This window comes from Malus domestica, chromosome 06 (genome assembly GCF_042453785.1).
Source record: "Malus domestica chromosome 06, GDT2T_hap1".
Taxonomy (NCBI): Eukaryota; Viridiplantae; Streptophyta; class Magnoliopsida; order Rosales; family Rosaceae; genus Malus; species Malus domestica.
This window is the reverse complement of record NC_091666.1, coordinates 15233619-15305707: the sequence shown is the minus strand read 5'-3', so window position 1 is coordinate 15305707 and position 72089 is coordinate 15233619. Positions and strand designations below refer to the sequence as shown.

General features: G+C 40.0%; 4 protein-coding genes and 3 long non-coding RNA genes across 11 annotated transcripts in view; 3 read left to right on the top strand and 4 right to left on the bottom strand.

Moving 5' to 3' along the window:
- LOC103428228 (protein TPX2-like) overlaps window positions 1-2903 on the top strand; it is a 5088-nt gene extending 2185 nt beyond the window's left edge. Inside the window, exons 6-18 of one of the 5 annotated variants that reach the window (XR_003774475.2) lie at window positions 213-263; window positions 592-689; window positions 770-845; window positions 937-999; window positions 1179-1265; window positions 1391-1449; window positions 1577-1655; window positions 1740-1805; window positions 1908-1970; window positions 2103-2180; window positions 2293-2337; window positions 2446-2543; window positions 2632-2903. Coding sequence is in view for 2 of the 5 variants with exons in the window: in XM_029104605.2 (XP_028960438.2) it covers window positions 213-263; window positions 592-689; window positions 770-845; window positions 937-999; window positions 1179-1265; window positions 1391-1449; window positions 1577-1655; window positions 1740-1805; window positions 1908-1970; window positions 2103-2180; window positions 2293-2337; window positions 2461-2543; window positions 2632-2650 (867 nt within the window). In the remaining 3 variants the exon portion in view is untranslated. Of the gene's footprint in view, window positions 1-212; window positions 264-591; window positions 690-769; window positions 846-936; window positions 1000-1178; window positions 1266-1390; window positions 1450-1576; window positions 1656-1739; window positions 1806-1862; window positions 1971-2102; window positions 2181-2292; window positions 2343-2445; window positions 2544-2631 lie in introns of all 5 variants that reach the window. The other 4 variants (XR_011581986.1, XR_011581985.1, XM_029104605.2 and 1 more) reach the window with 4 other exon arrangements.
- Window positions 2904-12959: 10056 nt separating this feature from the next.
- On the bottom strand, window positions 12960-14854 carry LOC114823942 (uncharacterized). Its single transcript, XR_003772063.2, has 4 exons — window positions 14721-14854; window positions 14465-14585; window positions 13974-14040; window positions 12960-13171 (listed from the first exon to the last, which is right to left on the bottom strand). It is a non-coding gene; the product is annotated as an uncharacterized lncRNA (long non-coding RNA).
- A 253-nt stretch (window positions 14855-15107) lies between these two features.
- On the bottom strand, window positions 15108-19940 carry LOC139196824 (uncharacterized). The gene is made up of 7 exons (XM_070823169.1): window positions 19498-19940; window positions 19418-19420; window positions 18500-19302; window positions 17439-18385; window positions 17030-17174; window positions 15914-16714; window positions 15108-15295 (listed from the first exon to the last, which is right to left on the bottom strand). The coding sequence occupies exons 1-7, from the start codon at window positions 19938-19940 to the stop codon at window positions 15108-15110; spliced, it is 3330 nt and encodes a 1109-aa protein (XP_070679270.1).
- Window positions 19941-20112: 172 nt separating this feature from the next.
- On the bottom strand, window positions 20113-21980 carry LOC114821973 (uncharacterized). Its single transcript, XR_011581768.1, has 4 exons — window positions 21874-21980; window positions 21618-21738; window positions 21127-21193; window positions 20113-20324 (listed from the first exon to the last, which is right to left on the bottom strand). It is a non-coding gene; the product is annotated as an uncharacterized lncRNA (long non-coding RNA).
- Window positions 21981-42996: 21016 nt separating this feature from the next.
- Window positions 42997-43627, top strand: LOC139196823 (blue copper protein 1b-like). The gene is made up of 2 exons (XM_070823168.1): window positions 42997-43159; window positions 43341-43627. Exons 1-2 carry the CDS (start codon window positions 42997-42999, stop codon window positions 43625-43627), a joined length of 450 nt encoding a protein of 149 aa, XP_070679269.1.
- A 7314-nt stretch (window positions 43628-50941) lies between these two features.
- Window positions 50942-52346, top strand: LOC114825627 (uncharacterized). Its single transcript, XR_003774474.2, has 2 exons — window positions 50942-51416; window positions 51812-52346. It is a non-coding gene; the product is annotated as an uncharacterized lncRNA (long non-coding RNA).
- A 2008-nt stretch (window positions 52347-54354) lies between these two features.
- LOC103412067 (probable sugar phosphate/phosphate translocator At1g12500) lies at window positions 54355-56261 on the bottom strand. The gene is made up of 2 exons (XM_008350668.4): window positions 54724-56261; window positions 54355-54643 (listed from the first exon to the last, which is right to left on the bottom strand). The coding sequence occupies exon 1, from the start codon at window positions 55884-55886 to the stop codon at window positions 54804-54806; it is 1083 nt and encodes a 360-aa protein (XP_008348890.3). The 5' UTR covers window positions 55887-56261; the 3' UTR covers window positions 54355-54643; window positions 54724-54803.
- Between the last annotated feature and the right edge of the window lie 15828 nt (window positions 56262-72089).

Here is a 72089-nt window from a genome sequence, read left to right as displayed (position 1 = left end):
GGACCAAATTTTTGTGTGGCACACATGCTTCACACATGGACCAACAGTTTTTGGGCACATATGATTTGACCAATATTTACTTTTATTGGCATGCTGATTATGCTCTTTAAGTATGCATCTCATTTAGATTCTAATAGTTATTTAAGGAGGTATACTTTGGTTTTTGAACTAGTGCCTATGAATTAAGCATTCTTCACTTTTCTTCGTGACAGGTTACTGATGTGAAGGAGCAAACTAATTTCATCCACAAGGTGCCTAAAAAGGTATTCTAGCTTTTACTATAAAAGTTGTCCTCCAAAAATTTCAACTTTAGACAAATAATAGCTTTGTCTGGATGGGTTTATTAAAAAAATTACAACTGCTAACTGTTTTACAGCGCATTTTATATTGTTAAGGAGGTAATCCTGGGTGTAATAGAGCTTCCCAGATTTCTTTACTTGTGATTTTGTTTCTAGATGTCTGGAGTGATGCATAAAAGAAAACTGAGATGACCTGTAATATATGCACTATTGCTGATAATGTCTTAAATAAGAGATGCTCAATTCATCAGATATGTTTATTAAACTTTCTTATTTATGGGTGGTATTGCAGGATGAAACTTTTGACAAAACCACTGCACATGCTAAGTTGAGACTTACTATTTCAAGAGAGCCTGACTTTGAAACGGCACATAGGGCACACAGGATTAGGTGGGTTTTGGCTTTAGGGGCAGAAATCACATAGTTTAGTTTACCAGTCTACAGGTAGTTATGATATGTTTATATTTCAGGCCTAACAATGGATCAATGTTAGAACAAGTGACATCAACTCATCGAAAATTCAAAGCTCGTCCATTGAACCGAAAAGTTGGTACTTAAAGTTATTAGATGGGGATTTTGAATAATGTTTTATCTTTGATTCCTCCTTCACTGTTTTTTTTTTGCATTTATACTGCAGATTTTTGAGGCTCCTTCATTGCCACTCCCAACAAGGAGCACTCCAAAGTTGCCAGATTTTCAAGTGAGTGCTTGATATTTATATTTTTTTGCTGCTTAACCTATTATTACTCTTTTCTTCAGTGGCTTGGAGGATAAAGACAGTTGTACCCTCAAACTGATTTGAAAAATAAAAAAGGCTGTAAAATAAGTGCCTTTTGAAGTTTTGTGGCTCAGAGTCCCTTTGTTAATTTTGCTTTTTAGGAGTTTCACCTGAAGACAATGGAAAGGGCTATGCAAAATGCATCGGCTGTTTCATCATCCTCACATCATCTCAACGATCCTGACAAGGTTAGCTGTGAATTTCATTAAATAGTTTTCACTGTTATCTTAAGTCAAAGTGGTCCCTTGAGTCATGTGAAACGTTGTGCTCAAAAGTATTTCATGTAAATGTGCCTATAATCTGCATTTTGTAGGATTTGGAAAAACCAAGTATTTCTACCGTCGTGGAAAACAGAAAAGGAGAATCCAGAAGGTAATAGCATAAAGAATCTTATATAACTACATCAACATGAGAAGTAGAAATGCTCAGTTCGCTTTTTCCGATGTTTTCTCATACTAGGAAAATAGTTCTTACTATGGGTTTGATCTTCTTTGATTAGACCAAGTACAGTGGAATGTCCTAAGCAAGATAGAAATACAGGAATGCAAACATTTAAAGCTCGTCCTCTTAACAAAAGGGTAATATTTTACTGCTCTACATCATTCAGCTGAAATTTTTTCTAGCTGATGCCAACTATGGGATTATTTCCTATATAAATGCAGATATTTTCTAGCAAAGGGGATATTGGTGTTTTCTGGAATAGTAAGCGGGAAACCACTGTACCAATGGTAGTTCATAGACGTTATTCTCTTGCTTAGTGACCATAAATCGTATTTGTTTCCCAGTTTGCAGAATCAGCTAAGCTAACACCATGTTTACTTCATATAAAGGAATTTAATTTTCAGACAGACAGGGGAGTACAGCAATTTCCGCCAACTGAATTTTTTAGTAAGGTATCAAAAAGTTTATATGATGTAAAGTTGTTTTACAAATTTGTGCTTCTCTCATGTTGTTCCTTCGTAACGATTACAGTTTGCATAAACACATATACCTGTAATCTCATTTATGCTCCTGTTGAATCCTAGCTCTCTTTGACAACTGAGCTCCAGCAGAATAATGGATCACCAGTGAAACTTTCCCAGCCTACATCTTTGTCTACGAAGGTTATCCTCGTCCCCTTTACTTTCTTATCATTCATGTCACATATATTATTGATTCGATTTCACTTTCCCTAGTATTCTATTGAGTTATTTGTTGGTATTTCTTTGACTTAAGGACTCAAAAGAAAATAGATCGACTTTTTTGCAACAAGAACGTGAGGTAAGGTACCTTATAGGACTGATTATGGATAGTCTTAATTGTTCATTTATCTTTAATTTTTTATGAGTGCTTGACCGTTCTCTTTCCATATCTTCTCTCATATGATAGCACATCCTCTTGTAGATAAAAGAAAAACCTTCTCTGTTTGGTGGAAAGCAGGCTCAAGACGGGTGCATGACGGATGCTGATAAGAAACTGAGGATGAGGTGCGCTAGCTGAATGAAGGATAATAGATACTATTTTAGTTTCTATATTTTTTCTTATTCACTCATCTTGTCCCTGAAATTGTTACAGGAGGTTGGGCGTCTGTTGACGTTAAAGAGTGGCATCTACATGGGAATCAGATTTTGGTATCTTCTATCAAAATAAAAGGTCGGAAATATGTTTACCATTGATGGTTATACAACTCCGCAAAAAGATTATCAAGCACTTTTGTTGTAAATGGAGTCCACAATGGCTGGTCTTCTTTCAAATATATGTAAAACCAGCTCTTTTTTCTTTTCATTTCCCCAATTTGTAGGTTTCAGTTGAAATCTAATAAAACGTAGAAAGGCCGGTGTTGTATAGCTGTTAAGGCCACCTCAGACCTAGACCTGTAAACGGGTCGGGTTTATTGGATTTGGGTCGGGTTTCATCCGACCCGTTAATTTAACGGGTCACCCGAACCCAACCCGTTAAGTTAACGGATCACCCGAACCCAACCCATTAAGTTAACGGGTGACCCGTTTCAACCCGTAAACCCGTAAACCCTTTTTTCTTTTTTTCTTTTTTACATTCCAATACAAGGAGCTGCGACTTGGATTTCTTCTGGAACTATTCCCGGAGGCTCTCGAGCTCCTCTCTGCAATTTGAAGCGTCGCGAATCTCTAATTGCGTGGAAGCTGTTCGCTAGAGACTCGGTCTGGAGGAGGAGCCACATCCGGCTGCCGTTGGAGGAGTCTTCGAGAAGGGTCTGGATCCTCTGGAGCATGATGCAGAGCTCCTGGAAGCAGAGGATGGCGGAGTGGGAGAAGACGGCGGTGGAGCTGCAGATGATGTCTTCGAAGAGGATGGAGATGAGGGTTGACCTGTGCGGCGCAGGAGGAACTGGTCCATGATGTGGATGATATGCAGGAAGAGATGATTCATGAAATCTATGAGAAAGCTACTCAAGTATGTGCAATTTTGTTCAATCTAGTTTATTTGAAGTTTTCTTCGTGTTTGGATTAAAGCTCCATTTGTTAATTACTAGAGCTTGATGTCCTTTGCTTTGCTAATTGTAGGAACCGTATGAGACGTTCCATGGTGAGATGGTTGCTGCTAATGCTTGTATATCTGCAGCAGATAGTTTCCAGAAAGAAATAACCAATCAAGTCGAAAACAAAGAAGCTAGGGAATCCACTGAAAATTAGATGACAGATGAACAGAAAATGCGAATGGAAGCTAATAGATTGAAGGCACTTGAGAAAGCTGCAGCTAGGCGCTGCCAATTGCAGGCGGCTTGAGGTTCCGTTTCATGGTGTTTTGTCACAGATGAGGTTGACCTGTGGAGGGAGCGGAGAATCCAGAGTGACCCAAAGCGGCTCGTGGGAGCATTTCCAATATAATTTATAACGGGTGCTAACGGGTTGTAACGGGTCTAACGGGTTGACCCAAAGTAACCCGTTATTTAACGGGTTGTTAACGGGTTCACCCGTTAACGACCCGACCCGTTAAGCATCCACCCAAATACTAATATTAACGGGTCGGGTCGGATCGGGTTAACGGGTCGGGTTCAAAATGCCAGGTCTACTAACTGGGATCCAATATGTTTCTACCCTGAGGAAGAAAGAGGTATCATCTACCCTCACGACCCACTGATTGTGGAGGCTCACATAGCCAACTTTGAAGTAAGACGAATCCTGGTAGACACGGGGGCTTTGGTCAATATCATGTCTGCTGAAGCTTTCTGGGCACTTAATGTGGCTGAACACTTACTCGATTGCTCGATTTCTCTTCTGATAAGCTTATCCGATGATATCGTGCAACCTAAAGGGAGCATACATTTACTTTTCACCATTGGTACAGGCCCTTGCACATCTACCATTACCACTAACTTCTTGGTAGTTGATTGCCCAACTTTGGACGCACAACCATCAATGACCTCAAGGCCATGGTATCCACACATAGTTTGTTGATGAAATGTCCAACCTCCTATGGCAATGGTTACATTAAAGGAGATCAACTTAGTGCACAGTCATGTTACAACACTTCCGTCAAGCAACAACACCTGCCTGTGCCCAAGGAAACCTTTTCTATACATGACCAAGTCATAAAGACTAGCCCGGACGAAGCCAACTTGGATCTTCACGGTGGCAACAGTCAACCCGACGATGCTCGAGATGACTCTTTCACCCAGCAAGCACAACCCGCTGAAGAGCTGGAGAAGGTTTCTATCTCAAAAGATTATCAAAATCGCATGGTGAAGATTGACACCACCTTGTCACCACCTATTCGGTTGGCATTGATCCCTTTTTTGCGAGAGAACACTGAGGTCTGCCACTGTAATGTAGTCTGCCACCTTGTCACCATTTAATTGCTTATCCATTTCATATAATTTCTTCACTAACATCCTTATGTGGTGTGCGATCCATTAGGTTCCAATTAGCGAGGCAGTGGGCGATGTTACTCTTAACGATCGATTGTGAATTGAAACCACATTTCAATTCTCCCTTAAGATTAGTGTTTGCTAATCTTCAGGGCTTCCACAAACCATGAGTGACACCTAGCAGCATATCATGGTTACCCAAGCTAAGTAGAATTGGTTGGAGAACCTATCCAGTTACAACTACAATGCAATACGGTCATTCTCTAATACAATACTCTTAATCACATTGTTTAAGTGATAGTTTGTTTCATGTCTACTATCCAATGTGATACTTTCCTATATGATTCCCTTGACTATGATTTGGAAAAAACTTCCTAAGTCATATTCATTTGCTTTGGCCAAAGACTTTAGAATCATATCTTAGAGTATTCTCCTTCCACCATGGAAGGTTAGAGATCCCTTGTTGTGCATTCATATGCCTACATGACTAGATAGCTTGACCCCAACAATGCCGTGGACAATCCGAAGGAATGCCGTTGACATGATCAAAGATCAAGGACCTAACCATTAGACATCTATGATGCCTCAGGTCAAAGGACTACTTTGCATATTGCAACTTTAGAGTTCATACATGACATGTATGTTCGAACTCTCTTTTGATCGACGTTCAGTGTACTCGATTACCTTTTCGAGCACCTATGTGTTTGTCTCAGTGTCCAACACCAAATGACTTGAGACTAGTTCATACTCACGTTTGAGTCAACATAACACATACTAACCTTAGCGGATTGTCAATGCCCAATTGGCAATCCTATGGCTAGGAACGTTTTAGGAATGAACATAAGAGAAAGGTCTCGATAATCTAACTCACTTAGATCACTTGTCTCTTAGATCAAATACATTCCTTGGATTCCCTTATTGCTTAAACACATGATACAATAAATAGTGATTAACAATAAGCTTTGCCCTTCATTAAACATATAAGAGTTTAATACAATAAGTATTCCAAAAGCTATTACATCAAATGAGTGGCTTTGTGGGCATACTTCCAACAATCTCCCACTTGCACTCAAAGCCATCTTCCCATGTATCTAATACCCATCTTATCCATATGACGATCAAGCTGGATTTGAGACATTGGCTTTGTCAGTGGATCTGCTACGTTATCGGCTGAGGCAACTTTGAGGATGTTGACTTTCCCCTCGGCAGCATTTCTTCTAATGATATTAAAGCGTCTGTCAAAATGCTTGTTCTTTTGATGTGCCCTGGGTTCCTTGGCTTGAGCTATCGCCCCATTATTATCACAGTACAAAGTTACTGGTGATGTAATGGTTGGAACCACTCCAAGTTCAGTAATGAACTTCTTCATCCAGAACGCTTCTTTGCCGGCTTCAGCTGTAGCGACATATTCAGCCTCTATCGTGGAATCAGCAATTACACTTTGCTTCTTGCTTTTCCAACTGACAGCCCCACCATTCAGAGTGAATACATATCCGGAGTTGGAACTTCTATCATCGACGTCAGATTGGAAATCTGCGTCTGTATAGCCTTCCACTCGCAACTCTGATGCTTCTCCATATACGAGGAACATGTCCTTAGTTCTTCTTAAGTACTTAAGGACCGTCTTGACAGCTGCCCAGTGTTCTAATCCTGGGTTAGATTGATATCGACTAGTAATGCTCACAGCATATGCGATATCAGGCCTTGTGCATATCATGGCGTACATGAGACTTCCTATGGCTGAAGCATAAGGAATCCTACTCATATGCCCTATCTCTTCAGGAGTCTTAGGTTCCATGAACTTAGAAAGGTGATTTCCATGTCTTACAGGAAGAAAGCCTTTCTTAGATTGTTCCATCTCGAACCTACTTAGCACCTTATCAATGTACATAGATTGGGATAATCCAATTAATTTTCTGGATCTATCACGATAGAGCTTTATCCCAAGTACATAAGATGCATCTCCTAAATCTTTCATGTGGAAGGTTTTGGACAACCACACTTTTACAGAAGAAAGTATTGCAGTGTCATTCCCGAATAGTAATATGTCATCTACATATAACACTAGGAATACAACTGCATTCCCAACGACTTTTTGATAAACACAATTGTCGTCTTCGTTTTGAGTAAAACCAAACGTTTTGATTTCAGTGTCGAAACGAATGTTCCAGCTCCTGGAGGCTTGCTTGAGTCCATAAATGGACCTTTGAAGCTTGCATACCTTAGTCTTTTCAGACTTGGACACGAAACCTTCGGGTTGAGTCATATAGAGCTCTTCCTCTAGGTAGCCGTTCAGAAAGGCCGTCTTCACGTCCATTTGCCAGATCTCATAATCATGGTACGCAGCTATCGCAAGCAAAATCCGAATGGACTTAATCATGGCTACAGGAGAGAAGGTTTCTTCATAGTCAATCCCTTTTCTTTGCCTGTAACCCTTGGCTACTAGTCTAGCCTTATAAGTCTCCACGTTCCCATCAACGCCTATCTTCCTCTTGAAGACCCATTTGTTTCCAACAGGTACAATACCTTCTGGTGGGTCTACAAGAGTCCAGACTTGATTTTGATACATGGAATCCATCTCGGATTTCATGGCCTCTTGCCATCTCTTTGAATCAATGTCGGACATTGCTTCATTGTAGTCTCTAGGGTCCTCCTTTGTTTCATTGTCACCTAGAAGGTACAATTCATCAAAGTCATTGTCTAAGCCATACCTCTTAGGTGGCTTACTAACCCGTTCAGATCTACGTGGAGCTAGGGGTTCAGGAACAGGGTTGTCAATATGTCTAGTGTTTGTTTGTGGTTCATTATTAATCTCATTAATTTCCATCTATTTGCTTATAGTCCCTTTGAGAACGAATTCGTCCTCTAGAAACTTAGCAGTTCTGGCGACAAAGACTTTCTGGTCGTCAGGATGGTAGAACTCATATCCCATAGTTTCTTTAGGATATCCCACAAAATAGCATCTTACTGATCTCGCTTCAAGCTTAGTAGCTTCAAGCTTCTTAACATATGCTTCACAACCCCAAATCTTAATGTGTTTAAGACTTGGCTTTCTTCCATGCCATATCTCATAGGGCGTTTGTGAAACTGATTTGGAAGGTACTCTATTGAGCAAGTAAGCTGCTGTATATAGAGCGTATCCCCAGAATGTTACTGGTAGATCAGCAGAACTCATCATAGAATGAACCATGTTCATCAAGGTTCAATTTCTCCTTTCAGAAACTCCATTGAGTTGTGGAGTTCCTGGAGGAGTCCACTGTGATATTATTCCACACTCTTTGAGATAATCTAGGAACTCATTACTCAGATATTCACCCCCTCGATCCGATCTTAGGATCTTTATCTGTTTCCCAGTTTGCTTCTCAACTTCATTCTTGAATTCTTTGAACCTTTCAAAGGATTCTGACTTGTACTTCATAAGATACACATAGCCAAACCGAGAGTGATCGTCGGTGAATGTGATATAGTAGGAGAAGCCTCCTCTTGACGTAGTAGACATAGGCCCACATACGTCAGTGTGGATTAACCCTAGAATTTCAGTGGCACGCTCTCCTTTTCCAGTAAATGGAGATTTGGTCATTTTCCCTTTCAAGCAACATTCACAAGTACCCATCTGGTCATTACCCAATGGGTGGATATATCCGTCTTTCGACATCTTGCGAATCTTATCAAGGTTCACATGTCCAAGTTTAAGATGCCACGTCTTTTCTTGGTTAACAACTTCTCTAGCCCTTTTGGGTTTTGAGGTATTCCCGCTTTCAATACAGTGCAACCCACTATTCGTCTCTAGGTGAAAAAGTCCCTCTATCATATTACCATGAGAGATAATACGACCGTTCAAGTATAAAGTGCAACTCATTTTGTCAAACAATACTGAGTGTCCATCTCGTAAAAGCTTAGAGATGGAAATCAAATTCTTTATACATGAAGGAAAATATAAACAATTTTTAAGTTCCAGGACTTCCCCAGAGGGTAGGTTAAGCATGTAGGTGCCTATTGCTTTTGCCGAGATTTTAGTGCCGTTCCCAACTCGCACAATCATCTCCCCATTGCTCAGTGACTTGCTCCCCACTAGTCCCTGCATCGTATTACAGATATGTTGACTAGCGCCTGAATCAAATATCCAGGAATTGGAGCTCACTGTAAAAGAACTCTCTATGACAGAAATAGTCTCTTCAAAAGTTCGTGTCATAAGGCTCGCAATGCGCACCCTGTATTTCTTCTTCCAACGTTCATCCTTTCCACAATGAAAGCATGTTCCTTTGGATTTCTTTGCCTTCTTCTTATGCAACCTTTTCCTTATGTTTGCATTCTCACTCCCACTGTCCATTTTGAAACCTTTTTCAAATCTACAGCACATGTCAATCATCTCTTTCAAAGAATGATCGAATCTATTCACTTTATAGTTTACAATAAACTTAGTGAAATCATCCGAGAGAGATGCAAGGAAAAAGTCTTGGACCATTTTCCCATCGATGGAAGTTCCTAAACTTTTAAGATCTCTAAATATCTTTTCCACCTTTTGTCCATGTTTATGAACCGATGCCCCCTTTGCCATCTTGGCATTCATTAGACTACAAACATATGAGAATCGTACATTACTAGTCTCAATGTCATGCATCTTATGCAAACTCTCAACCATGGCACAAGAAGTGTCCATGTGCTTATGTAGCTTCATAAGCTCCTCACTAAGTGAAGTAAGGATTAAGCATTTGGCTTGTAAGTCATCCTCATAGTGTCTAACATAATTTTGACACTCCTCCTTTGAAGCTAGTTTCGTAGGAGGTACATGAGGAGGGGTTTGCTTAAGCACATACAATATGTCTTTCACCTTTGAGACATTCTCAATATGGCGATACCAAGCAAGGAAACGTTGGCCCTTAAGGCCATTTTTGTCAAGTATAATGGTGGGTATAATTTTAGGCATGTCGTTCACTACATAACATAACAGAAATCGTATTAGATTGTTTGTTTAAAACTATTTGATTGAGTCTTTGAATCAAATAGTACCACCCACTATTTTTGGCAAATTCCACATCCCTCAATAGAATTCGAGAGTTATATTGAACTCTTAGCGGGTTATGGGAGACTCACCATTACCAAGCCCACCTCACGATGATACGATGTTTGGCTAGCAAAAATAATGATGAGAGAATAACGCATTATTCATTTACAACTTTTGTAATTACCCATCCGTTTGGCCTCTAGAGAATGTTGCCTCACGATGATACGATGTTGGCACCATTGCACTTAGTTTAAGTTATTCCCACTATGCTTAGTGTGTGAAGGGGTTCAAGAATAGCCTCACGATGATACGATGTCGGCTACCCTCGTTGCCTACACTCACCTCATCATATGTTTATGGACTCCTCCTGGATGTAAGCACATACTTTGTACTCCCCCATGATAGGGTGAAGCCGGTGTATGAGTCACAAACGCTTGGAGCCCACCACGGTGGAAGGCCTACGAAGAGATATTCTAAACATCTCTCGCTTATCAACTTAAATCTTCATTTTGAGGGAGTTGTTTTGGGCTACATCAAAACATTTTAATCACATTAAAAGAACTTGGGCCTATCACAACTATTGGTCCAAGTTAATATGATTTAGTAGCATATAATACTCCCACTGTTTCGTTGAAACAAGCGAGACTATATGGAACTACTAACGAATGCATAGCATCCTCATATGGACTATATAGTCATATTAGGTTTTAGGATGATTATGAACCGATTGATTTGATCCAACACGCGCCTTGTGTTGGACCTTGGGTTTAAGGTAGATAGTTGTTGATTTTAGTTACGCGTTTAATCCAATTAAACCGTTATTTCCTATTGGGCGTTGGACCCAACTATTGCATTTTGTATACATATAAACAAAAAGGAATACATGAAATAATAATAAGGGCTTATGCCCTTTTACAACACAAATCAAATGATGGACTTATGTCCATTTACAACAAATTGAATTAATCAAATTACATTCAAATCTACTCTACTAAAACCCAAACATTCATAATGTATATCGGCCAATCACATAGCTCAATTATCGTGGCCTTTGGTTCATAATCACCCTTTTCTTAATCAATCATATTAACTAAGAAAACAACTTTAAACAATTGGTTTTTGGATCCATAGAATTGATTTAAATGGAACTAAATAGAATGAAAATCCAATTCTCATTAAAGAGACAAAACAATTTTTGTTCTCATTTTATTTGGGCCAAAAGGAAACTATGACCACAACATTTGGGCCATAATGCAAATACAAAAACTTTTGGGGTCACTTTGAAAAAAAACATGAAAGTCCACAACTTCATGTAATTTCAACTAGAACCCAAAATTTCATTAATGTAAAAACATCATTAAAGGATCAAAACAATTTGTCCTTTAGCGTTTTAGGGCCTTAACGTAAAAACGTAAACTTTTGGGCCAAAGTGCAAATACATAAAAGTATCAAAACTTTATGTAATTGTATAAAAGACCCCAAAAGTACCCCCACTAGGGGGTGGCCGGTTTTAGAGGTGTGTGAACAAGTGTGAAAGGGTTTTAGTGCATGCATGTGCAATATGCAAGTTGATTTTGGTGGGTGATGTGAAATTGATGGTTTGTAAGAAAATGTTTTGTAAAACATTTATGAGTTTTGACAAACATTAAATCCAATTCATCACATCTCACCAATAACATCACCCATCAAATAATAAATCAATTATATACCAAAACTTTATGAAAAACATAAAAAATTAGAATCAAAACTTCAAACCTTTTTGTTCTTGGCAAGAACTTCAAGAACATTTGAAGAACACCATGAAAACTCATAATAGCTCCATGGATGTTTTCATTCACCAAAACTCAATTTTTCACCTCTCAAAAGAGGGCTAATATCCTAGGGTACTTAGGGGTTCCAAAAGTCACCTTAAAACCATTTTAACAAGACAAACATGAACCCAAAAAGTCACCCTAAGGATTTGGCCGAATTTCCCAAAACTCATGGCACCAAATTTTAGTTCCAATATTCATGCTTGAATGAAATACATCTACAACATTTGAGATGCTAAATTTTCTAGCAAAATTTACATATTCAAAAGCAAGAACAAAGCTTGTAACATTTACAACATTTAAATCACAAATCATGAACATCACAAAACCCAAAAGGATTCACCATACACTAGGCCTAGGCTCTGATACCAATTGAAGGAAAAAATTTGTCCTAGCTAAGAACAAGTATGAACATTTGAATACACATGCAAGCTATTAACACTTTAAAGTAGGCATGCATCCAAAAACAATTCATAAAACCCATGACTTTCAAAGCTTAGTATATGGTGAACCAAAATAAAACTCTTTAACAACATTAAAGAGAAGTAAAGATTAAGTGATTCTTTACCCTTGAAGCTCATCCTTGATTACACAAGGGATTCACCCAAGTGGAGGGCCTTCAAGTCACCTCCAAGCTCTTTGAATCCTCCTTGTGTTTTCCTCCCTTTAGTGCTCCTTTGATGATTTGAGGAAAAATGATTTGTTCTCCAAAACATCAAAAGCTTGATGTCTCTAAGTTTCTTCACCAAGGTTGTATCTTGTGAAGATGAATTGGATGACTTAGAGAGATTTTAGATGCTAGTAAAAATCCTCTAAGTGGCCGGCCTCTATGTAGAAAATGAGAGAAAATGTTTCACCCAATTTCTATTAGAAAACCCTAATGAGAAACAAAGCTATAAAGATGACTTTATACTTCATCTCTTAGGTTAGTGGCAAACTTACAATTAAGCATAAATTCCCACTACCCTTGACATGGCCGGCCTCCTTTTGTTATTGGGCTAAATACCCATATTTGTTTTAGTTGTCATACAACTTAAACATAATGGGCCTAGTGGACCAAAACAATTTTGGACCCCGAAGCCCAAACTAACTTAAAAGCCCAATACGAACCTTTCGTATAATTAATTAACTAATTAATTAACTTTGTGACACACCCTGATCCGGAGGATCCAGGTGTGCTGGCCGTCACGTGGGCGTGACGTAACCATAAGCACGACACGGAAGCGTAACAACAACAACATAAATCAACAGAAATTCAAACCAAACTCAACATAACCACATACGGACATAACCGGACGAGTTACAAGTAAACACATAAGTTCAGAGCATAGGTTAACTGCAGTCAAGTAGGACTAAAATAAGAATACATCACCCTCAGGTGAGTCCTACATGTCCCAAATCTGTCAGAAAGCCGGAAAGGACCTCGTGAGCCAACCACCGCTAAACTAGAACCTGGAGGGGCGCAAAACAAAATGAGTGGGTCAGTAAAACAAATTAGTTTTGCAAAACATTTCATTAAAACAGTTATATCCCCTCGCCGTAAAAACCTGTATACTTTCCCAGAAATATATAACCATATAAAATCTCAACATTTAAATCTCAAATCTTTAACATTTTCAAGAAAACATGCCATGCCATAAATCAAAATATAAATCAGGTGAAATAAGGAATCAATCGGAGACCCTGCAGTTGGTCCTATACGATTAATTCAATAGCTCAAAATCCCACTAAGCCGGAGTCACCACAGTGACCTGTACGACCCTACTCTGCACATCACTCGGAACTACGTAAGGTAGTCTATACGATGATAGGTGTAAAAATACGCTCTAGTGCTTCTCTCATCATATCATCAGCGCGCATATCTAAGGTCACCCACCAGTCGGAACCCCTCTAATGGTCTGTACGACTGGCATGTCGGAACCCTCACATGGTCTGTACGACATCCACCTACTTGGATCCAAGGCGAGCGTGCGGTGTGGTGAATAAAATAAGCACTAACACCTAGGGTGCAGGTTATGAGCTCAAAACATCTCAACAACAATTCAATGAATAAATGAACTCACCTGACTTACCTGTGCCTCCACAGCACCATGCAACATGTATGCATCATATATCAATCATATAACTCATATGAAATTCACATTTTCCAAATAATTCTATGCATGGCATTTTCAAAACATAATTTCTCATAAAAGCATTTTTCTGGGAAAAACAATAGTATATAGGTAATACGAAAACAAAACTGCCCACTCACTGATAAGTCGACGGGTCGTAACCCCCGTGGCGTCCCTGGATGCGGTCGTCCTCGTGATACGTCTCACCTATATGCGAAACAACTATAAAAACGTTAATTTTAAACACATCACCAATAATTCGAAATAACTTCTCATACGATGCTCAATTTTGGTATATGAATATACCACATCGACCTACTCGACGTCACGAGCGTCGGGATATTTTTAGAAAAATTTTTGGAAGCCCCACGCGCCCCCACGCGCCACACGTGGCACGGGTCTACGCGCTGGCCACGCGCAGCACGTGCAGTGCACGTGTCATCTTCCTCGCAGGGCCTCGCCGGACTGGTTCTCCGGTGGCCGGACTCCGGCCGAACTCCGGCCGATTTTCAAACTCACTGTTCTCCTTCGTTTTTCACCCATTTTCTTCGTATTTTATACCAAATTGAAGCCCTAAGAGTGCACTATCACGTTGGACTAGTTTTAGGGCCTAAAAACTACGAAATCTCACCTTGCAAAAACCAAGGGTTCGGCCAAACTTGAAACCTACGATCCCGGCGTCCAAAATTCTCCAACGAACGTCCCCGAGCTTCCTTAGGACCTCCTAAAGCTCACCACAAGCTTGAAATCTCCTGAAACACAACATTTTACGTTCGCATGAACAGTACCTCAAAAATGGAGGTTCGGGATCTACGTGAAATCGAAGGTTTCACTTCCTAAAACTAGTACCAATGAACTCAGGACGTCAAAACGATGAAGATACATACCTTATTTGCCCCGATCCGTCAAGTTTTGAAGGGTTTTGGTGGTGGTCCGTACGATATGGGTGTGTGAGGGTGTGAGTTCGTGAGGGAGAGACAGAGACAGGGAAAGCACGGGGAAAGGAGAGGGAGAGAGGAAGGTCATGTGTGGTCCAAATTAATCCACACCCTTCATTTCATCCTAACCAATTATACCAAAAATCAATTTCCAATAAAATCCCATCCAACCAATGCTATTTTCAAAATAACGTTACGTACCTACGTACCTTAATGTCCAATAAGGGCAATTCTGTCATTTCACATTCCCGTCAAAAGTACCTCCGGGACGGGCTGTGACAATCTCCCCTCCTTATAGAATTTCGTCCCCGAAATTCCCATAACCAAATAAATCAATTAATACTCGTAAAATAACCTTGGGTACACCTCTCTCATCCGGTCTTCCGTCTCCCAAGTAGCTTCCTCAGCAGAATGGTTCCTCCACAACACCTTGACTAAACTCACCGTCTTGTTCCTTAGAACTTTATCCTTCCAATCCAATATAGTGACCGGTTCCTCATCATAAGTCAAATCCGGATTAATCTCTAACGGTTGAGGAGGAATCACATGAGAAGGATCAGAAACATAATGCCGAAGCATAGAGACATGGAACACATTATGGACCTTAGATAACTCCGGAGGCAGTTCCAACCGGTAGGCAACTTCACCAACTCTTTCAATGATCACATAAGGTCCAATATATCTCGGACTTAGCTTTCCTCTTTTCCCAAATCGTACCACACCTCTCCAAGGCGACAATTTCAAGAATACCCAATCACCCACATCATACACTCGATCAGTAGTATGCCGATCCGCTAAACTCTTCTGTCGATCCTGGGCTGCTTTCAGGTTTGACTTAATTACCTGAACATTTTGAGTCGTCTCATCTACGATCTCAGGGCCTTCTAATATCCGTTCGCCAACCTCAGACCAACATAATGGCGTTCGACACGCCCTACCATAAAGTGCCTCGAATGGGGACATACCAATGCTCGAGTGAAAACTATTATTATAAGCAAACTCCATTAAGTCCAGACGATCATGCCAAGAATCACCAAATTGCAGTACTGAAGATCTCAACATATCCTCCAACGTCTGAATGGTCCTCTCTGATTGCCCATCAGTTTGAGGATGATAAGCTGTGCTATACAATAATTGAGTACCCAGAGCTTCCTGAAAAGCCACCCAAAATTTAGAAGTAAACCTCGGGTCTCGATCAGAGATAATATTTACTGGGACTCCATGATACTTTACAATCTTCGAGATAAACAACTTAGCCAATTTATTTAGAGGGTATTTCTCCCTCACCAGAATAAAATGCGCCGACTTGGTGAGTCGATCCACAATCACCCAAATACCATCAAATCCATTTCGCGTACGAGGAAGTTTATACACGAAATCCATTGTTATATTTTCCCATTTCCACTGGGGAACGGGAAGTGGTTGCATTCGCCCAAAGGGCTTCTTCCTTTCTGCTTTCACTTGTTGGCAAATAATACACCTACTCACATATTCTGCAATTTCTCTTTTCATACCCGGCCAATAATAAAATGGTCGAATGGTATGGTACATTTTTGTTCCTCCCGGATGCATCGCATAAGCTGAACAATGTGCTTCGTCCAGAATTTCCTTTTTCAATTCCTCATTATTCGGAACATACATTCTGTCTTCTTGCATGAGCATACCATCTGATTCCCGAATTCTGAGGTCTTTCTTTTTCCCTTCACTTCTTAACTGAACCAACTCCTGAATTTCTTCATCCACCATTTGAGATGCAAGTATACGCTCCACCAAAATTGGCCTGACTTGAAAACTAGCAAGAAATGCTCCACCTTGATTCTCCCACTCCAATCTTACTCCAGTTGCCCTCAGTTCAGCAAGAAGAGGAACACGACTAGCATATAGGGCATTAAGTCTACCTTGTGGTTTCCTACTCAGTGCATCCGCTACTACATTAGCACGACCTGGATGGTATTCAATAGAACAATCATAATCACTTAGCAATTCCATTCACCTTCGCTGACGAAGATTAAGATCATGCTGGGTGAATAAGTACTGAAGACTCTTATGATCAGTGAAGATCTTACACTTCTCACCATACAAATAATGTCTCCAAATTTTCAAAGCAAAAACAATTGCTGCCAATTCAAGATCGTGAGTAGGATAATTCATTTCATGATTTTTCAACTGCCTAGAAGCATAGGCAATCACCTTATTATGCTGCATCAAAACACATCCCAAACCATTTAGTGAAGCATCACTATAGATCTCGAAATTACCGCTATCATCAGGAAGTACCAACACCGGTGCATGAGTGAGGCAATACTTTAATTGCTGAAAACTCCGCTCACAATTCTCATCCCACTCAAATTTAACATCCTTCCTGGTCAACTTTGTCAACGGTAAAGCAATCATAGAGAAATCCTGAACGAACCGTCGATAATAACCTGCTAAGCCAAGAAAACTTCGTACCTCCGTGACGGTTCGAGGTTGCTCCCAATTCTCCACTGCTGCAATCTTTTGAGGATCAACTTGAATGCCTTGAGCTGATACAACATGCCCCAAAAATGCCACTTCAGTCAACCAAAACTGACATTTACTGAACTTGGCATACAACTGATGCTCCCTTAATTTCCTTAACACCAAATTAAGGTGTCGGATATGATCTGCTTGGGACTTAGAGTATACCAGAATATCGTCAATAAAAACAATAACGAATTTATCAAGATATTTCTGGAATACCTCATTCATTAATCTCATAAAAGCTGCAGGTGCATTAGTCAACCCAAATGGCATAACCAAAAATTCATAATGCCCGTACCGAGTCCGGAAAGCCGTCTTGGGTACATCATCTTCCTTAATCTTCAATTGATAATACCCAGATCTCAAATCAATCTTAGAAAATACACACGCACCTTTCAGCTGATCAAACAAATCATCAATGCGAGGCAATGGATAACGGTTTTTAATCGTTACCCGGTTCAATTGTCTATAATCAATACACAATCGAAGAGTTCCATCCTTCTTCTTCACAAATAATACTGGGGCACCCCAAGGTGAAGAACTAGGTTGAATAAAACCTTTATCAAGTAATTCTTGCAACTGGATTTTTAATTCTCTCAACTCAGCAGGAGCCATTCTATAAGGAGTCAGAGATATAGGGTCCGTACCTGGAAGCAAATCAATAGAGAATTCCACCTCTCTGTCTGGCGGCAATCCCGGCAAATCATCAGGGAAAACATCCGGATAATGTCTGACCACACCAACTTCTTCTATACTAGTAGGAGCAACATCATTTAATACCACATGTGCCAAATATCCCTGACAACCCTTCGATAATAATTTCCTCGCCCTCATGGCAGAAATAACTCCATGTCTCACCCCACTTCTCTCGCCCACAAAAGTAACCTCGGGTAATCCAGGACGATAAAAAGTAACTGATTTACCATAACAATCAATATGGGCACGATTATGGTGTAACCAATCGGCCCCTAAAATTACATCAAAATCCACAATATCTAACGGAATAAGATCAGCGGACATAATCACGCCCTCAACCATCACTGGACACCCCAGATACACACTATCCACATAACATTTATCTCCTCTAGGCATGGCAAACTCTAAATCAAATCCTAGAGGTGAAGGGTGAGGTTGGGTTATTTGAGCAAACGTATGAGAAATCACAGAGTGCGTAGCACCACAATCAATCAAAACCTTAGCAAAATGACCAAGAACATTTAACGTACCCATTATCAAGTCTGGATGGTTCTGAGCCTCATGCAGAGAAATATGATTAACTCGCCCCTGAGCTTGCTGACGTCCACCTCGGCCTCTATTGCCCTGATTACCTCGTCCCTGAGGATTACGTCCCTGGCCTGGCTGACTAGGCTGCCTGGATGATCCTGCACCACCAGTAGCAATTTCCCCCTGACGGGGCTGACCTCCCTGATGCCACTGCGATCCACCAGTTGGCATAGAGGAATAAGATGAATAACCTCCAAAATCCTGAGAATACCCAGCCTGAGAGTGAGGCTCCTGGGAATACTGATAAGGTCCGAGAGCATACGGAGCAGCATCCCCCTGATAGTGGTAAGCACCACCACGACTCGGCTGGCCATAACCACCCGATCCAAAATTCTGCTGAACTGGTGCTGGAGGTGGCATATTAGTCTGCTGCGGTCTCTGCTGACCCTGGGGGCACTGAGAAGCCCGATGTCCCATCTGCCCACACGTAAAACAAGCACCAGAACCTCTCCTACACTCACCATGGTGACGGGAGTTACAACGGCGGCACCATGGAGCGCCAGATCCACCAGCATCCCTCTGACCCTGAAATCTGGGCCCACCAGAAAATCTTCCACCACCTCTCCTCGGGCCAGTAAAACTATATCCCCCACTAGAAGAACTCGAACTCGCTCCACTCTTCTTAAAACTCTGTGTCTGTCGAGGTCCCGGAATAGAAATACCCTTACCTTTGTCATTCTTCTTCTGACCCTCATTCTTGTCCTCGTCATCCTCACTGTCAGGAAGATTATCAGAGTCCTCCATCCTAACCAGAATCTCGAAATACTCATGATAATCAGCGCAGGGAAGTGCATTGGCAAAGGTACGCCACTTCTTCTTAGATCCCAACTTGAAACGTCGAAGCATCTCTCCCTGATTACCAGCTGTATCAGTGTCATAACGAGACAAATCAGTAAACTTTCTATAATATTCATGTGCCGACATATTTCTCTGTTTCAACCTGGTGAATTCCTGCTTCTTACGGTCAATATACTCAGGAGGAACGAATCTCTTCATAAAATGCTCTTTGAATACTTTCCAGTCGGCTGCCGTCTCAGGTGACATGTACCTAGCCTGATTTATCCACCATGCTGCTGGTTCACGACCCAAAAACCAAGTGGTGGTCTCCACCCACCTATTAGCAGGGAGATTCCCCTGACTCTGCATCACCTGGAAGGTTTTCTCAATATGATCTAGCCATTTCTCTGCCCCCTCATGACTTTCATTACCCATAAACCGATCTAACTTCAAGTTGTACATGGTCTCCAGAGGTGTCCTCGGAGGAGGGGGATGACGAATCACATTCTGTAAAGCCTGGGCCATCGCTTCCCCTAACTGAGTAATATCCGGGAAATTAGGTTCAGAAGTACGGCGGGACTCCCTACGCTCTCTACGAGGCGGCATGATTCTGACAGAAAACATCAAAAGATCGTTAAGACATTAACAATTTACAGGACTGCAACCCAAGCTCTGATACCAAACTGACACACCCTGATCCGGAGGATCCAGGTGTGCTGGCCGTCACGTGGGCGTGACGTAACCATAAGCACGACACGGAAGCGTAACAACAACAACATAAATCAACAGAAATTCAAACCAAACTCAACATAACCACATACGGACATAACCGGACGAGTTACAAGTAAACACATAAGTTCAGAGCATAGGTTAACTGCAGTCAAGTAGGACTAAAATAAGAATACATCACCCTCAGGTGAGTCCTACATGTCGCAAATCTGTCAGAAAGCCGGAAAGGACCTCGTGAGCCAACCACCGCTAAACTAGAACCTGGAGGGGCGCAAAACAAAATGAGTGGGTCAGTAAAACAAATTAGTTTTGCAAAACATTTCATTAAAACAGTTATATCCCCTCGCCGTAAAAACCTGTATACTTTCCCAGAAATATATAACCATATAAAATCTCAACATTTAAATCTCAAATCTTTAACATTTTCAAGAAAACATGCCATGCCATAAATCAAAATATAAATCAGGTGAAATAAGGAATCAATCGGAGACCCTGCAGTTGGTCCTATACGATTAATTCAATAGCTCAAAATCCCACTAAGCCGGAGTCACCACAGTGACCTGTACGGCCCTACTCTGCACATCACTCGGAACTACGTAAGGTAGTCTATACGATGATAGGTGTAAAAATACGCTCTAGTGCTTCTCTCATCATATCATCAGCGCGCATATCTAAGGTCACCCACCAGTCGGAACCCCTCTAATGGTCTGTACGACTGGCATGTCGGAACCCTCACATGGTCTGTACGACATCCACCTACTTAGATCCAAGGCGAGCGTGCGGTGTGGTGAATAAAATAAGCACTAACACCTAGGGTGCAGGTTATGAGCTCAAAACATCTCAACAACAATTCAATGAATAAATGAACTCACCTGACTTACCTGTGCCTCCACAGCACCATGCAACATGTATGCATCATATATCAATCATATAACTCATATGAAATTCACATTTTCCAAATAATTCTATGCATGGCATTTTCAAAACATAATTTCTCATAAAAGCATTTTTCTGGGAAAAACAATAGTATATAGGTAATACGAAAACAAAACTGCCCACTCACTGATAAGTCGACGGGTCGTAACCCCCGTGGCGTCCCTGGATGCGGTCGTCCTCGTGATACGTCTCACCTATATGTGAAACAACTATAAAAACGTTAATTTTAAACACATCACCAATAATTCGAAATAACTTCTCATACGATGCTCAATTTTGGTATATGAATATACCACATCGACCTACTCGACGTCACGAGCGTCGGGATATTTTTAGAAAAATTTTTGGAAGCCCCACGCGCCCCCACGCGCCACACGTGGCACGGGTCTACGCGCTGGCCACGCGCAGCACGTGCAGTGCACGTGTCATCTTCCTCGCAGGGCCTCGCCGGACTGGTTCTCCGGTGGCCGGACTCCGGCCGAACTCCGGCCGATTTTCAAACTCACTGTTCTCCTTCGTTTTTCACCCATTTTCTTCGTATTTTATACCAAATTGAAGCCCTAAGAGTGCACTATCACGTTGGACTAGTTTTAGGGCCTAAAAACTACGAAATCTCACCTTGCAAAAACCAAGGGTTCGGCCAAACTTGAAACCTACGATCCCGGCGTCCAAAATTCTCCAACGAACGTCCCCGAGCTTCCTTAGGACCTCCTAAAGCTCACCACAAGCTTGAAATCTCCTGAAACACAACATTTTACGTTCGCATGAACAGTACCTCAAAAATGGAGGTTCGGGATCTACGTGAAATCGAAGGTTTCACTTCCTAAAACTAGTACCAATGAACTCAGGACGTCAAAACGATGAAGATACATACCTTATTTGCCCCGATCCGTCAAGTTTTGAAGGGTTTTGGTGGTGGTCCGTACGATATGGGTGTGTGAGGGTGTGAGTTCGTGAGGGAGAGACAGAGACAGGGAAAGCACGGGGAAAGGAGAGGGAGAGAGGAAGGTCATGTGTGGTCCAAATTAATCCACACCCTCCATTTCATCCTAACCAATTATACCAAAAATCAATTTCCAATAAAATCCCATCCAACCAATGCTATTTTCAAAATAACGTTACGTACCTACGTACCTTAATGTCCAATAAGGGCAATTCTGTCATTTCACATTCTCGTCAAAAGTACCTCCGGGACGGGCTGTGACACTTTGACCATTCTTCAATTAAACCATTTAATTGCTTATCCATTTCATATAATTTCTTCACTAACATCCTTATGTGGTGTGCGATCCATTAGGTTCCAATTAGCGAGGCAGTGGGCGATGTTACTCTTAACGATCGATTGTGAATTGAAACCACATTTCAATTCTCCCTTAAGATTAGTGTTTGCTAATCTTCAGGGCTTCCACAAACCATGAGTGACACCTAGCAGCATATCATGGTTACCCAAGCTAAGTAGAATTGGTTGGAGAACCTATCCAGTTACAACTACAATGCAATACGGTCATTCTCTAATACAATACTCTTAATCACATTGTTTAAGTGATAGTTTGTTTCATGTCTACTATCCAATGTGATACTTTCCTATATGATTCCCTTGAATATGATTTGGAAAAAACTTCCTAAGTCATATTCATTTGCTTTGGCCAAAGACTTTAGAATCATATCTTAGAGTATTCTCCTTCCACCATGGAAGGTTAGAGATCCCTTGTTGTGCATTCATATGCCTACATGACTAGATAGCTTGACCCCAACAATGCCGTGGACAATCCGAAGGAATGCCGTTGACATGATCAAAGATCAAGGACCTAACCATTAGACATCTATGATGCCTCAGGTCAAAGGACTACTTTGCATATTGCAACTTTAGAGTTCATACATGACATGTATGTTCGAACTCTCTTTTGATCGACGTTCAGTGTACTCGATTACCTTTTCGAGCACCTATGTGTTTGTCTCAGTGTCCAACACCAAATGACTTGAGACTAGTTCATACTCACGTTTGAGTCAACATAACACATACTAACCTTAGCGGATTGTCAATGCCCAATTGGCAATCCTATGGCTAGGAACGTTTTAGGAATGAACATAAGAGAAAGGTCTCGATAATCTAACTCACTTAGATCACTTGTCTCTTAGATCAAATACATTCCTTGGATTCCCTTATTGCTTAAACACATGATACAATAAATAGTGATTAACAATAAGCTTTGCCCTTCATTAAACATATAAGAGTTTAATACAATAAGTATTCCAAAAGCTATTACATCAAATGAGTGGCTTTGTGGGCATACTTCCAACACACTATTGTGGTGAGTAACTAATGGATGATGGAAACAATTAATTGGATTAATTATGTGTTGTGATTAATTTAGAAAAGTCTAAAGAAATCATAAAAGCGATAAAGATCATTTTGGGCTTAAAGAAACGTTCGGGTTTAATTGGGCCCATTGGGCCTAAACCCATTGGGCTTTTATTCAAGCATTGGATGACTTGAAATAAATGAAAGCCCAAAGCCCAAACAACACAAAGAGGGCCGGCCATATTATGTGGGGAAGGAGAGATATTTAGTCAAGTGTTGACTAGGTTTTCTTTTGTCTATATAAGGAACTTTATAGTGATAAAGTTCATTAGGGTTTTTTGAAGTGTTTAAACAACAAAGAGGCAAAAGAAAAATGCTCTCTAACACATCATAGGGCCGGCCACCATTGGGGTGTTTTAGCTAACAATCTTTCACCCTTTTGGTTATTCCTTCATCCTTCTCACTACACTAGTGGGTGAGGATCTTTAGAGGTTTCCTACTTTGGAAACTTGAAGAGAACCTAGGAGCACTCATTCTTTCAAAGTGGAGGAGGCAAGGAGGGAAGCTAGGCTCAAGGATTTCAAGGAGCAAAGGGCTTGGAGGTGGTCCATCCTTGGTCTCAAGTCTAGATCAAGAGGTATAAGACTAACCTTCACTTTGTTCTTGATTCTATAATTTGTTTTGATGCATTATATATAAACCTATGAACCTTGAAGGGGATTTGCATGACTATAGCTTTGATAATATGTTATAAATGCTTCCGCTGCTTTCGTATATCATAATTGTTTTGGATATGCATGATAGTCATTTAGAAATCCCATACATGAATCTCATAGATTTCCCTTCAAGTGGTATCAGAGCCAAAGGTTTATGTATAATGTGTCCTTTTGGATTTTATGCATATCGGTATTAATGTTATGTATGACATATTATTGTTTCATTCAAAGTATGTTTATCTTTTGTTTTTCAATAGTTGAAAAATGTTAGTCAATAGTTGAGAAAGGTATGGATGCAAAAGATGTTTTGTATGCATGAATGAAAAATGAGTTTAGAACTAGTTTGACATATTATTTCTTCATTTAAAGTATGTTTATCTTTTGTTTTTCAATGGTTGAAAAATATAAATCAAGAGTTGAAAAAGATATGCATGTAAAAGGGTGTTTTAGATGCATGAATGAAGAATAAGTCATGAACAAAATTTGGGGTTTTGAACCAAAGGGATGGCACGGTTTTGGGGGTGGTTTTGGGTTGTGTTTGTGTTTTATTGTAAACCACTCTCACATCCTTTTAAAGCTAGAAAGAAGAAACCTTGTCACTTTTGTTTTTGGGTTTGAAAAATCACCAAGAATACACAAATCTTGAAAAAGTGTTCATGGTTTTGTTCTTGGTGTTCATAGTTTGGTTTTTGATGAAAATGGTTTTAATGCATTGTTTTGTGGTTTTGGGTGATGTTCATACCATCCATAACCATATCATATACTTATAAAACCCTAGACTTGACTAGGAGATTTCCATCAAACCTTTTCACCTAAGTTTTAAATGCCAAAACCAAGTGACATGCAAAATTTTGATTTTTCTACTTTGCATTGAATTAAAGCATGTGGGTGAGACTTCCCATTCCCCCATTAAGTGGCCGGCCTCCCTAGTGGATTTATCCACTTGTGGGGCTATTTTGTAATCTTTGAAAAGTTGATATTTACTTTGAAATATTTACGGTTTTACCCCTAACTTTTCATATTTACATTTAGGCCCCTACTAACTAGAAAGTTAAAATATTTGATTTTAATTTTGTTAGTTGTTTAAACTTATAATACTATTATGCCCATATGCACTAAATCTAAATGTTTATGTTGCATTCCTTTATGATTATTTAAATGTGTTTAAGTAGTTATGAAATGGATGACTTTGGACTTATGCCTGAAACGATAATTGAGCTATATGATAAGGCGCTAAAATCAAATTGTTTGAACCTTGGGAATGTGTTTTAATTACTGTTTAATTGGACCTTGTCACGTTTGACGTTAATCTTTCTCTCCCCTTTTAGTATATGTAATTTATAGGAATTTGTACAAATCGGTTTGTAATTCTTATTACTTCTTAATCTCTATTCGTTAGAGGATTCCCTCTAGTGCTAGACTAGAGTTTCTTTAACTATTGGTAAAGGAGACATAACTAAAAGAGGGTTTTGACATGAGATTAAAGATTAAAAGGGTCCAATGCCCAAATTAGCAATGAATGATTGTCTTTCATTTCTAATGGCTCAATGAAAATGGTTTTAATTGGATTGATAAGCACGTAATTAAATTGACACAACCTCCCCGAGTTTATATTCAACAATGATGGCTCGTTGTTGCAATAACCTAATAAGTCCATGGTCATCCAAGAGCCTAAGATAACTATAAAGTCCAATTTCAAAGGAATGCAAAAACCTTAGTAGTAGTAGTTACTTCCAATATTTGAAAAATTCGTTTTTGATATTGATTTGTTTTTCTCAAAACAAATAGTGGGAGTATCATACGCTACTAAACTATAATGAATACAATTAGTAGTTATATATATCTCCAATATTTTGAAAAATGTTTTGATATTGATTTGTTTTATGAAAACGAATAGTGGGGATATTATATGCTACTAATTTCATTAACTTTGGACTAGTAGTTGTAATAGGACATTATTTATTTGATTGTGATTAAATAAATAAAATTGATGAGACCTTAAAATCCCTCAACCAAACAAATATTAAGTTGAAAGCGTAAGAGTGCTTAGAACACTTTTTCGTGGCCTTCCACCGTTGTAGGCTCCAAGCATTTATGACTTGTACACCGCCTTCACCCTATCATGGGGAAGTGACAAAGTGCATGCTTATATTCAGGAGGAGTTTATTTAAAACATTTGATGAGGTTAAGGTAGGCAACGAGTATGGCCAACATCGTATCATCGTGAGGTCATGCTTGAACCCCTAGCTAAACAGGCATGGTGGGAAAGAACTTAACTAAGAAACATAATGCCAACATCGTATCATCGTGAGGTATTATTTTCTAGAGGCCAAAAAGATGGGTAATCACAAGAGGTTGTTGTGAATGGGTAATTGTACCCTCTCATTATTATTGTTGCTAGCCAAACATCGTATCATCGTGAGGTGGGCTTGGTAATAGTGAGCCTCCCATAACCCGCTAGGAGCTTTCTTTGAAATCTCCCGGATTCCATTATGGGGGATATGGAATTTGCCAAAAATGGTGGGTGGTGTCATTCGGTTTAAAGACCCGAATCGTTTGACTTAAACAACAATCAATCTAATTATTTTATTTGTTTATGTATATAGATATGGTTGGAAGCACACTCGCGAAAATACTCGACAAACATTGCCTAGAGGGGCACAATTTCCCATCATGGTATCGTAATGTCAAGATTCTCCTAACATTGGAGAAGATTGTTTACGTACTAGATAAGCCTCCACCTCACATACCTCTCAGCCCTGAGGCTACTGAGGATGAACGTGCTAAGTATGACAAGCACGTTGAGGATGATATACAAGCCAAGTGCTATTTGTTGGCTTCCATGAATGAGGAGCTACAGAGACAGCACGAGGGCATGGATAGTGCATTTTCCATAATACTCCATCTTACGGAGTTATATGGCGAAGGGACGCGCAACCGTCGCTTTAGCACTGTTTGTGAACTTGTAAAGACCAAGATGGTCAAAGGGGCTCCAGTACACCAACATGTACTGAAGATGATAGGATTCATTGAACAATTGGAGAACCTTGGTACTCCACTTGACGGGGAATTGGCCCAAGACTTCGTATTGGCTTCTCTTTCTGATTCATTTGCTCAGTTTGTAATGAACTACATTATGAATAAGATGGATAGTACTCTCTCTGAGTTACTAAACATGTTAGTAACTGCTGAGAAGACTATGAAGAAAGAGAGCGGTGTAGGGACTGTTGCAGTAGCCTACAACAAGCCATCCTCTTCCAAGGCCATGCCGCAAGGCAAAGGCAAAGGGAAGGAGAAGAAGTCACCCACTCCTAAGCCGAAAGGAGGAGTGAGGAAAAAGAAGGCAAAGGAGCCCAAAGGGACTTGCCACCACTATGGAAAGGAGGGGCATTGGAGAAGGAATTGCAAGTTATACCTTGCAAGTCTTAAGGACAGGCCATAAGGTATGGTTTATGTCCTTATCTTCAATTCTAAATGTTAGATCTTCTAAATATTTATATTTGATATAAAGAGCTAATCACTTGTATAATTGTATATAGGTGGAGAAGCCAAGTAGAAGAAGAACAAGCAAAGAAAATGTGGTGAAGGGTTCGGCCACTATGTTTTTTTGCTCACTACTTAGGAAGTTTGTTAGGCATTAAAGATTGTCTTTAAACTTTCTTATTTTGATAAGAACTTATTATGTGGCTTCATGTGATGGAAGACCACTATATAGTGCCTAAATGTATAAAGGTATTTATATTAGTCTCTAAATGTATAGAGCTAATACTTTTTGTATTAAACATTATGAATGTTTGAACTATCATATTAATGTAATGTGAAGTATGCCTTTTTAATATACTATTTCCTTAAAGAAGTGTTATGAATTGAAAATTGCCTTGTTGTATCCTAGATGAGATACAAGAGTTATATCACTTAATTGTAATGTGATAAACCAAACTTTAGATTTATCAATTATGGATAGATCTCACATGTAGGACATAAAAGGATACAATGAATCTTTAGATTTGGTTCCATTTGTCTACTTATGAGTTCTATATGAATTGACAAAAGTCTAGAGAATCCTTTCTTGAAGAAAAGGAAGATCACATTATAATGATATAAGTAATAAGAAAAACGTTTCTTATATGGTTATCACTTGAAACACAATGATCAAGATCACTCTTGATTCAATTAGTAGTTTTGAACAATTAATTGGGCATTCTTAAAATTGTTTTAAAATGTCAAATGTGTTAGTGATTAAACCAAGAAAGAAGTGTCTAAATCTATAAAAGGTTTAAAGACTTTAGTCACTTAAATAACAAGACATTAAACTTAGTGAAGATTGAAACAAATAAGCTTGAAATGTTTCAAAGCTACTACACAATGTCTTCTACCAATATAATCCACTTTTATACATTTTGAATGTATGAAATGATTTCTCATTAAAGTCATGAGAAATAGTGGGAGGTGTGAAAATGGATATAAACTTGAATGTGATTGGTTCATAGTTGTCTAAAGAATAATAGTACTTGACTATTATTAAGAGTTTGTAATTTTAATTGTTAAAAGGACTCAAGCTCTTCAAACGTTAAAATTCTATGTTGTGTAACATTTAAAGAATAGTCTTTGAATGTTGGTTTCGTCAACCTAGAATAAAATGGTTATATGTTGGGAGTTGTCCATCATTCTCTTTTATGAGAACATGCTAATAACAAAGCATATGGACAAGTTGATGAAACAAAAGGGAATAAGTTTCAAAATGAGTCACAACATATGGTTTAACAAGACAATCCAAATTCAACATCTCATGTAACGATATTGCTCTATGTAGTTTTGATAAAGAATTATATCAACCACCTAGAAGGAATGGTTGAGTTTCTATATCCTTAGTAGGAGCCATGCTTCCACTAAAGACTTAGATAATTCTTATATGACTACATTAAAGGTCTTAGTATGACTAAAACTTAAAGTATGGTGTATGACACCATATAATTTAAATGAATAGGTTTGATAAAGCAAGTCACACATTTCATGGAATTGCTTGAGAAGGAATTCTTTTATGTATGATTCATTTAAATTAGTGGGAGCAATATGCATTCAAATCAAGAAAATATAATTGTTAATTTTGAATGAATGCTAAGTTACAACAAGGCCAGTGGGAGTGATGTCATAATTTGAGCAACAAGATGTGAATAAAGTCTATTTGATAGACTTGATGAAACATAGATGTTACTCGAAAAATGACAAAACATGACACGGTCAATTTTGAAGTATAGACTTGAAATTGGACTTACTGATATAGCAAGGCTATCTCAATAATGTTATATGGGAATTAAATCTCAAATGTTGAAGATTTAAGAAAGCATTTTCCTATGTGATAGGAAATCACTTTCATAACCCTTATAATGAATGCGTCATAAAATCACAAAAGGGACACATGTATTGACTTGTGAAGTAGATATCCAAAGGTGAAGAAACCACTGAGTTTATCACTTTAAGATATTACTATATCCCAGGATCAGAACCAAAGCAACTGATAGAGTATTATTGCCTTTAAGAAAGAAACATCAGAGTGGGACTCTGGAAGCGTGCATTCACTTAGGTTGTTAACCAAAGTGAAAATAAGCCATTTTAACATATGGAACTTCATAATGGATGAAGTACTAATCATATGAATGAATTGTTAGTATTGTACTACAATGGTCTCAAGCTTGGAGCAAAGTTTGTATAAAGTATACAAACGAAATATATGTAGATATATAGTTTTAGAAACTGCTTCAAAAGGTGTTTTGAATGAAAGGGGTTCTTTTAGAACCCATGATTGAATCCAAACCATAAGGTCGTTAGTAGAGTACTACGACGTAATGGGCCGATAGCTCAAGCCATGGAATCAAGGTCTCATCAAAGTATTCGAACACATTAAAGAGACATCATCAAATGTCTTGGAAACATTTGATAAGTAAATCCCTTTTAAATATAAAAGAGATTAATACATAACCAAGTTAACCTACGAGCATAAACTCTCTCGACAAGATGTATAAGATACACTAGTGATTGACTTTAGTGCAAGTGGGAGATTGTTGGAAATATGCCCTGAAAGTCAATCTTTGGAAGAAATCTTTCAGGACAAATGGATCGATGTATGGATGATTCTTATACATCAAATGGCAAAGACACGAATTAGGACTATCTCAATTAACGACATATGTCCTAAATAGTGTATCCATGGACAATGGATCGATTGAAGAAGTAATCTAATGATGTTAGACTACAGAGACCTTCTTCACATAACCATTGTGTCCAAAAGGTTCCTGGTCGTTGGATTGTCGGAGGGATACTGACAATGCGTAGACCGGTACATACTGTGTCTGCTTCAATTGGAAGGATGGAAAGTCTCATCCCATTCGTGTTGTGACACTAAGACAAGTATGTAGGTGCTCATTAGGGGAATGAGTTCACTGAACACAATCGAACGAGAGTACTTGCATGGAGGTCTACTCACATGTCAAGCAAGTAACTCTAATGGTTGGAAAGATGTAAGTAATCCTTAGACCTGAGGCATCGTTGTTGTCTTGTGGTTAAGTACTTAATCTTTGATTATGTCAAAGTCTCCCCATTCGAGGGTGTCCACGGCATAATTGGGGTTAAGCCACTTAGTCATGAAGGCAAGTGTATGCGCAGCAAGGAATCTCCAATCCTCGATAAGAGAGGAAGAATACTCTAAGATATGATTCGGGAATCTTTGGCCGAAGTATCGAGCGTATTGAATGGAAAGCGTTCCTATACGACTCAAATGAATCATATATGAAGGAATAATCACATTAGGGGTTTGACATGATATATCCATACCCTAATGATATGATTGAGAGTATTGTATTAGAGAATGATTGAATTACATTGTAATTCCAACTGACTAGGTTCTTCGAATAAACTTCTACATTAGCTTGGGTAGCTATGACATATGGTTAGATGTCACTCATAGCTTGTGAGTTCTTCTAGATGATTAAATGTAGTCGTCAAAGAAGAAAGGTGAATTAAAATGAAGTTTTAATTCACTAAGTGATTGAATTAAATTGGATTGGTGCCAATCACCTCACTGCCTTGCTAATTAGAACCTAAAAGATTGTTCACCAAAACACTATTATGGTGAGTAACTAATGGATGATGGAAACAATTAATTGGATTAATTATGTGTTGTGATTAATTTAGAAAAGTCTAAAGAAATCATAAAAGCGATAAAGATCGTTTTGGGCTTAAAGAAACGTTCGGGTTTAATTGGGCCCATTGGGCCTAAACCCATTGGGCTTTTATTCAAGCATTGGATGACTTGAAATAAATGAAAGCCCAAAGCCCAAACAACACAAAGAGGGCCGGCCATATTATGTGGGGAAGGAGAGATATTTAGTCAAGTGTTGACTAGGTTTTCTTTTGTCTATATAAGGAACTTTATAGTGATAAAGTTCATTAGGGTTTTTTGAAGTGTTTAAACAACAAAGAGGCAAAAGAAAAAAGCTCTCTAACACATCATAGGGCCGGCCACCATTGGGGTGTTTTAGCTAACAATCTTTCACCCTTTTGGTTATTCCTTCATCCTTCTCACTACACTAGTGGGTGAGGATCTTTAGAGGTTTCCTACTTTGGAAACTTGAAGAGAACCTAGGAGCACTCATTCTTTCAAAGTGGAGGAGGCAAGGAGGGAAGCTAGGCTCAAGGATTTCAAAGAGCAAAGGGCTTGGAGGTGGTCCATCCTTGGTCTCAAGTCTAGATCAAGAGGTATAAGACTAACCTTCACTTTGTTCTTGATTCTATAATTTGTTTTGATGCATTATATATAAACCTATGAACCTTGAAGGGGATTTGCATGACTATAGCTTTGATAATATGTTATAAATGCTTCCGCTGCTTTCGTATATCATAATTGTTTTGGATATGCATGATAGTCATTTAGAAATCCCATACATGAATCTTATAGATTTCCCTTCAATGGTTTGTTTTTTTGTTCAATCTTTCCAATTCATGCCAGAGCAATTCGGTTAATAGTATGATCTTCAAGGGTGGTGGTCACTTGATCTTGAATCGGACATGATTTCTTCAAGGGCCGTTGGGGCTTTGCTCTTCGATGATAGTGCCAGCGAAAGTTGTTGAAGCTTATCGAGCTCTTTGATTATAGCAACGATGGTGGGCTAAGATTTGACTTAGACTCCTCCATTTGGATTATGCAGTTCTACAGGGAAGGGCGTCGTGCTGTAGTGATTTGTTCCAGCTCATCGTGTTGCATTCTTCTCTACTTGTTTCTTTTGCATACCAGAAGTGGTGCGCAACCTTTTTCCTTTAAATGGTCGTTCAGAGCATCACTTCTTAGTGACTGACCATGCTTGGCAGCTTCAGCGTAAAGAGCTAACATCATATCAATCGTCTTGAAGTATTTGCTAGGAAATTCAAGACCCATCAATAGTTAAAGATGAGCACTCAAGAGCGATGCTATAGATCGAAAGTTTGATTTCAGGTTCTGATTGATTGGTTCATTTCTCCTTGTCTTGCAGGTAAGAGCAACAACAAAGGAAAAGACAGGGAAAAAGCATGATATGAGATACTTTGCTTTCAGCCCTGATTATATGAGATACTTTTACTTTTGAAGAAGTAGCGGATGAATCAGCACATGTATTTGTTGCGCTTGTCTCCACATGGTTCGATGTATCATTTTCACCTGCCTTATATGTTATCCAGGCATCTGGGATCTTCTTCAGAAGTACATCAACATTTGAAGATGAGTACTTAAGAGCAGTGCTAGGTAAGCAATCAAGGAAGGGATTCTAGACAGTTAGTTTTTGACTGGAAGCTTGATTCCAAGTGCCGATTGATTGCTCTCTTTCTTCTCGTCCTGCAGGGAAGAACAAGAAAAAAGAAAAGGATAGAGAAAAAGCATGCTATGAGATACTCTTGCTTTCAACCCTGATGATATGAGATACGTTTGCTCTGATGTGGCTTGGTTGAAGAGGTATTTTCAGGGAGGAAGAAAACTAAGTATGTTGAGAGGTTTGGTCGCATATGTATTCTTGGCAAGGAAGAAGAGTCAAGTATTTTGGATGTGTGCCTTGTCATGGAGGATGAGGGTTGACCTATATAGGGATTTCTTGATAGCTGGTAGTGGTGCGGATGTGGCCTTGTCACCCACGCTTGTCGGTAAAAGTGTGGTAGTTGGAATAGTGAACTTCATGCGTTTTCAACTCTGTCAGAGATTTTTGACAAAGTTGCACGTGTTATCCGACAAGCTGAGATTGCGTCTGAAAAGTGTTGACGGGCTTTACGCAGGAAAATATGGCTTTTGAAATTTGGAGAATGGTGTCTCTTTGATTTTTTTTTTAATTTTTTTTAATTGGTGGCTGTGTTGCCTCTCCTTTTATTGAGGTATCGATCACATCCAACATGCACACTTTGAAGATTGCTTGCTCGTGAAAATTGTCTCTAGTGTATTGCTCAGATTTTACTCCATCCAACCTTTTTCTTTTACCATTTTTGAAAATGGCCTACCTGTCTAACATTTGTTTAGATTTGAGTCTCAGGAGCGATACAAGTGCACCGCGTCAGGGTAATATATGGCGCCCATGATTCTTATCTTCTAATGGCCCTCTTACAGTTGAAGACTCCGTGATGAGGGATGCAACAACGGCTAACATAAGGAAATACTTTTATTGTGTTTAAACCCAAGAGTGGAAATAGCTCACCCAAAATTTGTAATGGCAAAATAGAGTAATTTAAAAAAAATATTTGCACAAAAAATCAAAACGTAAAATGAGAATGGACCTATACGGTTGTAGCTAGGAACCTTCTCACTCCTAGAGATAATAAGCTACTTTCAAGGCGGTCCGATGAGTTGGCTGTTCAAGACTCCCGGGCTTTCAGTGTTCAATGTGTGGGCTCTGTGTCTAACATGGGCCAACGTCTACTTGCTCGAGCTCACCAAGTTGAATCATTGACGACCGAGGTGGAAAATCTTAAACAAGAGATTAGACAGCTCAAGTGTGAGAATAGAGATTTGCACATGCTTGCAAATAATTATTCGACGAACATGAAGATGAAGCTTGATCAGCTGCAGGACTCCGAAGGTCGGATTCAAAGTGACCATCAGAAGTTTGTGGCTACATTCAAGAGGCACTTTTTGCCTTCACCATCTGGAGTTCAACCAAGTATTGAGGCGCCACATGATCAATCTTCAGTGCCTCCTTCTTCTAGGGTTTTGCCGGGTGCTGAGGCTTCACATGAGCAACCTTTGTGAAGGCTCCCTCTTTTTTCCTTTCTTTCTCTTTTTTTCTTTTTGCTTTTTATAAAAATTTTAATTTCCCAGAGATATCAATAAACATGCTTTATTTTATTCCGTGTATTGTGCTAAAACACATATATCACTAAGACATGTTACTTCCTTTTTTATTTTTTTTATTTTTTTATAAATATATATGTGTGTGTGTGCATATATATATATATATATATTTTTAATCATACTTTTCCATGGTGGTGCTGTGCACCATCCTTCCCCATATTTTCTTCTTTTCAGTTCGTGTGTGTGTGTGTGCGTGCATGTGTGTGTGTGTATATACATTTTAATCATACTTTTCCAAGGTGGTGCCGTGCACCATCCTTCCCTTATTTTCTTATTTTCAATAATTTTGTCGCCACCATCTCTTTTCCTTTTCCTTCTTGATTTGCTAACAGTAGCTTGCACCTTCTTTTTATGTGTGTGTCCATGTTCTGATGACGAGTACGGTAGACTGACACTGCTGGGTTCCTCGATGGGCTTCCTCACTACACCACATTCTTCTCGCACGCGGACCATCTTTTTACTTGCACAGTCACCTTATTCCATTCTTCACTGCATGCGGATCGCTGTTCGCTCAGTCACTGCACCATTATTTGCACAGTCCGCACTTCTTTTGCTTCTACAGGTTCTTTTATATATATATATATATTATGTACATGTATGGGATCAAATCGTCACCGCACAACCATTGCACAGCCACTGCATTGCTTGCTGCCTTGCATCCCGATTGCCTTATCTTGCAATCATGCGTTGCTGCTGACTACAATCACGACTACGTGTGCTGCTTCTTTGCCACACTGTGCTCTCCACGTCTGTTGCTTGCTAAACTTGGTGCTGGATAAGAAGAGTGGCTGCGAGTGCAGGTTTGAAGGCTGCAATGAAGGGAGAAGCGAACTCGGTGCTTAACCTTTGAAGCCTTTACTGGGTGAGGCTTATTTGCTTTACGCCAAGGACAACTTTTATACCCTGGGGTTGCATGCATACATTCATATATATATATATATATATATATATATATATATATATATAGGCTTATTTGCTTTATGCTAGGGACGACCATGACTTTGATATCCTAGGGGCCGCATGCATACATTCATATATATATAATGTAATAAAATTTGACTATATATTTATATATAATGTGTGTACCCCACTTATGGATTTTTTTTTAAAATTTAAATTTAAATTTTTTTTTTTAAATTTTATTTGTAATGCTAGGAATCTTAATTTTAAGAAGACAGAGCATGGTGCCAGGACCTCACGAAGCTTCCAGAGACGTGGTAGTTGGTGGTGGAGCGAGCTGGGTGTACCTATGCTTTTATGCTGCCTAGTGCTTGTGCAAGAGACTGCAACAGGGTTTTGCTGTGTAGTGCCTTTTGATCACAGTTTTCCTTCGGTGATGCACTGCCGTGTGGTGCTGTGCAAGAGACTGTAGCGTAATCACCGCGGGGTTGCGTAGCATTTTGGTTTTCTTTGCTACCGTAGCGTGCCTTGAAGGACCGTCTTGTAGTTGCTCTATTTGTCGTGCTGCTCAAGTCTTGCGATCGATTTTTTTTTTTTTTGCAGTCATGGTATTTTTTAAGCGTTTTAAGAGCATCACCATCACCATTCTTGCAAGGAAGGCAATTCGCAAGATAAGGGAACGACGTTGAAGCTTTATGCGTCACTGACTGGTTCTAAGACGCTTGCTCTTCTCGCAAAAGACCACTCCATGGATATTAAGTCATGGTCTTCTGAAGTATCTTGGGAAGTGGTAGACTCCGTTCGACCAAATACGAAGCATAAGGCGTGCACATCGAGGGTTCTTATCTTGAATCTTTCGCACCATGTTCGTGATAATCATCCGGTTTCGTTTAAGTTTCTTGGTGATCATATCCGCAGCAGAGCTATGGCTTGGAATGATACCCTGTCGACTACTAGGGAAGCCATCTTTGTTAAGCTTTATTGGGAGTGGCTTGAAGATGTCTTGAGCAGATCTAAAGATGTGCTTACTAATGTGGGCCTTTACCATGATGTGTACGCATCTTTGTTTAGTTATGATCGCTATCCTTCTGTCTTTCGTGCATTCTTTAAGCATTGGTGTTCAGCGACCAACACACTTCACATGGCGCAAGGGGAGATGTCAATTTCACTTTGGGATCTCCACAGAATAGGAGGCTTGCCGATCCAAGGTAAGTTTTATGACGAGGTCATTCCCAACGTGGAGGAACTTTCTCTTTGCAATAGTCGAGGATTGCCTGTGAGTTGCCGCTATTTGTTTTGGGCGTATCATAAGCTTTCCCAAGATGCTCAAGGTAAATTAGGCATGCGAATTTCTTCGTGGATCCGATTTTGGTATTGGGAGGCCATGAGGTACAAGAAGTCTTTGAAGAGAGGTGGTTGTAACAAGACCACTAGGCCAAAGGGAGACTCAGACCCGTCCGGTGCTATTGGCTCAATCGGGCGCTGCTCCTCTGTTGAGTTGAGAGCGTTTGAGGATCTTGGCATAACATCAGAGCATATGGAAAAGTCTTACCTAGCTGCTTTCTTAGCTTGTTGGCTTTGTGAGTTTGTTTTCCCAACAGACGACATCAACTTTGTTCGTCCTGGAGTCCTCAAAGCTGCTTTCTTTGCTTGCTTCGGTTTCAAACGGGGATTGACCATTCTTTCTTCTTAACATCAGGATGTATCGGAATATGGGTGTGTTTGATCATTCTGAAGGCATCCTACTTCCTTTGGTTGTTGCAGGTTTAGCAGGCTCGTCATCGTTTTTGCTTAAAGATGGCACGGCTTGCCCTTCTTACTTCTTGGGCATGGCTTGCCATTCCTGCTTTTTAGGTGCTGCTTTACCTGTGGATTTGATGTCTTTTGGAAAAGCTTCGAGCACTATGTTTTCATCCATGTAGAACTTAGCGTCTGCGAAGTGTGATTCGGTTTCTGTGAATGGCTTAGTATCATCTTAGATCACCTTTACTCCTTCCCAGTAGAATTTTAAGCATTGGTGCAGCTGTGTCTTCAAGGTCAAGCTCGATTTGCCCTTGTTGTGCTAACTTCATGATAAGTTCTTTAAGGACGAAGCACTTACCAACAGGATGGCTCACGATACGATGGTACTTGCAGTACTTAGGATCATTTATGCGATTCATCTCCTTAGGACGTTTGCATTCGGGTAGCTCGATTACCCTATTTTCTAGCAAGTCGTCTAACATTGCGGCCATATCTGAGTCAGGAAAAGGGTACACCTTATGCTCCAGTTCCCTCAAGGTGTTTTTGTACCTGTCTTGGGTGAGAGGAGGCTCACCTCTCTTGATCTCATTTACTTTGTTCTTGGAGGAGATCTTGATAGGCGCAGATGAGGTCTTGATGGGGGTAGTGTTGACAATAAAAGCTTCATTAGTGAGCTTCTTCCCAGTCTTGTCTACATTCGGGGCAAACTCCTTATCCTTCTTGAAGTCGGTGATCAGCTCATTCTTCCCGTGATTGGCGATGCTCAGCTCCATGTTGTGGGAACGAGTTGCCAGCTCCTCAAATGTTCTTGGTTTTATGCCTTGAAGGACATAATGTAACCCCCAAAATCATGCCTTGAACGCATATCTCAATGGCAGAGGTTTTAGAAAATCGATCTTTGCAATCCAGACTTAATGAACGCCATCTATTGATGTAGTCGATGACAGGTTCATCCTTCCACTATTTCGTACTGGTCAGCTCTAGCATGCTTACGGTGCGGTGAGTGCTGTAGAAGCGGTTGAGGAACTCCCTCTCTATCTGATCCCAACTATTGACAGATTCGGGCTCGAGGTCGGTGTACTAGTCAAAGGTGTTACCTTTCAGCGACCGCACAAACTGCTTGACGAGGTAGTCTCCCTCCATTCCAACATTATTGCAGGTTTCAATGAAATGGGCGACATGTTACTTTGGGTTTCCTTTTCCATCGAATTGCATGAATTTTGGTAGTTGATAACTCTTCGGTATCTTCAAAGCGTCAATCTTCTTGGAGTAGGGCTTTGAGTATAATACGAAGTCATGTGAGCTTCCTTTGTACTGCGCCTTAATAGTGCTGGCAATCATCTCCTGCAGTTGCTGGATAGAGAGAGATCTCTTGAGCCCTACTGCTTAGTCTGGCTCTGGCTTTGTACTGACTTTCTCCACTGGAGGCTCTTCTTCTTCGCCGGCTCATTTCTTTGGTGGATCAACCTTTGGGTTGGGGTTCTCGCTATCCTGTGTCTCCAGTTGGTTGACGAGCGCAGTGACTTGCAAATCTTTTTCTTCCACAGTCCATATTAGCCTTGTGATCGCTTCATTCATTTGAGTCAGCTGCTCATTGATTGAAGTCGCTCATGTCGTCATGACTTGCATGGTTGAGCTGCTGCTTAAGTCAGCATCAGAAAGCATGGAATCAGAGTACTTCTTCAAACTTTCCTCCCTTGGTGCTCTTAGCGAGGCTAGGGTGATCACGGGCTCGTGCTTCTGATGCTCTTGCTCCATCGGCAAAGTTGATGTAGGGGTGGAAGAAGCGGCAGAAAGAGCTCTTGCCTTGCTTCGAGTTATGATGCCCAAAGTGACACCACTTGCAGCGAGGACGCTTTCATTTTTCACATTGGTTGCGGGAATCTCTTGAGCCTTCCTTGATGCCATTTGTGTTTTCTGCGGATTTGAAGATAGAGATGAGAGGTAGAGATTGTCCCACTCGGAGTGCCAAATTTGTAAACACGAAAATTCTTGCAATGAACGAGACAAGAATATGTGCATAAAATAATATTTTGTATTAATGATTTTGGGGTTACAATCTAGTTATAGTTTAATCCTCTGATTCGATCTCCGTAAGGTGTTGATTTGTGGATAGGTTGCTAATCCAAAGGGCTATTGGGGCTTAATCTTTAGGATGAATAGTGGTGTATGGATGGTTTCTTTAAAGGCCGTTGGGCTTGATCTTGACGAATGGATGAACGGATCTTCGAGGGTCTTTTGGGCTTGATCTTGAAGAATGGTGGATGAATCTATTGATGTTGTTGATCCAAAGGGCCGTCTGGGCTTGATCTTAGGATGAACGGGTGATGAACGATGAACACTTTCTTCAAGGGCCGTCGGGGTTGGATCTTGAATTGGTGGAAGTTCTTCAAGGGCTGTTGGGGCTTGATCTTGAAGGAGGATTTGACGAAGAACGAAGAGAGCTTTCTTGATCCGTCGGGATTTGCTTGGGACCTTTAGAGTTTCAAAGCTTCCTGGTTTTGGTGTGATATGAATTGGTTATGAATCGGTCCCTTAAATGAATGCCTTGGCTTCCTATTTATAGAATTCCAAAACTTGATTTTTGGATTTAAATAATCAGATGAAATAAATCATTTATGCCAGGTGTTGACACGTGTCCTATTTGATGACTTTTTCGATGACTTTCGATTTTTCGTTGAGCCACATGCTATGTATAAAATTTATGTGACAAATGATTGTTGGAATTTTAATTATTGATCAACATTTATTTCACCAAAATTTTGATGTCTACAATTTTATCAAATATTTCCATGCTTCGTCATTTGTCAGATGACAAAACACGTCATCATCGATCAGCTCCTCCTTATGCCACTTCATATCATGTGCAGTGTGGGTTGACATGTACAATCTCTTTAGTATTGGCTTAAGTGGAAAATAATGTAGCACCTTGTTCAAAATCTTGTTCTTTATTGATATCTCGGCTCATTACACTTGAGACAAGTATCTAGCTTCTTGAATCCACCATAAAACAATACACAATTGTTTGTGCATGCATGGATCTTGTTATATCCCAACCCGAGATCTTTCATCATCTTCTTCGAGCTGGAATGATTTACTAGCAATCCATTTGGTTTCAGAAACATATGTTTAACAAACCCTATCACCATATCGTAGTTCTGATTGATCATATTACACTCTACTTTCATGTGCACCAATTATACAACGACTGTTAAGGCGAAAAAATCTTTACAATAAGGGTACCATTCTCGCTGAGTTTATTTCAACAATTTATCATAGTTTTCAGGGTTTGTGGACGCCGCTTCATCCATATTGAGCAAAGCATTAGGGAAAGAATCATTCAATATGTCCATCACTTGGTTGTGATTAACATGGCAAGATGAATGGGGTTTATGCCTAAGTGTCCCACTGCTGGAAGATGTTGAAGCTATAATGGGCGGTTCTCCATGATAAGTCCAATTGGAGTAAGTGTGTACCATCCCATTCATATACAAATGATATCAGACTTCGTCTAGTGTCATCTAAATACACTGGTGGATCCATTAAGGGGTAAGGGGGGTCAGCTGACCCCCTGAACTTGGATGAACATCCATAGATACCTTAGGTGCTGACCCTCCGAACTTTAATGAATGTCCATGGATACCTTGAGTGCTGTTCTTTTGAAGATTAGAGTTGGCTTCATACATGCCCTCCAACCGACTTCAGGCCTACCAAAACTTGATGAATGTTCATGAATACCTTGAGTGCTGCCCCTTGAATATATTAACAGGTGTGTAGTATGCATTTTCAAATGACTTCAAGCTTACCAAGACTCAATGAAATGGCGATATGCATGCTATTTCTAGTATAAAAAAATTTGCGCGCGTAGCGCGCTATTCTTACTGACCCCCTTAATATCATTTCCTGGATCCGCCACTGTCTAAATATAGTTGTTGTGTTTCACACATGAAAACCTAATACAATTTTGATGACTGACATGATTTCTTGCAAATTGAATTAACTTGTCAATCCCATCCACATATTGGTCACAACTTCTATCTTGTAACTTTATCCACTATTTGTCATTGTGTCTGTTTTCATAGAATTTAGTCCTCATAATAATTTGATGTACGCTTGATCGGCCTCTTATGCCTTCAGTAATGATCCTATTCCATTCGAAAGTCACTTTTTGTGTTGTGATTTGCTATTCACTCGATTATTTCCGATCGCAAAAAATGCAACGACATCTCCCTAGGCTTCCCTAAGTGCACGGCGTAGGTATCAGAAACAAATATATAGTATGCACTTTAAGAACAAATATATAGTCTAATCACACATCTAACAGACTCTTAAATGGGTCAAGGTTTTTTCGAATTTATTATACAAAGTTAATCAATAACACAGAAACTCAAAATTTCACATAACTCACAATTTCCTAGGCTAACGCTACATACATTAATTTCTCATAAGCAACATATATTTCAATAACACAGAAACTCAAATTTCACATAACTCACAATTTTCACATACATATATATCACAATTATATAATTGAAACTTACTAATTTATAATTAAGAAACAAATAAATACCTTTCCTTTAATTCTTCCAATCCAATCACAAACCTACAACAATTAAAATTAATTAATTATACAATTAATTGGGAGAGGGAGAGATAGAAGAGAGGGTGTGAGTGTGAGAGACAAATTTTGCGGAGGAAGAGAAAGCAGCAACGTTGGGGAAGAAGGAAGAAAAGAAAGGAGATGGGAGAAAGAAGAAGGCACGAACCTTCGGGATGAATAGGGGTTTGCTTGACAAACTATTTTGTCGAGCAAACATACAAAAGACGTCGAGCAAAATATTTGCTGGTGATTTTGTTTACAGGTTGTTGTGGACCTTTACCCAACAGCGTGTTTACACTTTACTCCATGAAATGTGCAGTTAGGTAAAGGACCTCAAGTTGAAGAACATATATTTCGCCGGGCAAACCTTTACAAAATACATGCCATTTTTTTCCTTTGGCCAAATGTTTACCCGCAGATTTTGTTCTTACCCTCCGAATTTCATCGCGCAAAATCTTTGGGAAAACCTTAAATATTGACCAGCTTTGCCCAACCATTTGGAAGTTTCGTCGGGTAAAATCACTTAGTTCGACCAAATATAGTTCGCTAGATCCACAGTACTAAACAAGGTGGAGCTTTTAGTGGGATAAACCTTCAATGAACCCCAAAAATATTAAGGTGTGCCTACTATTACAATAGCCAAAACAACTATAGACGACAAGGAAAGCTTAGCAGAGTATATCCACTGCTAATTGATTTTGGGTATGTGTGAATGCCTAAGGGACATTTATTTGGGTCTGTGTTAAAGGCTCCATCTATGCAGGAGATGGAACAATTTTTTGGTTAGAAACCGATATTTTACGATAATTTTTTGTTAGTTTGGGTGGTTACTTGTCTCGGGTTTTCGGGTGGCTAGTTGTTAGTTTGGGAGGCTAAGCCTTACAATGGGCTTGTCATAATAATGTGGTTCAACTTCGCCTTTGGCGAGAATCAAACCTAAGACCTCTCACTTACAAATGAAGAAGAATACCAAACACTTTACAAATTTTGTTTTCACTAAACGGTCTAAAAATCCCAAATCCATAAGGCAGGCCACCTGATGCATCGAAGGTTCCTGGTCACACAAAGAATCCAATTTTTGAAAATGTCTCCAACAAAAACAAACGTGATCTTCTAGAGGGTATGTGTCATTTGTTTATATATGTTGTACTTAACTATCAAATTCTTTTGAATCATTCGGCAAGGCAATGTCGTCCGTAGGTAGAACCAATGCTTGACTAGAGTACTCTACGAACTTCCATTGATCTCAAGTTGATCTAGTTCCCTATAAATATTCAACTTTTCAATTTATTTGGGCAACCAAATCAATTGACCTCATCCTCTCAACACAACCAACTTCACAGAGTAAACCTAAAAGTAACTCAATACTAGTTGTGATGACTTCTTCCTGGCTCTTCATAATCCTTACTGTTCTCGCAACTTTTGCACCTTCAATTTTGGCCACAGATTATGTTGTTGGTGACGACAAAGGGTGGACAATTAATTTCGATTACCAAGCTTGGGCTTGGGGAAAGATGTTCTTTGTTGGCGACAACCTTGGTAAATTTATAAAACATAACCTAAGTATTATTATGGTGTTTGTAGTTTTAGCGAAGTTCAACTTTAGTCCATGTAGTTTCAGTTTTTACGATTTAAGTCCATGTAGTTTAAATAATCGTCAGAATTCTTGTATATCATTTCATTACTCATCCATTATTTCGTGATCTTTGATGTTATGCAGTTTTTAACTATCCAAAAGGAGTTCACAACGTGTACAAAGTGAATGGCACTGGCTTTCAAGAATGTTCAGCTCCATTGGACCCTGTGCCATTGACAAGTGGAAAGGATGTGATGAACCTTGCAACCTCCGAAAGAAAATGGTACATTTGCGATGTTTCGCGGCATTGTTTAGATGTCGGCCAGAAGCTTGCTATAACTGTGTTTCCATCATCCTTCGCACCTAGCCCTAGCCCTGCCTCGGAAAAGAGCGACCGAAAGTTTTCTGCTCCCAACCTTAGTCCCACCTAGGGATACAACAACTAGTGTTAAAGGTGCTCCACTAACAGTACAGCCTGGAAAGAAGGAATGTTAACATGGATAGAACATTCCTTGATAGCTAGGTTAGTACGTGAAGATGTATCATTGTTCTGGACAACAAGAACACATGCATCGTGGACAGCAAGGTCACTGTATGTGTATTCTGACTGCTGCATTGTGGACAGCAAGGACGTCACTTCCAGTGCTTTTGTTTATTGCATGTGTGTGCAATAAAATGTATATAAACTCTGCTGCAATTGTAGCAAAACATCAATTCAAAAACATATATTGGATCCAAGTTTTAATATGGTATCAGAGCAGTTCTAATCCTTGCTCTGCTCTGCCTTAATTCTTCCGCTGCCATAACTACCGTAGCCTCCTTCCATAACCACTACATATATCTCCCACAAACATCACTGTCAACACCATGACAGACTCAACCCAAAATACCAAACCTGATGAGGAATTCTCAGACCTATACACCATGCACCACTCAGATCATACGGGGCTTATCCTAGTTTCCAAAACACTTTACGGAAACAACTACGGGTAATGGAGCTGTGCCATGTGCATGGGTATCAGCGCAAAGAACAAGATTGGGTTCATTGATGGAACCATCAAAGCTCCACCACTCTTGGACACAAAGTACACAGCTTGGAAAAGATGCAACGACATGGTCACATTGTGGATTGTGAACTCAGTTCACTCGGACATAGCCAGCAGCATCATGTACACCGAAACTGCTGCTGCAGTTTGGAACGATCTCAAGGACAGGTTATCACAAAGCAGTGACTCAAGGATCTACCAAATTCGACAAGAAATTGTTGAGAATCGTCAAGAGTAGCTTTCAGTTTCTGTCTATTACACCAAGATGAATGCCTTGTGGGATGAGTTAGCATCCTACCATGATCCACTTGTTTGCACTTGTGCAAGTTTGAAGGGGCTTGCTGAACGGGAAGAGAAAGAAAGAGTCATGCAATTTCTGATGGGACTGAACGACTCTTACTCAATTGTACGAGGCTCGGTTCTGTTGATGAGCCCATTTCCTGACACACGCCGAGTTCATGGTCTTATTCTCCAACATAAATGACAAATAGCTGTGGTCAATTGACGCGATATGGGAACAAACTCCCATGCAATGTAGGTTCAACAAGCTTCAGCGTCGCAATTGACTAACAACAAGAACTTCAACACATCTTCACGTAAGTCACTTAAATGCACTTACTGTGATGGAGATGGACACTTAGTGGACCGCTGTAAGTGACAAGAGCTTTGCATTGTAAAGTGACATTATATTCCAATTTTTGTGTTGTGCAGGACATGGACACGAAGAGGGTGATTGGCCTGGGCAAGCATTTTGATGGGCTTTACTATCTTACACCAAGACAAAACCCCCATCTTGCCAACCACATTCATCATACCAATAGCCTCTGGCATAGGCGACTCGGACACCCATCATCCGCACCTTCACTTTCGTTAGCCAAAAATAATGTTTGATTCCACACACATTTGTGAAGTTTGCCCTTTAGCCAAGCAAACTCGTCTACCATTTCATAATAGTGAAATCAAATCTTCTGCACCCATCGACTTAATTCATTATGACATTTGGGGACCTCACAAAGATCAAACACACACTGGAGCATTATATTTTCTTACTATTGTGGATGATTTCACTCGTTTCACCTGGGTACACCTTATGAATTTCAAATCTGACACACAAACGATATTGAAATCCTTTTTCTCTTGGGTCAAAACACAATTCCAACGTTCCATTAAAGCTCTTCGTACAGATAATGGTGGTGAATTCCTTTCCCTACGTCCTTACCTAAACTCATGTGGCAGCTCATTCCAACATTCTTGCCCTTACACACCACAACAAAACGGAGTGGTCGAACGTAAACATAGGCACCTTCTGAATGTTGGTCGTGCTCTTAGGTTTCAAGCCAACTTACCTTTACAATTTTAGGGAGAAAGTGTTCAAACCGCTTGTTATCTAATCAATCGTTTACCTGCACCCTTACTTTCCCATAAATCTTCATATGAATTTTTGCATAACACACCACCAACTTACACCCACTTACGAATTTTTGGATGCCTAAGCTATGCCACCAATCTCACACCCACCAACAAGTTTGACATCCGTGCTCGTCGTTGTCTTTTCCTTGGTTATCCTCTTGGCCAAAAGGGTTATAAGGTATATGATCTAGCCACATGTAGATTTTTTATCTCACGTGATGTCGTCTTTCATGAGCACATTTTTCCTTACAAATCCTCACCACCATGGACCAAACCGACGAACATATTACTCCCATTATTCATCCTACACACGACACCACCTCATCATTAATCCTAAATCCCATGGTACTTAGCAATGAAGTTGAGCCGTCTTCACCGACCAACCTTGAGCCTTCTTCACCCAACTCAAGCATTCCCATATCACCTGCCACCACCGACACACCACATGAACTTGCCACTTACCACTTGCTGCAACATCCTCCCCCTATCCTCCACCATCTGCACCAACACCCTCCGACCAACTCCCACTACGTCACTTCACTCGTCCTACTAACCCACCTGCTCACTTCAAAGATTATGTGGCTCATCATTCCACCTTGCTCACGCCATCGGAGGGCCTCTGTTTATCCATGTACAACACGCGATATCCACTGCATCAGTATGTTTCCTATTCCTCCTTATCTCCTGGACATCAGCGTTTTGTTTTTCATATTTCACACTTGGTGGAGCCTACTACCTATGAGCAGGCTCGTCAAAACCCTCATTGGGTTGCAGCGATGAAGGCTGAACTCACCGCTCTAAAGGAAAATCAAACCTGGAGTTTTGTCCCTCTTCCATCAGGACAACGACCCATTGGCTGCAAATGGGTTTACAAACTCAAGTACCAATCTGATGGCACTCTTCAACGTTACAAGGCATGTCTCGTTGCCAAAGGTTTCACTCAACCTGAAGGTATCGACTACAAAGAGACCTTCACACCGGTAGCCAAACTCATTACTGTGTGTTGCCTCTTGACTGTGGTTGCTGTCCGCAATTGGCCCTTACATCAAATGGACGTTCAAAATGCCTTCCTTCATGGTGAACTTTATGAGGCCGTCTACATGTTGCCCCTTCCGGGTTGTCATCGACTGGGGGAGAATGTCGTTTGTCGACTTCACAAATCTCTTTATGGTCTTAAACAGGCGTCTAGAAGTTGGTTTCGAGCATTCTCGAAAGCAATATGTACCATCGGTTTCTACCAATCCAAGGCAGATTATTCTCTGTTCACTCAAGTCAAGGGTACTTCACTTACCATTGTATTATTATATGTTGATGACATGGTGATTACAGGTAACAATGAGGCAGAAATCAAGAACCTAAAGGCCTTCCTCAACATCCAATTTCGAATTAAAGATCTTGGACCTTTGAAATATTTCCTTGGAGTTGAGGTTGCACGATCAAAATCTGGAGTCACAATCTGCCAACGAAAATATACACTGGACATATTGGAGGAGGCTGCCCTTCTTGGAGCCAAACCCATGAAAGTCCCAATGGAGGCCGATTTGGTCCTAACCTTTACAGGTAGCACTTCACTACATGAACCTGCGAGGTATAGGCGCTTGGTTGGAAAATTAATTTATTTGACCATCACAAGACCAGAAATAGCATACACTGTCAACACATTGAGTCAGTTCATGCAAGATCCACAACGACACCATCTCGATGCAGCGTATCGACTTCTTTGATACCTCAAAGGAGCATCTGGACAAGGCTTAATGTTTTCTTCCCAAAATGAATTGCATTTAATTGGTTACTGTGATGCAGATTGGGCACGTTGCCCCATTACCCGTCGATCAGTTACTGGTTACTGTATCTTCCTTGGAAAGTCACTGGTGTCCTGGAAGAGCAAGAAACAAGTTACAATAGCTCGTTCTTCTGTTGAAGCGGAGTATCGATCTATAGTTGTAGCTACTTGTGAATTAAGTTGGCTGTGATATTTATTGGAAGATTTACGTGTTGAGCATCCCCAACCGGCAAGGTTATTCTGTGACAACCAAGCGGCTTACACATAGCTGCAAATCCTGTGTATCACGAACGCACAAAGCATATTGAGATCGATTGCCACATTGTTCGTGAGAGGGTTGAAAGGGGAGAAATTAAAACTTCCTATGTCAAAACAGGAGAATAAGTCGTAGACTTGTTTACTAAGCCACTTCGTGCGCCTATTTTTCAAACACATCTAGGCAAGTTGGGCGTCATTGACATTCACGCTCCGACTTGAGGGGAAGTGTTAAAGGTGCTCCACTAACAGTACAGCCTGGAAAGAAGGAATGTTAACATGAATAAAACATTCCTTGACATCTAGGTTAGCACGTGAAGATGTATCATTGTTCTGGACAGCAAGGACACATGCATCGTGGACAGCGGCATGTGTATTCTGACTGCTGCATCGTCGACAACAAGGATGCCACTTCCAGTGCTTTTGTTTATTGCATGTGTGTGTAATAAAATGTATATAAACTCTGCTGCAATTGTAGCAGAACATCAATTCAAAAACATATATTGGATCCAAGTTTTAATAACTAGAAGTGTTAGCTTGGAATAAAGACATGGGTATCTCACGATTAATACCGACATTTGTCGTGGGTTAACCCGTACTAGTATCCTGGTCTTTTTACTAATTACATTGTTATTGAGTAGGTGATTTTTCCAATTATTAATAAGTGAGTTTTGCAATCTGTTTGTGATACTACAAACGATGTATGAATTATTCTCCACAGTTTGTGTAATTTGCATCCAACGAAAGTTGAAACACACTTCCTCTGATAAACTACTTGGATCCAGTTCAATCTTCACTTTTGGCACGTAATACTAATTTGACTCACCTTTGAAGTGGGGAATACTCTTAGCGATCAATGGTCGTATATCTCTTCTATTTAGCTTCATCACGTGACTTTGGTCGCATAACGAGAGATAAAAAGATATACAACTAGTTACAAGACAATTTTTTTTGTAGGTTAAACCTTCCAGGCTTCTATGAACCCCAAAAAGTTAAGGTAGACAAGACAACTTAACAATCAAGAACAGCCTAGCAAGCCATATATCCACTTGGGTCGATCGACACCATTCGGACCAAACAGGCTGATCCGGCCCGCAACAGTATTTGGTTTTCACAAAAAAAAAAAAAAAAAAAAGTTGATACAATGCAAAAGAAAATATTATTAGGTATAGACCCAAGCCGCTCAAGCCAAACAAAATGAAGCCGCTCACTCCAGCTTGTGACGGCGTTTCATGATTCTTTCAATTTTTTGTCTGACATTGGACTTTTAATTGAGTATTCGCGTGAGATTTTGTCTTCAATCACTAGAGCTTATTCTACTCATGTTAGTCGTCAAGCCAATGACATTGCTCATGTACCTTGCACGGTTTTCCCCTACTTCTAGTTTGTCATGTAACTGGTTTAAGGAACCTTCGGAACTCATCTCAGATTTACTTTTTGAAGAAGCTGTTTTGTAATTGATGTAGGGCTTTGTAACTTTGTTTTGAAATGAAATAAAACTTAAAAAAATAAATAAAAATAAAGAGTAAATTGTAGCAATGGTTCTTCAACCTTAATCAAATTGTAACAATGGTCCCTTAACTAAAAATCCATTACTATTGGTCCCTCAATACATCAAAATATGTAGTTATGATCATTTTCATCAACTTCGTGAAAATTTTGTTAAAATGAGTTATGTTGGAAGGACCATTGCTACAATTGGGGTTCCTCAACTCGTCAAAACGTATAGTTATGGTCATTTTCATCAACTTCGTCCGAATTTTGTCAAAACGAGTTATGTTGGAAGGACCATTGCTACAATTGGGTTAAAGTTGAGGGATTATTTCTCCAGTTGGATTAAAGTTGAGGGACCAATGGTAATGAATTTTTAGTAGAGGGATCATAGCTGTACGTTTTGATAAGTTGAGGGACCAATGGTAATGAAATTTTAGTTGCGGGACCATTACTCCAATTGAGTTCAAGTTAATGGACCATTACTACAATTTACTCATAAATAAATAAATGAGGTCGCTGAACAATGGTTTGGTTTAATCTTTACCCAAACCCTGATGGCCTCTTCCCAGCTCTTCGTTATCCTTGCCATTCTATCAATCTTTACCCCTACAGTTTTGACAAAATATGTTGTTGTCGGTGACAACCAAGGTTGGACCATTGATTTTGACTACCAAGCTTGGGCTCGGCGAGAGATGTTCAATGTTGGCGACAACCTTGTAAACCGAAAAACATTAAGCTCTTCTTTAAACTAATGTGATACATTAAATTAGGCAGAAGTATGATTATGGTCCTTGCAGTTTATTTGAGCAATGTTCAACTTTAGTCCATATAATTTCAGTTGTTGCGATTTGAGTCCATGTATTATAGTAGTAACCCAAATTCAAGAATTAAAATGCCTTGTGAGTCTTCTTGGCTTCTGGAATTAATGAATAATCGTGACTTGCCACCAGTTGTCTTATTTTTAAAAAATAAAAAATAAAAATTTCAAGGATCAAAATCATTATTTGGCTTGGTGAAAAATTATTATACACTGCCATTTCGTTTATTTATAAATTGTGATGTTTGATCTTATGCAGTTTTTAAGTATCGAAAGGGAGCCAACAATGCGTGCAAAGTGAATGGCACTGGGTTTCAACAATGTGCAGCTCCATTAGACAGTGTGCCAGTGCAAAAATGATATTCTTACTATCTATTTATACCATCATTTGTAGTATCTCTATAATAGAGATGAGACTTGGGGGGTTTTACCTATAATCAAAATATGATACAACTGATGGTACAAATAGATAAAAAGTGTAGCACTATTCATGCCATTCATTAGTGGAAATGACGTGGTCACCCTTGCAACCCCAGGGAGAAAATGGTAGATTTGTGGTGTTGGTCAGCTTTGTGCATCAACGAAGCAGAAGCTTCTCATAACTGTGTTTCCATCGTCATTTGCTCCTAGCCCTAGCCCCACCTGGGGATACAGCAACTAGAGGTTTTAACTTGCAACCAAGATACGGGTGGCTCATGATCAATATCTGTGTTTTCGTGAGCTCATCGAGGGTTTACCATCAGATTAGTCTCGTAGTTTTTTTCTTTCAATAACATTGTTTTTGAGCAACTGCTTATTTTTTCCTGCTATTAGTAAGTGTGAGTTTTGCAATCTCATTGTATGAAGAATAGAACTTGGCTGCTGAAAGAATCAGCAGCACCCCCTGCTAATTCTTCAGCAGCCAAGTCCCGTTCTTGTATGAATTGTTCTCCACATTTTGTATAATTTGCATCTTAAAGAAATGAAGGTACTCTCTTTCGAAAATACTACTAACCCTTAACCTCTAACCCTAAACCCTGTAGGCCCTGTTTGGTGGACCAGGATGAGTTATTTTCAATTAAATTGAACTTGTAACCCAACCCATATTTGATGAGAAAATTGTAACAAACACTGGATTGGATTGGCTACAAGTCCGAAATAGGGAAAATAGGACGGGTTATGTAACCCATCCTCACATACGGGTTACAAGTCCCGTCTCCCGATCTTTCTTCTTCCTCTATGCGCAAATTCTTGTTCTTCGTTGTGGGATCTTCTTCGGTTTGGCCTTTGATTTCTCTTCGGCTTGGCATTGTCTTCTTCTTCATTTCAGCGATCATATTCACGCGAGCTCATCTTTGATCTGGTCGTACAACGGGGATGGGCTGTTGGGAACAACGTCGCGCAATCGTTATGCAATTTCCTCTTTTTTGTTGAAGGTAATTCTCTCTTCTCCCTCCTCTCTTCCAATTTGAAACATGGGTACTATGATTTTTCTGAATCTAGGGTTGTAACCGAAAATTTGGTCCAGAGTTAGCCTGAAGTGTGCTTGTTTGGGTATTAAATTTGTTAATTATTGGTGGATATTTGGTTTTTATTTTGTATGCTCTATAATTTTTCAATTCAATGTGGTACAAAAGATGGTGCTTTAGAATTTTCTGGGGATTTCATGAATTGTTGGATGCCTCGTATGGTTTTTGTTAATGGAGAGTGAGAGAGTTGGCGTCAGAGAAGGTTGATGTGATCAGAGTAGGATTCTCTCCCATCTCCTTTTCTCCCTCCTCTCACCCTTTGTTTTTTGTCTTATTGTCTCTATGTAAAAAATCAATATAAGATGTTGAAGTGGCTTAACCGTAACGATTCAAGTAGAAGGGGAGGGAAGGGGAGGGGAGGGGAGAGGAGGGAAGGGAAGAGAGATTAGGAGGGAAGAGAATCCTCCTCCGATGTGATCTTCACAAAGAGCTCCTGCTGTATATGCCACAACATGAACGCTTTTCTACAAGCACGACCGATACGCCAATGGGAGGGAAATGGAGTGGGCATTGAGAAACCTCGACTGCAATCCTGCTCTTCCTGCTGTGTTCATAGGAGGGGATGCTGAAAGATGCACAAGCCATCTAGTTTCAGCTAGCTGGTACCTATATATTATCACACGGGAGGCTTAAGCTTGCTATGCTAATGTTTTGTTAGTTAGTTCTAGTAGTACATACAGAAAAGAATCCCAATACTATGCTTAAAGAAAATGTTAACTTGCCTAGCTACATTTTATATGTACGCATAAAATGCTTTGAACTTGATATTGTACGATCTTGGTTATCCCAGAGGTTTGAATTTTCAGAATTTTAACTTTGTTAAGGTTTGAATTTTAATTTGGACTTGGTTACATTTCAAAAATAGTACTTTTCTGGATAGCTATATAGTCTATATGGATGTATCTTCGTATGATTTTCTTATTATCAAATTTGAAGGTTGTTTATTTGTTTTGATTAATTATACGTGAGATTGAATAAATGAAAATCTAAAAATAAAATAATTTTTTTAAGTCCAATCCAGTTATGTAACAAACAATGAACTGGACTTAAGTCCAAAACAGTCATGTACCAAACAATGGACTGGGATTCAAAGCCTAACCAATTCATGCCAATTCAATCCTGTCCTTAAGGCTCCATCTCATCTAGCCCACCAAACAGGTCCTTAGTGTCCTCTCACAAGCTTTATCCTCCTCCTTGGATCAAAATGTTCATCTCTTTACATTTGGTGCATAATACTAATCCAACCCACCTCTACATTTGAGAAGATTCTTAGCTATCCCCAGTTGCATATCCCCTTCGTGTCTATCTTTCATAACGTGACATTTGGTCATGTGATGAGCGATGGAATGCATTACAAATGGTTACAAGACATATTGTCGATTAAATTTCGCATAAACTACCAGCCTAGCAATGAAAGCCTATAACATGCTATAGAGCAGCAAAAAGAATTAAAAACACCCTCAACTAGAACGATAAACTTAATATACCAGCACCGAACAAGTAAGTTTCAATCACCAGATCCACCAACACCAAGTGCAAATAGATTGCTTGTCCTAATTTCTTACCTCCTTGATGCTGAAAGGCTGCCTGCTTCCAGAAAACGCCACATTATCAGACACCGAAGGCATGGGATAAAACATAAGCCACATGCTTTAAAACCCTCAGAAGAATGAAGCAACTAGCCCATTTGCAGCAAATGGGAAGTTGCCAATTGGCAGTCATCTACACAAACATATTCCCAACCAGATGGAGTTTTTAGAGGGACGAACATTCCATGAACCCAGAGGAGTTAATGGAAGCCTGGAAGGACCAAGTTTACGGTGTGGAAGCTATTAGGACAGACGGATAAGGCAGCCTAGCATGGCATATCCAATACCAACATCTCAAAGAGGAAAAATACGGAGTTGTTTTTTCGGTTGAAATCCATGTTTGATTAGACAGCATTTGGCCTTTGAAATGCTTATGTTGTTATGTCTTCACTACCCTTATGGTGCTCCGAAGGCTAGAATACTCCGGACTTTATGTCAAAAATTCCATGCTTATGTTTTCAATCAAATATCCAACGGTTAAAAAGTCTGGAGTATCAGATACTCTAGAGGATCATAGAAAATCTTGCCTAATAGGAATTATTCACTTCTTAACCAAAACTTGTGGGTAACAACATGAAATCTTTATCGTGTTCTCATCTGGAGAGTGTTCCTGGATTTCCATGAATTCAACTACTTGTTGATTTCAGTAAATCCGATCACTTGTTGACACATCTTCTTTAGTGAGAGAAAGATGATCTAAAGTCTAAAAAATCCTTCACCTGAGTAGCTATAAAGTCAAACAAGCAAAAGGCCAATCAGATGTTTTCTGATCAAACCGTTTTCCTATTCCAATTAGTGTCCCTAATAAGCTCATAATTTTGGACAGAAAACTAATAATATCACAACCCTTCTAGGCTGATGGTGACTCTGATATCATCAGCAAAGCAATTATTGTAGCTATAATTTAGCAAAATTATGCTTTCATTCTACATAATTATTACATCAGATGATACAATCAGAACCCTAGAAAATATAGTGCCACCTAATTAGATGTTGATATACTACAGCATTCAGAGGGGGGGAGTTTCGAACCCAATATGCAGCGGTTGCAAGGCTAAGACCCTATAGTTCCACCTAATTATGATACTCAATAATCTAATATACACCCTGGAAAACTCTCTTGTTTTTTCTAGTCCTGCAACACAAGCACTTCATTTTGTGCAGAATTGCTCCTTTTAGACCGATAGTTCATAAGGTTACATCAATGAAACACTGAATTCAAAACGAATAAGCTAAACATTCTTGCAAAAGAGAAATCAGCTAAAATTTCATATCAATACACGGGCAAAAGAAGAGAGAACATGTTTTACAATTTGGATTTGGAGGAGAAATTTTCCCTTCCCATCAAAATACTTGTATGTGCTCAATTCAAAATGCAGCATATCATATAAAGTTACACAAAAGGGTCAAGTAAAAGAGAAATACTTACATATTCCTCCCTATCACCAACAATTTAAAGCTTAAAAAAGCAGAAACTTTTCCTCTTTTTCGCCACCATCCTATACATTCCAATCCCACTTCACATTTGATCCAAATCTTCCTCCTCTATCCATTCCACAAATAAAAAACAATAATAAAAACAAAATCAATTGAGTAAGAAAGAAAAAAGTTGAACAAATTCGTACCCCAATTTCTGTGGCAGTCAAAATGAATGGTTCTTTTTCGGTTTTTGTGGTTTCAATTTCAACCTTTATGCTCGTCTCTGTCAATGAGTTGTAATTTTGGACCTTTTCTTTGCCTCACTGTAAAGCACCACCCCCATGATCGTCACCGCAAACCCCGTCATTCCCATCACCGTGACTGGGTTCCGGAATATCAACACCGAAACAACTGCCGCCACCGCCGCCTTGGCATTGCCGAGAACCTGCAGTGTGAGCGCGCTGGTGTGCTTGGTCACCAAGAAATTGGTCAAGTTAACCAAATAGGCCACCGTGGCGTTCCCCAGCAACAAGAAGACAATGAAGGGGTCGGTTCTCGCTTTCTCCACCGTCTCCGCCGCCACATTGCCCTCGATGTAGAGAGTGAAGGGGAGGAGGATGCAGGCCGCCATTGGCGCCATGTAGAGGAGCAAGTTCATGGAGTGGAGCTTCTCAGAATCCGAGGTGAGTATAATCCCCTGCACCACCGATTTTAACGCCCGGCCGGCGGTGGAACCCACGCAGACCAAAAAACCGAACAGATGAAACAGCGGCTCGCTGTTGCTGGCCAACACGATTCCCAAAACAACAGGGAGGAGGGCACCGTAAACCTCGGCGGACTCCTTTTTACACGTGATAACGAACGCAAAGATGGCGGTGAAAAAGGGCGTGGTGGCGCCGATGGCCTGGTTGAAGGAGACGGGGAGGTAGCGGAGGGAGGTGTTGCCGCAAACGACGGAGAAGCAGAAGATGGCGGAGAGTGCGAGGATCTTGAAAAACTGGCGGCTGGAGAGGATGTGCTGACGTGGCACTATCTCGAGGAGGTGGATGGCGACGTAGCTGTAGGCGGCGCAGGAGATCATGTGGAGCATTGTGAGAAAGATGGGGTAGCGGAAGCCGTAGAAGCTGAGGAGGTACTTGTTGAGGAGGAGGACGCCGATGTTCGACAGGTACCAGGATGCAATAATCGCCGCCGTCGATATTGTCGGGGAGAGGAGGGATCCGGCGGCGGAGGAGAACCCATAGCTCGTCCCGTTGCGGACGTCGCCGGGGGGAGTGGCCGGAATGTCGACCACCTGATCGGGGGACGTCGTGTCCTGCAGCCGCGGATTGCTCATACGACGCGTCGTCCATGTCTGTGCCTCCACCATCGAGGGCAAAATGGGAATAAAATAATTCGAGCACCCCAACAGTCGGAACACTATCTCACTTTCTCTCTCAGATCCGAAAAATTGATACGTGGGATGACGATTGAGGACTTGGGGGTTTTGGTACTTTTGGTCTGTGTGATTGGACGGTGGAGATTTAGATTTGGGAGGAGGGTGGGGTGGAGATTTAGATTTGGACGGGGGTATTTAAACTAAGATTCCCTGAAAAGCGAGGGGAGTTAGAGTGTCGGTGTTTATAGTTTGTTGTACTGTGATTTTCTGGTCGCGGGTGACCTTGCGGCTCTTGACGGAGGGTTTAGATTATTTTTTTTTTGTTTGACTTTAACTTCATAATAAGCAAATAATAATGTGGTTCAAATTTCTCTTTCACATAAATCGATCATAAGATATGTTACTTACAAGTAAAGATGAATATTATTAGATCTTAGTACTAAATAGCCCTCTAGTGAAGATTTTAATTTTTTATCTGTAATAAACACACGTGCTTGAGAAGTCCCAACCAACCGCAATGAATTAATTGATTTAGGGGATGAAATGAATCTTCAGGACTTTAATTTTTAGGATTGGTTTCTTTTGTAGTGAAATCTTTGCTCAGTTATTGGTTTTTCTATTTATTGTTTGTTTTGGCTACAACAATTATTGGTAAATAACAAGAAGATATCTTCTAAATTAAGCTTGCTTATTTTCAACTACAACGGTTAATGACTAAATGGAATGCAAATTGTTAGTAGTTTGAATTGGAGAAGAATTAGTTAAACTATAGTACATGTTTGTAGCACTATTTTTTTCATATTCTCTTCACTATGTGAATGATTTTTGTTTGTACCATATTTGACCAATCCCGAAACTACCGAGCACCGATTAACGTTATACCGTCAAGGACCCATAAGAGTTTCCCTCCAACCAGGAGGCCAATCACAGCGCGACATGTGTCGACATCAGAAGCTAATCATAGCGCGACACGTGTCAACATCAGAAGCCAATCACAACATGACACGTGTCAATGTTAGAATGAAACTAGAAACTCTCTTCTATAAATAGAGATCATTATCTCACAATATTTCCTAATGTCATTTGTACGAAATCATTCACTAGTACTCACAAAAGGAGAGCTTGAACCTATGTACTTGTGTAAACCCTTCACAATTAATGAGAACTCTTCTACTCTGTAGACATAGCCAATCTGGATGAACCACGTACATCTTGTGTTTGCTTTCCTGTCTCTATCCATTTACATACTTATCCACACTAGTGACCAGAGCAATCTAGTGAAGGTCACAAACTTAACATTTTATGTTGTACCAAAGTCCCCACTGATTTTGTGCATCAACATTTGACGTCGTCTGTGGGAACGACACTTATTCCCACTCTCTTCATCTTTGTTAAGCTGGTTTCCACCATTCGTACACTCTCTTTTGACCAGGCACCCCTTTCCAACATGGGGAGCGAAGGAAGCACAACACACAGAATGACACCCCTCTTGCACCTGGTGCGAAGCAACGAAAAAAGGAACAAAAGAAGTTTGCTCTTCAGGCTAAAGTCGATGAGCTGAAGGCTCAGAACAACAAGATAACGATGAAGAATGAGATCCTCCAAGAGCAATATGAGAAGGTTTTCAAGATGCTCCACGAGGCTAGATATATTAAAACACACGAGCTCATCACTCATGTGGAAGTCAACCATCAACTGGTGCCCTCCAACACAGAGGGTCATTTGCCCTCGACCTGGGTATTCCTGTTGAGGAGCGAGCTATGAAGGAAATTTTGTGAAAAACATGTTCATTTAAGCAACATCTATAGCATGCAATTAACAATTAAAAGGCGGAATCATGCTTGTATGCACTTAAAAACAAAACATTAACCATGAAATTCAAAGCCTAGTAGATTGGTGAACCTTGACTCAACTTAAAACAACATTTGTTAGTTGAGAAATTATACCTTTGTAGATTCCTCTTTGCATAAGCAAAGGCTAATCACCCAAAGAGAGGGCCTTCATTCCTTGCATCTTAAATCTATGGATTTGGATGGATGAAATGGTTCTCCAAGTTCCCAAAATTGAGAACCTCTAAGTCTCTTCACCAAGGTTAGATTGGAGAAGAAATGAGTGACCTTGGAGTAGTAGGATTGCTAGCTAAACCCTCCAAGGAGGCCGGCCAATTTAGAGAGAAAGGAGAGCTTATGTTCTCATCATTTCCCCAAAAGAAAACCCTAAATGAATTTTGGCTATAAAGTCATATTTATACTTAATTCATTGGAGTGGCAAACTTGTAAATAAGTCCAAAACTCACTCCATCTCTAAATGGCCGGCCTTAGGGTATTATTGGGCTAATTGGGCCTTTGTGAATCATTATTCATTAAGTTGTCATACAACTTAAGTCAATGGGCTTGACGTTCGAAGCCCATTGGGCCTTAAGGTCCAAAACTATCCTGAGGTCTTTAACGAACTTATTCGTTTGATTAATTAACATATTAATTAATCCTTGCCATAAATAATTAAACCATTTAATTATTCTTACTCATCTCCATTGTTTCTTCAATCTCCACCTTACACGGTGTACGATCCATTAGGTTCCTTTTAGCGAGGCAGTGGGCGATTAAAACCATTTCAAATCGATTGTGAATTGAAACTTACTTTCAATTCTCCCTTTAGTGATTATACACGTTTAGGGCTTCCACAAACCATGAGTGACACCTAGCAGCATATCATGGTTACCCAAGCTAATCAGAAGAGGTGGAGAACCTATTCAGTTTAGGATTACAAATGCAATACGGTATTTCTCTAATACAATACTCTTGACCACATTGTTTGGTTTGATAGTTTATTCATGTCTACTATCCAATGTGATTCGTGTGCTTATATGATTACCTTGAATGTGATTTGGAACGACTTCCTAAATCTCATTCATACTCTGGCCAGAGATTCTTAATCATATCATAGAGTATTCTCCCCCAAACGGTTTGAAGGTTAGAAATCCCTTGTTGCGCATTCACTTGCCTCCATGGCTAAGCAGCTTAACCCCGACGATGCCGTGGACACCCGCGGATGGGGTGACTTTGACATAATCAAAGATCAAGTACCTAACCACAAGACAACTATGATGCCTCAGGTCAAAGGACTACTTTGCATTATCTCAACCATGAGTTCTCATGTGACATGAATATGAGAACTCTTTGTTGATCGTGTTCAGTGAACTCATTCTCTATTGAGCACCTACGTACTTGTCTTGATGTCACACACACCAATGACTCGAGACTAGTCACTCTCCCTGAGAGAAGACACAGCACGTACTGATCTTAACGGACTGTCAATGCCCAATTGGCAATCCTATGATCATGAACGTTTAGGATGTGTCTACGAAAGAATGGTCTCATGAATCTAACTTCTTTAGATCGCATTCTCCCAATCACATATTCCTTGGACTTATCGTTTAAGCGTATAACATTTATATGAGACAGCTCAAACAATAATCTTTGCCCTTGATATTAAACTAGATTAGTTTAACATGTGAAATGTCCGTAAAGTATCATCACATGATTGGTTTTAGGGCACATTTCCAACAATCTCCCACTTGCATTAGAGCCAATCAGCTTGGTCATCAGTGATGATACCTCTTCTGTAGTCATTTCATAAATGGCTGAGTAGTAGGCCTAGACAATGCATATCTATATGTTATCCATAAAAGCAACCATGAGAATAATGACGTCACCATTATACATGATTCTCAATCATGTGGTTCAGTCTCTCATTTGAGTTCGGATCGTGATGAGACCTTGATTCCCTGGCTTGAGCTATCGCCCCATTAGTGTCGTAGTGTCAGTACACTAGAGACACTTTCTGGTTGGAACTGAATAGAGAGTTCATAAATAAACGTTCCCATCCAAACAACATTGTTGTAAACTTCTATATGGCAATATATTTTGCATTCATAATGGAACACACTAAAGTCATTACTTTAATGTTTCCATCCAAATATCTCTTTAGTCATAATAAAGAGATATATGTTTATCTCTTCATTCATAATGAAGAAACATTCAATGATGGATTAGATTCATAATCTAATACATTTACGCTTCCATTACGTTACTCTAATTCTTCCTCATTCTTTGAGGAATCTATCCTTTAGTATTTCTTAAATACTCAAGGACTCACTTGACAGTTGCCATGGTTCTGATCCTGGGCTTGCACTGATATTGTCTTGTACCTTTCTAGGTACAACTCATATCAATGTTTTCATACAATATGAAATACATAAATCACCTTTCTGCGTATGCATAAAGGATTCTATTTACGCATTATTTCTTTGGGAGTCAAAGAGTACGTTCTCTTTGAGAAGAGCAACTTCTTAGTCTCACTAGAGTTGTCTCCTTTTTTTTTTTTTTTTTGATTGAAGTTCATCATCATATGAGAAACTTCCTATCATCTTTTGTCTATATTTAGGGCTTGATATAATCCAATTATATCCTAAAATCTATTAATATAGATTTCCATCCCATGTATATAGACTATGTCTCCCATATACATTCTATCTTCATATAATGTTTTAAAGTCATAACTTTAACGAAGAAGTATTCTTTTCATTTCCAAAATTAATATATCATATATATTTAAATTTTAGGAACATGATTAACTCCCACTAATCTTTTATAAACCTAGTAAACAAAAGATTCATTTACAACTTTATGAGAAATCAAACAATTTGATCTTTCTTTCATAAGACGCTTATAGCTCCCACTAGCTTGCTAAGATCCATGATGGATGGATCTCTACAACTTACATGTCTTGTGATTCATAGTTTTAGACATATATATTATCAAGACTATCTTAATAATGGTTTCGGAAACCCATATTATGTCCAAACATTGAATCATCATTTAGTTGTAGCTAGCAATCTTCAAATTAATTGAAACCATGACTACGTCAAAGACGGCTTCTTCAAAGTCAACCAATCTCTTTGATTGTAGTCACCTTAAGCTACCAATTAGCTATGAAGGTTTCATCATTTCGTGTCAAATGGTACTTTGCCATTTCCTTGAGTATATCTCGTATATACACTCAATGTAGTCATAAGGATTTTCATTCTTATTTCTTTCGAATTAAGAGGTGCAACTCTATGACATAGTCATATAGTTCAAACCATTCAACTAAGACGGTTTATAAATCATTCTCGACTACCTTGGAGCTTGTGGTATAGGAACTAGGTTTATATTTGTTTATTACTATCTTGTCTCTCAAAGAACCCATTCTTTGAGTTCTATCTCTCGTTCATTTGCTCTATCTTAGGCAAATCCTAGTGTAGGATTACAATGAACTACCCAACAAACAACATTTGTTAGTTGGTTTATAGAAGTGATATCCAAATGTTAATTTAAGGATACCCACAAGATAATTCTTTAAACAAATATTGCTTATTAGCACACAACCCCAAATCTTAACATGATTAAGATTTGTCTTTCTTTCCAACTACATCCTATGGAGTCATGAAAAATCTTGGAAGACCTTCTAATTGACAATCATATTGTCTTAGAAGCATATATCCTATATATGGGTAATTGATAACATCCAACGAACTAAATCTTATTCAAGTTCGTTCTTCTCCTAATGGAGAAATCCATTATCTTTTGATGCTTCTTTCCTTGATATTTTTCAAGGAAACTGTTCTAAAGTGTTATCTTTCCTTGGATCAAATCTAAGGAGGCAAATACTTTAGATGTCTTACTCATCAACTTACATTTCTTGAATTCTTTGAAACATTTTGCAAAGTATTCGGACTTGTGTTTATTCAAAATAAACTATAGTCCAACCGAGAGCGATCTTCGGTGAATGTCATACAACATGAGTAGTATTATGTTGTGGACAAGTGCCACTAACATCTAAGTGAATTAACCTCAACAACTTTGTGATTCTTTCTTCTTTCCAAAAGAATAAAGATTCGAACATTTCGCCTCTATACAATTTTAATAAGAAGGTATTGGATCCGGATCTAACGATCCAAAGCATCCATCTATGACCAACTCGTATTTTATGTTTTTGAGGTATCACAACTCAGTTGGGATTAGTCACTACCTTGCAACCTTTTGGGTTTTAAGCATCATTATATTCTAAACAGTTAACACTACCATATCATCTCTACTATACAGACAATCAATTAGATTACTATAATCCAATCATTGACTAATAAAGAACAATGTTTTGTCAAACAAAACATTCATCCATCTCTACTATAGTGACGAAATTAAGTTCCTTAAAATTGGAATGTAAAGACAATATTTGGTTTTTCCAATTTCTTTGGTAGTTCATATGAGGAAGTAAGTACTATCTGCTTTCGCAGAGATCTTTATTTTATTCACGTTCCGAATGTGAAGCACCTTTTTCTTCTCTCATATATCTTTATTTTATCCACCTTACACGGTGTACGATCCATTAGGTTCCTTTTAGCGAGGCAGTGGGCGATTAAAACCATTTCAAATCGATTGTGAATTGAAACTTACTTTCAATTCTCCCTTTAGTGATTATACACGTTTAGGGCTTCCACAAACCATGAGTGACACCTAGCAGCATATCATGGTTACCCAAGCTAATCAGAAGAGGTGGAGAACCTATTCAGTTTAGGATTACAAATGCAATACGGTATTTCTCTAATACAATACTCTTGACCACATTGTTTGGTTTGATAGTTTATTCATGTCTACTATCCAATGTGATTCGTGTGCTTATATGATTACCTTGAATGTGATTTGGAACGACTTCCTAAATCTCATTCATCCTCTGGCCAGAGATTCTTAATCATATCATAGAGTATTCTCCCCCAAACGGTTTGAAGGTTAGAAATCCCTTGTTGCGCATTCACTTGCCTCCATGGCTAAGCGGCTTAACCCCGACGATGCCGTGGACACCCGCGGATGGGGTGACTTTGACATAATCAAAGATCAAGTACCTAACCACAAGACAACTATGATGCCTCAGGTCAAATGACTACTTTGCATTATCCCAACCATGAGTTCTCATGTGACATGAATATGTGAACTCTTTGTTGATCGTGTTCAGTGAACTCATTCTCCATTGAGCACCTACGTACTTGTCTTGATGTCACACACACCAATGACTCGAGACTAGTCACTCTCCCTGAGAGAAGACACAACACGTACTGATCTTAACGGACTGTCAATGCCCAATTGGCAATCCTATGATCAGGAACGTTTAGGATGTGTCTACGAAAGAATGGTCTCATGAATCTAACTTCTTTAGATCGCATTCTCCCAATCACATATTCCTTGGACTTATCGTTTAAGCGTATAACATTTATATGAGATGGCTCAAACAATAATCTTTGCCCTTGATATTAAACTAGATTAGTTTAACATGTGAAATGTCCGTAAAGTATCATCATATGATTGGTTTTAGGGCACATTTCCAACAAGCTACTCATCGAAATGGCGACCAACATCAGACTTCTCTCAACCCAGCTACTTCGACCCGAAGCATAAGGAGTGGAGGAAGGCATCTTTTTACAGAAGGAGTGGAAGGTTCGAAAGCCGTCTTTCATGACTGTTGAGACTTCCTAAAGCAACGTCGAGATAATCCCATCCATGTAAGCTCAAAGATCAATGACCCAAGGGTCTCTGAAAGACTCGGTCCCCTCCCATGTCCCAGACCGGCTACTAATTTAGGGAAGGGGCAACAAGTCCTAGAGAAACACGAAGGTATAGGGACTCATAGATGTTCCGACAGACATACCTTGGAAGTCAGTACGACGAGTCCAGGGAAAAATCACATGCTCTTGATCAAACCTTCCTACTTCCAAGAGGAGATGGAGATTTACGAAAGAAAGCTCCAGTGGTACATGACTCCACTCAGGACCCTTTTGTCTTACAGCTCCTTAACGAAGTAAACAAGTTGAAGGCTGAATGATAAGCTGAGATACCTGATTGGAACCAACCTAGGCCTGGCCCTCTTACAAGGAGGATCGTCGACACCCTCTCCAAGTAAAGACAAAGCAGAAGATTGGCTTGCAACTCTATACTGGAAATGTGGACCCGATTGAACACCTTAACCTCTTTGAGTACACCATGGCATACCGGATGCACACCGACGAAGAGCGATGTCTTCTTTTCCTCTCCACCCTTTCTGGCGGAGCTCTAAACTGGTATTGTCATCTTCCACCTGAGACGGTAGACTCATTTGAGGAATTGAGGAAACTGTTTGTTTCTCAACACATTTTCCAGACCGATCGCTTGCACTCTGCGGATGACTTGTACACTATTCGCCAGAAGCCAGAGAGTCATTATGTATGTATGCTGGCCACTTCAGCCATGAGTATTCCTGTTATGTCGAGACAGACAACAAGACTGCCTTCAAAGCCTTCACGGCAGGCCTACGTGATTGTTTCTTCAAGTACATGATCAATGCCAACACTTGGAAGACTTACTCTGAGGTGATGGCATAAGCTTACAACCATGCCTCCGTTGAGGCAAGGATATATCAAAGGAAACCCCCCACAGCCACCCCTTATCAGCAACTAGGGAGTGGAAGCCAGATCCAACCAAATGAGAAGACCTCGACCTTCTAAACGGTAGGGGTGCCTCCTCCTAGCTTACATAATACTTTGCCAAGTCAACAGACATATCAATCTTAGGGCAAAAGGAAAGATTTCCATCCTCACCAGGTAGTCAACGCGATGGGCCAAACACGTGTCAGGACATGCCCTACCCCGAGGTATGAGACATACACGCATTTGAACCCACATGCGTGGCCATTAACCCTATCATAGCACACCTGATACCGAAGCCAATGCCGAGGCAGTCGAGTTACAAGCCCACGAAGAACATGAGCACATTTTGCTGCTACCACGAACATAACGACCATGACGGCAAGAAATGTATCACCCTTCGTGATCATATTGAAGCTTTGGCGCGTGAAGGAAAAATTGATCGATTCCTCCTTCACCCTTTAAGGGATAACCGTAACCAACACCAAGTGAATGTGATATTCCATAAGCGGCGGCACACCCATATTTGAATCTTCCAATAGGGCCATGAAAAACAGCGAACGAGCTTTAAGGCCTGACCACCAAGTGTTTCACGTGGAAAACATCAGGGGAGGCAAGTATCAAAAGCCTAACTGGTAGACCTGTAAACGGGTCGGGTTTATTGGATTTGGGTCGGGTTTCATCCGACCCGTTAATTTAACGGGTCACCCGAACCCAACCCGTTAAGTTAACGGATCACCCGAACCCAACCCATTAAGTTAACGGGTGACCCGTTTCAACCCGTTTCACCCGTAAACCCTTTTTTCTTTTTTTCTTTTTTACATTCCAATACAAGGAGCTGCGACTTGGATTTCTTCTGGAACTATTCCCGGAGGCTCTCGAGCTCCTCTCTGCAATTTGAAGCATCGCAAATCTCTAATTGCGTGGAAGCTGTTCGCTAGAGACTCGGTCTGGAGGAGGAGCCACATCCGGCTGCCGTTGGAGGAGTCTTCGAGAAGGGTCTGGATCCTCTGGAGCATGATGCAGAGCTCCTGGAAGCAGAGGATGGCGGAGTGGGAGAAGACGGCGGTGGAGCTGCAGATGATGTCTTCGAAGAGGATGGAGATGAGGGTTGACCTGTGCGGCGCATGAGGAACTGGTCCATGATGTGGATGATATGCAGGAAGAGATGATTCATGAAATCTATGAGAAAGCTACTCAAGTATGTGCAATTTTGTTCAATCTAGTTTATTTGAAGTTTTCTTCGTGTTTGGATTAAAGCTCCATTTGTTAATTACTAGAGCTTGATGTCCTTTGCTTTGCTAATTGTAGGAACCGTATGAGACGTTCCATGGTGAGATGGTTGCTGCTAATGCTTGTATATCTGCAGCAGATAGTTTCCAGAAAGAAATAACCAATCAAGTCGAAAACAAAGAAGCTAGGGAATCCACTGAAAATTAGATGACAGATGAACAGAAAGCGCGAATGGAAGCTAATAGATTGAAGGCACTTGAGAAAGCTGCAGCTAGGCGCTGCCAATTGCAGGCGGCTTGAGGTTCCGTTTCATGGTGTTTTGTCACAGATGAGGTTGACCTGTGGAGGGAGCGGAGAATCCAGAGTGACCCAAAGCGGCTCGTGGGAGCATTTCCAATATAATTTATAACGGGTGCTAACGGGTTGTAACGGGTCTAACGGGTTGACCCAAAGTAACCCGTTATTTAACGGGTTGTTAACGGGTTCACCCGTTAACGACCCGACCCGTTAAGCATCCACCCAAATACTAATATTAACGGGTCGGGTCGGATCGGGTTAACGGGTCGAGTTCAAAATGCCAGACCTACTAACTGGGATCCAATATGTTTCTACCCTGAGGAAGAAAGAGGTATCATCTACCCTCACGACCCACTGATTGTGGAGGCTCACATAGCCAACTTTGAAGTAAGACGAATCCTGGTAGACACGGGGGCTTTGGTCAATATCATGTCTGCTGAAGCTTTTTGGGCACTTAATGTAGCTGAACACTTACTCGATTGCTCGATTTCTCTTCTGATAAGCTTCTCCGATGATATCGTGCAACCTATAGGGAGCATACATTTACTTTTCACCATTGGTACAGGCCCTTGCACATCTACCATTACCACTAACTTCTTGGTAGTTGATTGCCCAACTTTGGACGCACAACCATCAATGACCTCAAGGCCATGGTATCCACACATAGGTTGTTGATGAAATGTCCAACCTCCTATGGCAATGGTTACATCAAAGGAGATCAACTTAGTGCACAGTCATGTTACAACACTTCCGTCAAGCAACAACACCTGCCTGTGCCCAAGGAAACCTTTTCTATACATGACCAAGTCATAAAGACTAGCCCGGACGAAGCCAACTTAGATCTTCACGGTGGCAACAGTTAACCCGACGATGCTCGAGATGACTCTTTCACCCAGCAAGCACAACCCGCTGAAGAGCTGGAGAAGGTTTCTATCTCAAAAGATTATCAAAATCGCATGGTGAAGATTGACACCACCTTGTCACCACCTATTCGGTTGGCATTGATCCCTTTTTTGCGAGAGAACACTGAGGTCTTCGCCTGGTCATACGAGGACATGCCAGGCATCTTGCCTGATATCATCTGTTATCGCTTAAGTATTGACCCCAACACCAAGCCAGTGAGACAGAAGCGAAGATCTTATGACGCTGAATGGTACGAGGCAATAAAGGTAGAAGTTGAAAAACAACTCAAAGGCATAGGCTTCATCCGCGAAGTCAATTATCCAACGTGGGTAGCAAATGTTGTCCTTGTTAAGAAGAATCCAACCAAGGAAAGTCTCATGCTCCAAAAGGTCTTGTGGAGAATGTGTGTCGATTACACCGACCTAAACAAAGGATGCCTGAAGGATAGCTTTCCTCTTCCTCTCATAGACAGACTTAGAGGCTTTATGGCAGGGTGTGAACTCTTGAGCTTCATGGATGCTTACTTAGGATATAACCAAATCCCCATGAACCCTCCAGACCAAGAACACATAGCCTTCACTACTGGCAGGGGACTATATTGCTATAAAGTCATGCCCTTCGGCCTAAAAAATGCAGGAGCGACTTATTAGAGACTGGTCAATTCAATGTTTGCCGTACAGATTGGGAAGAGCATGGAAGTTTACTTTGATGATATGCTAGTCAAGAGCAAACATGTTGACCAACACATCACCAACCTATCTGAAACTTTCACCATTCTGAAGAGGTATCGAATGAGGTTGAACCCCAACAAATGTGCCTTCGGCGTAGGCTCTGGCAAATTCTTAGGCTTCATGATAAGCCAACGAGGCATTGAGGCTAATTCCGAGAAGATCAAAGCAATCCTCGACATGAAGGAACCGGTAACTTCAAAAGACATCCAAAGCCTTACTAGCAAGGTGGCAGCCTTAACTAGGTTTATCTCTAAGGCCACAGACAGATGTGCTCATTCTTCAAGCACTTAAGGGAAGTAAGAAGTACATTACATGGACTGATGAATATGCCGAGACATTCAAGAACCTCAAAGACTACATGAGTAAAACCCCTCTGCTCTCCAAACTTGAGATACTCCAAAGTCCTGACACTTCTGGGCGAATGATAAAATGGGCGATAGCATTGGGTGAGTTTGACATCTCCTACCAACTAAAGCTAGTTGAGAAGGGCCAAGCAGTGGCAGACTTCATCACTGACTTCACATATCCTGTTGACATTGTTTCTACGCCTAAAGAAGTGGTTTCATTACCCTCGAAAGCTTAGAAAATAGAACCAACAGCCCCAGCATGGAGTCTATATGTTGATGGCTCGTCCAACCAATAAGGTGTTGGTTGTGGAGCAGAACTAGTCCTTACGACCTTGACAAAGTGGCGATGGAGTATGCTCTTCGTTTCAAATTCAAGGCGTCGAACAATGAGGACGAAAATGAAGCCCTCTTGCAGGCTTACGTTTGGCCAAACATCTTGGGGTTAAACAAATTGATATCTTCAGTGACTCCCAATTGGTGGTTAACCAGGTCACTATCAATTTTGATGCTAAGGATAACTTCATGGCAGCATATCTGGCACAAACACAATTGTTGCTTAGGAACTTCCATTACCAGATCACCCAAATTCCTTGAGTGGCAAATAGTCATGCAAAAAAATTCAGGTCCAATTGTTGGCAGCACCAAGCACCATGGTTGCGGAAGTGTGTAACTTACAATAGGGGGATAGTTGGATTACCACGATTTATAGATTCCTTGCTCATGGCACCCTTCCAAATGACAAAGTCCAAGCTTAATAGATTTGATACAAGGCTACCCGTTACTTGATCATTAATGACCAACTCTACAAGCGGGGTTTTAACCTACCAAACCTAAGATGCCTTACGCCCGCAGAGGCAGAAACTGTCATTTAGGAAATACATGAAGGAGTCTATAGAGATCATGCTGGATCTCGATCTTTAGCACACAAGGCTTTTCACCAAGGATATTACTGTTGGAGATATGCCCTGAAAGTCAATCTTTGGAAGAAACCTTTTAGGACAATGAATGTGTGTATAGATGACTCTTATACATCCAAAGGCAAAGATACTAATTAGGACTATCTCAATTAATGATATATGTCCTAAATAGTGAATCTATGGACAATGGATCGATGGAAGAAGTAATCTAATGATGTTAGACTACAGAGACCTTCTTCTCATAACCATCATGTCCAAAAGGTTCCTGGTCATAAGGATTGTCACAGGGATACTGACAATGCATAGACCAGTACATACTATGTCCCCTTCAATTGGAAGGATGGAAAGTCTCATCCTATTCATGTAGTGACACTAAGACTGTTGGAAATATGCCCTGAAAGTCAATCTTTGGAAGAAACCTTTCAGGACAAATGAATCGATGTATGGATGATTCTTATACATCAAATGGCAAAGACACGAATTAGGACTATCTCTATAAACGATATATGTCCTAAATAGTGTATCCATGGACAGTGGATCGATTGAAGAAGTAATCTAATGATGTTAGACTACAGAGACCTTCTTCACATAACCAAATGTCCAAAAAAGGTTCCTGGTCGTTGGATTGTCGGAGGGATACTGACAATGCGTAGACCGGTACATACTGTGTCTGCTTCAATTGGAAGGATGGAAAGTCTCATCCCATTCGTGTTGTGACACTAAGACAAGTATGTAGGTGCTCATTAGGGGAATGAGTTCACTGAACACAATCGAACGAGAGTACTTGCATGGAGGTCTACTCACATGTCAAGCAAGTAACTCTAATGGTTGGAAAGATGTAAGTAATCCTTAGACCTGAGGCATCGTCGTTGTCTTGTGGTTAAGTACTTAATCTTTGATTATGTCAAAGTCTCCCCATTCGAGGGTGTCCACGGCATAATTGGGGTTAAGCCACTTAGTCATGAAGGCAAGTGTATGCACAACAAGGAATCTCTAATCCTCGATAAGAGAGGAAGAATACTCTAAGATATGATTCGGGAATCTTCGGCCGAAGTATCGAGCATAATAAAGGAAAGCGTTCCTATACGACTCAATTGAATCATATAAGAAGGAATAATCACATTAGGGGTTTGACATAATATATCCATACCCTAATGATGTGATTGAGAGTATTGTATTAGAGAAGGATCGAATTACATTGTAATTCCAACTGAATAGGTTCTCCGAATAAACTTCTACATTAGCTTGGGTAGCTATGACATATGGTTAGATGTCACTCATAGCTTGTGAGTTCTTCTAGATGATTAAATGTACTCATCAAAGAAGAAAGGTGAATTGAAATGAAGTTTCAATTCACTAAGTGATTGAATTAAATTGGATTGGTGCCAATCACCTCACTGCCTTGCTAATTAGAACCTAAAAGATTGTTCACCAATACACTATTGTAGTGAGTAACTAATGGATGATGGAAATAATTAATTGGATTAATTAATTGTTGTGATTAATTTAGAAAGTCTAAAGAAATCATAAAAGCGATAAAGATCGTTTTGGGCTTAAGAAACGTTCAGGTTTAATTGGGCCCATTGGGCCTAAACCCATCGGGCTTTTATTCAAGCATTGGATGACTTGAAATAATAAAAGCCCAAAGCCCAAACAAACAACAAAGAGGCCGGCCACTTTAAGGTGGAAAGGATGAGATATTTAGTCAAGTGTTGACTAGGTTTCTTTTGTCTATATAAGGAACTTTATAAGATATTGTTCATTAGGGTTTTTGTGTGGTTAAAACAACAAAGAGGCAAAAGAATATCTCTCTAAAATCACTACAAAGGCCGGCCACCAAAGAGGGTGATTTAGCTAACAATCTTTCACCCTTTTGGTTATTCCTTCATCCTTCTCACTACACTAGTGGGTGAGGATCTTTAGAGGTTTCCTACTTTGGGAACTTGAAGAGAACCTAGGAGCACTCATTGTAACAAAGTGGAGGAGGCAAGGAAGGAAGCTAGGCTCAAGGAGTTCAAGGAACAAAGGGCTTGGAGGTGGTCCATCCTTGGTCTCAAGTCAAGATCAAGAGGTATAAGACTAAACCTTCACTTTGTTCTTTTCTCTAAAATTTTATTTGATGCATTATATATAAACCTATGAACCTTGAAGGGGATTTGCATGACTATAGCTTTGATAATATGTTATAAATGCTTCCGCTGCTTTCGTATATCTAAATTGTTTTGGATATGCATGATAGTCATTTAGAAATCCCATACATGAATCTCATAGATTTCCCTTCAAAGACAGGTATGTAGGTGCTCATTAAGGGAATGAGTTCACTGAACACAATCAAACGAGAGTACTTGCATGGAGGTCTACTCACATGTCAAGCAAGTAACTCTAATGGTTGGAATAATGTAAGTAATCTTTTGACCTGAGACATCATAGTTGTCTTGGGGATACGTTGCTGATCATTTTGATAATGAGACATGACCACACCTCATCTTGGGTGTGTTCTATGCATTGTTGGGGTCAGTGATTTATCCTCAGAGGCATGTGAATGATCAACAAGGGATCTCTAATCCTCGTTATGAGAGGATGAATACTCTAAGATATGATTCGGGAATCTTCGGCCGAAGTATAGAGCGTAATAAAGGAAAGCGTTCCTATGCGACTCAATTGAATCATATAACATGGAATAATCACATTAGGGGTTTGACATAATATATCCATACCCTAATAATGTGATTGAGAGTATTGTTTTAGAGAAGGATCGAATTACATTGTAATTCCAACTGAATAGGTTCTCCGAACAAATTCTACATTAGCTTGGGTAGCCATGATATATGGTTAGATGTCACTCATGGCTTGTGGGTTCTTCTAGATGATTAAATAAGTAGTCGTCAAAGAAGAAGGAGAATTAAAAGTAAGTTTTAATTCACTAAGTGATTGGATTAAATATAATCAATTGGATTGGTGCCAATCACCTCACTGCCTTGCTAATTAGAACCTAAAATGATTGTACACCGAAACACTCTTGTGGTGAGAAAACTAAATGATGATGGAATAAATTAATTGGATTAATTAAGTGTTATGATTAATTAGAAAGTCTAAAGAAATCATAGAAGCGATGAAAGATCGTTTTGGGCTTAAAGAAAAGTTCGGGTTCCTTTGGGCCCAATAAGCCCAAACCCATTGGGCTTTTATTCAAGCATATGATGACTTGAAATGATAAAAGCCCAAAGCCCAAATAACACTTAGGGGGCCGGCCAAAGAGAGAAAGAGAGAGA

Coding starts and splice junctions, on each gene's coding strand:
- LOC139196824 (XM_070823169.1), bottom strand. CDS start 19,940: ATGCCGCCTCGTAGAGAGCGTAGGGAGTCCCGCCGTACTTCTGAACCT. Junction 17,175..17,438: donor TTTTTATTGACGATATTCTG/GTATACTCTAAG, acceptor CGGTTCGTTCAG/GATTTCTCTATGATTGCTTT. Junction 16,715..17,029: donor GGTACTTCCTGATGATAGCG/GTAATTTCGAGA, acceptor AATACCATCCAG/GTCGTGCTAATGTAGTAGCG.
- LOC139196823 (XM_070823168.1), top strand. CDS start 42,997: ATGACTTCTTCCTGGCTCTTCATAATCCTTACTGTTCTCGCAACTTTT. Junction 43,160..43,340: donor CTTTGTTGGCGACAACCTTG/GTAAATTTATAA, acceptor GATGTTATGCAG/TTTTTAACTATCCAAAAGGA.
- LOC103412067 (XM_008350668.4), bottom strand. CDS start 55,886: ATGGTGGAGGCACAGACATGGACGACGCGTCGTATGAGCAATCCGCGG.